A 72089-nucleotide genomic window follows, 5' to 3' on the forward strand; every position below is an offset into this window, starting at 1 on the left:
TTTGGCTAAAATATGGATTAACCCCTAAAATTTGGTTTTTCTTTCAAGAAAAATTGTGTCAATTAAAATAGGATGTTTCTATCCTGAGAACCTACAATAGTAGGTCAAGTTTGCCTTTTTTTTTTTAGTTGATTTACTGGTTAAATTAGTTAATATGATTCTAATAGTCTGTTTTAGGAAGTTGAGTGACCTTTTTTGCCACAAAAAAAAAAAATTGATGACCAAAACGTGCTATTTTGAATAATTTAGTGACCATTTTGGTCATTTACTCTTACATAAAAGAGTAAAACAAATAAGGATTATTATCACTTTACCTTCTTAATGTTCAATGTAACTATCAATTTTCCCCTTAATGTTACATTTTAGTCACTGTACCCCCAAAACTAACGGTCAAATTTAGCGGAGTTTATTAATTAAAGTGAAAAGACATGTTTAGTCTTTGAAATTGTTATCACTTTACCCCCATAAACTATAGTTTCATTATCAATTTATCTCTTATAGTTGTTTTTTAGGCAATTTATCCCACCGTTAAACTAACTTAACAAGTTAAGAAACTTTAGAAGAAAGTACACTCCTCTTTGTATAATAAAAATAATAAAAAAATTGAGAGGGACTTTTCTTCTTTTTAGTATCAAGAAAAAAAAGTCAAAGTATTAATCTCTTTCTTCTTGACAATCTTATTAATATTGAAAAAAATAGAAAGATGGGAAGGAGGAGGCGAGTGGGGGAGGGAGCTCAATTCTTTTTTTTTAAAAAAGAAAGAATTAAATATTTTTATTATTTTAAAATTATTTTATTTTTCTGTTTACCATTCAATTTCAATCCTAATTTTGACAACCTTAAACTAATATGATGATATTAGACTCTTTTTTATTTTTTTTCTTTGCAAAATCTAATTTTCTATCTCATTCTTTCCTATCTCTTTTTCTTTTCCTAGTATTAATAAATATGCAAAAGAAATTTGAGAAAATTCTTTTATTTTTATGCTTTTGGATCTCTTAAAGTGAAAAAAAGAAGAATAACCATGCCAACTTTTTATTTTTAATTATATATAAAAAGGGTAAATACATTTAAAAAAATTTTACCATACTAGTTAGATTAATGATGAGATAAAATGCCTAGAAAATAATGTTTGGGATTAAATCAATCGTATCACTATAATTTATAGGGATAAAGTGATAATAACAATGTAGTAATGCTATAGAATAAAAGAATATTTTTATCCAAAATTTTTTAACATATTGAATTGAATTACTTATGAGAGTGAAGTGACTAAAAGATAACGTTAGAAGGTAAACTAATAGTAGTGATATAGTTTAAGGGGGTAAAGTGACAATAACCTAACAAATAATCTGGAAGAAAGTTTTGAATCTTGTAATACATATTGTTTAAACAAGAACCCAAGGCACCTAAAACATTAGAAATTGAAATAAGAAACTCCTTACAACATGTAGATAAACAAATTAGTCAGGTTTATGGGCAAGTTTAGAAATTAGAAAATATGCAAATAAAATTTGGAATGAAAATTAGAAAAATTAAAGATTACAGATGGTGAATGAATAACCTAGAATATGTAGAAGCACAAAAAGAAGCAAAAAAAATATCACGAAGATCCGAAAGCACTTAATAAGTATCAAGGAATAAGCAAGAGAGATCAAATACAAACTAGATAATCCAGCATATAAATTTTATTAGTATTAAAAATTTGTGAAAAATTAAATAATCTAGAAACAAAAATATATAAAAAAAGTTAAGACAAAAAAACAGTTGAAGAAGTTATAAATAGTTTAATAAACCAATTTAAGAATATTAGCTTAGGAGATAAGGACAAAGAAGATAACTAGAAATTCAAAAGACTAATTATTATAATTATGAAACATTCTAGACTTAGTTTTCTCAAACTAAATTTAGTATAAGCCTGATAACTAGGGTAATGAGTAGCAGAGAAAATAAAAATGAAGTAGTCAGGGTAGAACAATTAATAAATGTAGAAAACCAATTAGAAAATTTTAGGCATAACAAAATAGAACTAATTAAATATTTTAGGTATATCAAAAAAAATATTTTGAGTAAATTCATATTATATCAACATTATGGTGATAGATTCGTTTCTTGTACCCCTGAGTCTCAAATGGTTAAATTAGATCTGACAGGCAAATAATAATTTAGAAATATGGATAGTGTCATGTTACTCATGTGGGAATGATTGTAGTAGGCATTGAAGGTCTATATAGAGAAGGTATTGGTTACTTTATATGGCAATCATTTTACAGATATATAGCAAGTTTTGCAAGGAACCATATAATTAGATATGAATAATAAAGGTGGATTAGTATATTTTTGTATCACTTTACCTATGGAGCGGTATATTTTTGTATCACTTTACCTATGGAGCTGTAACACTTTACCATTCCGAACTTCAAAAATGTATATTTTTGTCCCCTCAGTGAATTATTGTACTTTTAATTTTGATAAATTCATGTGCATATTTTTCTTTCCAAATTACTCCAGTCTTCCTGTTTTCTCAATACTCAACTTTTAGCTGGTTGGATTTTCTTAATATATATTCGCCAAAATATTTTGCTATTATATGATACGTTGTTGGGTATTAGTTTAATTAACTTATTGTATAGACTTATGTATAATTTAGTATTAGTTTGAATAAGACTCCACTCGCTCCCTATGTAATGTCCTACAGCGACCAAAAAAATAGAAGCATTCCTTTATAACATCTAGTCGGTCAGGTTACTAATCACTTTGGATTAACCATTTTGAACAAGTGGTTTTAGCTCAAAAGATTAGTGGGCCAACCTAACGGGCGCAGGACGTTACAAATGATATCAGAATAAATCTCGCATGGAAATAAGATATTTTTTTCATAAATTTTATATCATTTTTTATTTTTCCTTGCACATGATAATGCAATAAAGTTCTTATTTTTTTTTCTACATTTACTGTCATATCTTCTCAAAATCAATCTTATGACACCAAATGTTTAAGCATAATTAAAAGAACTAGAACCGTAATCCAAAAAAATCAAACCTAATTGGAATAAAATTGAAATCGAAATCGGATTGGAATAAGAGGTTTAACAATTGTAATTGTAACCATCCTTATAAGAGTTGGTTCAGGTTCTATCTTTTAGAATTCGATTCTAAAATAGCAGTCATGTCTATCTCCTCCTACCAATCTCCATTTGCCACATCACCAGGAGGCCAATCCCCTTTTTCCACGTGGGCGGGCGACCAAGGTGAGGTGGAAGGGATCTTTACTCTTATAATATATGGTTAATAAGCAAAAGTTTACACAATTCAGGAGGTGGTTGGTAATGTTTGGGCTGTGTTTGGATTCCCTGTTTTTTGAGGTGTTTTTGAAAAACTTCACTGTAGCATTTTTTTTAAAAACTACTATTGTCGTTTGGATTGTTGTTTTTGAAAAACTTTGGGCTGCGTTTGGATTGAGTGTTTTTGCACCTGTTTTTGAAAAACTGTTTTTCACATTCCAAATGCTACAGTAATGTGTATTTCAAAAACAACTTCAAAAACACCCATATCCAAACAATATATCAAAAACAACTCCAAATATATTTCAATTATGTATATTTAATTTGTATATTTTAATAAGTATATTTAAATTTGTATATTTTAATTATATATTTTAATATGTATATTTCAATTATATTTTAATATGTATATTTCAATTATGTATTTTAATATGTATATTTCAATTATGTATATTATATATATATTATATTAATATAAATATATTTATTTCAATTATGTATAATATTATATATATTATATCAATTGAAATAAATATTATATATTTATATAAATACATTTATTTATATATAAATTTATAAATATATTTATTCAATTTTGTTTTATAATATATATTAATATGTATATTTCAATTATGTATATTATACATAAATTATATTAATAATAATGTATATTATATATATTATACATTTCTAATATTATATATTTATACATACATATTATAAATATTTTATTTTATTTATAATATATTTTTATATATTTATAATATATTTACATAAATATTATATGTTATATAAATTATATATAATATAATATATAATATATTATACATTTATATAAATGTACATTTATACATAATATATAAATATTTATGTATATTTATAATATACATTTATATTATGTATAATATATAATATAATACATTTATACATTTATATTAATATACATAATATTAATTTTATATTTATACATAATATTAATAAATGTATATATTTATATTAATTATATTAATACATTTCTACATAATATTAATATATATTTATAATTTATTAATTTATATATTTATATAATATTCATTTATAATTTATACATTTTTAAAAATATACACTTATACATTTAAATATACATTTATATTATGTATTATATATAATATAATACATTTATACATTTATATTAATATACATAATATTAATTTTACATTTATACATAATATCAATACATATATACATTTATATTAATTATTTAAATACATTTCTACATAATATTAATATATATTTATAATATATTAATTTATACATTTATAATAATATACACTTATAATTTATAATATATTTATAATATTCATTTATAATTTATACATTTATAATAATATACACTTATACATTTATAAATATATTTATATTATGTATTATATATATTATAATACATTTATATATTTATATATGAATATATAAATATATTTATTTATAAATATCTATAAATGTATTATAAATGCATAAATGCATATTTGTATAAAAATATAAAATTTATAATTTATACATTTATACATTTATATAATATTCATTTATAATTTATTCATTTATAATAATATACATCTATACATTTGTAAATATAAATGTATTATAAATGCATAAATGTATATTTATATAAAAATATAAAAATTATAATATTCTAAAAATACTCAAAAATATGTTTCAAAAATACCTCAAAAAATAATCCAAAAAAATCTACAGTAAAAGTTTTTCATATAGTTTTTGAAAAACAATCCCAAAAACAACTAATCCAAACGGACTTGTTTTTCAGATTCAAAATGCTACAGTGGTATTTTTGAAAAACAAACCTAAAAACAGCTAATCCAAACGGAGATTTAAATTTTGTAATAAATTCATCCCATCTAGTTTTTATGATCCACAATGGAGTGTAATGATGCGTGTAATACCTGCCATGACATAGGTCCATTACACGGACACCCATTGTGGCCGTGTAATGCTCATTATACTCATCATCAGAATGATGCGTGTAATAGGTGGGCCAGATGTGAAATCCGGCCATGGATTCGAAACCCAATTATGAAATACGGCCATGGATTCGAAAAGGTAAAAAATTCAATGAAAGTTAATAATTTATTTTTGACTAAAATAACAAAATTATTTTTAAAAAATTACTTGATTTATTTATGCAATATGAGGTATGCATTATTAAAATAAATATTTGATTTAATTGTGGATCCATGCTATTACACCTTGTGAAGTGTAATCTATTGTGAATGAGAATATAATAAAAGAGGAGAAAATGGAATGTTGACGTGACATGTGCATTACACTTCAAAAAATGTAAATCATTGTGGATGATGATCTGTACTCCTAAGGGCACAAAAATCAAAATAGAAAAGGCCTTCCTACAGGTCCACCTTTAGCGCTTTAGGCTTATTGTATATTTTCTCAGCCAAAAATCTGCCACGTTTCTTTTTCTTTTTCTTCTTTTTCGTCAAAAAGTTTTGCCTCATTGTTAAGGAAGATCCCATTAGAAATTTGGCACCATTTACGAGCCAGTGTGTAAAAAAGGCACAGTTTTCTAGCATCCATGTACCAACTGCATATCTTTAGTCGTTTATCTTGTCACTTCATTGCTTTTATAACACTGGAAGAATATGCATATTCCAAAATAAAAGGCTCAGCATGTCTCAAGTTTCTCAATAACTATAAAAATTTGATTATGGCTTTTAGATTAAAGCCACAATTTCGTTTCTTTACGCTAAAAGATGTTAGCCAATTGCATGACTTCCCTTCAAAGCTTCAAGAGGAAACACTTGTACTTTTCAAAAATTTTTCCTTTTTTTTTATTGCTTTTGGCACTTCCGAAAAAGTTTCAATTGTTTCCACCACCGACTTCCTTTCAATTCAATTCCGACAATAGTAGTCGTTGCAAGGACAATAAAATGCATATGGTTGCTGCTACATTTTTTTTTTTTGGCATTAAACTTTCAACCACTGACTATTTTCCTTAGTCTCTAATCTTTTGCTAACATAAAATTTCATACTAAAATAACCAGTGGGACAACGAGAGGTCAATTTGTGCTATGAAATTATCTTCTCCCTCTTTAAATACATATTAATAAGTTTAACATTCAAGAGATCAACGAGATCTAAAATGTTAGGAGAGTTCGCATACTTTAATCATGAAATCTCGGGTACAAAACCCATAGGAATGGAAAGAATAATGTTGGAAGAGTTTCTCCCCCATAGAGGACTTGACTTTGTTCGAAGATAATTAGTCGCAAACCGTAAAACGGATGCGAATATCTGTGATTTATACAAAAAAAGTGTGGTTTAAAATGTGCTAAATACATTAAAAGAATTAAAATTGGGAAGTCAAATGAAAATTTAAAAATTCCAGTGGTGCTTAATCATATTGTAGAATCCTCAAAAACTTTAGAACAGTTCTGAAATGATCCCAAAAGGAAAACCCATTCGGGGTTTATGCTGTTGCTTTCATCCTTCGAACACCTTAAAATACGTTTTGACCAAGACCTCGAGAAGGGTTTATATCACACATGTATAGGCTTGCAGCTTAGATTGACAGAAATGGATAAAATGATCCCAGCAGATATCATCTCACGAAAAAAAAATTATTCCTTCAAAATGATTTGCGAGGTTGCACATTTGGTAATCCTACTACCTTTACCCTAACACACTAATGTAACCTTGTTTGAAAGCGAAGGCAAGAATTAGTTTGCAGTCTATTCTTTTTCCCTTTCTAAGACTTTTCAAATAAATGGGTTTCAAGAGATTGAGGACATAAATTTAGAAAAAAATATTGATAATTGACTGCATTGACACAATTGAAAAATTTTGAAAGTGAACTGACATTGAAATTTGCCAAAGTTTGCAGTCTATTCTTTTTCCATTTCTAAGAATTTTGAAATAAATGGGTTTCAAGAGACTGAGGACAAAAATTTAGAAAAAAATTATTGATAATTGACTGCATTGACACAACTGAAAAATTTGGAAGTGATACGAAAATGAAATGTACTAAAACCCTAATGTATGCCAGAATAATAAGAATAAACAACGGGTCTATTCATTAAGATGTATTTCACATATTAGATTTTTAAAAATGTAAGATTTATTAGGTAAAATAAATGAATACAAGAGAAAGTAATAATTATTAGTATATATATATATATATATAATAAATTGGATGGAATTTAGTGTATTAACAGGTGTCCATTAGGCGTCCGTTAGAGAAATCCATAATCAAAAAACCCTATGTTAAGTGCAACATTGGTCGTTGCAATTAAGAAATGAAATAAATAACGCGAACCTGAATTTGACTCTCTCATGCTAATTTTAAAGAGGAAAGGTTGGTAATGTGTGGATAAATGTTCATTACAATAATGAACTAATCATGCCTAACTTAACGGCTAACAGCAACATGCCAAATAAATACTCCTTTATGGTTAGACCCTAATAATTGAACCAATTATATATTGCAATTGAATTTGACAAGCCAGTCCTATCTTCCTCTGAAAATCACCTAACCAAAAGTAAATTTGAACTTGTTCATTGGTAGTCAAAAATTGGTCAAAATTTTGGACTTTTGTCTTCAAGCTCAGCATTAACATCAATGAATTCCCTCAAAAAATCCCTCTTGACGACTGGAATATATGAGAAAGTAACCTACAAAACATTTATTTCTTCGTGTTTGGTCTCAATGAATTTTGGAATTTTGTATCAGAATATTTGGTATTTGGGGTTATCAACTTATGTTCTTTAAAGACAGTCAAGTACAGCAAACTATATACATTGAAAAGGTATATATCATGACAGATTTAAAAAATATATACAATTACAACACATAAGTAACCAAATGTGTTGAAGTAGAAAATTAATTAAGCTAATCCAAACCTAACTTAATGGGAGAAGGAAAAATGCAAATTTTTGCAAAATGTTATCTCTTTTTGCATCAAAGATTTGTTCTGTAAAAGATGATACATATGCACAAACATGCATTGTTCGTCAATTTTCTTGGTAATCCACAATTCTGGTGCAACTAGTGTAATTTTCTCAAGTTTGGATTGCAATTTTCTGGAGTTTTTTTGTAGAAAATGTACTGTAGCGATTTGATATTTGTGAGGTAAAAAGATGATTAGAAAACGCGTTCACAGAAAATATAAAGATTTTTTTGATAGAAAATCCCTTACCAAACAAGTATTCGCTTGAGATATGCAGTGAATAAGCACCAAAAACATGACCATTGTTATTTGCAACCTAAAACTTTTATATTTTTGAAAAAAAAAAATGCTTTTACATTTTGCCCCTCTAGTGTCCAATACCTAGACCATGTTATTAGAGGGAAGGACAACTTTAAGGTATGTGGAATTTCCTCTCATTTTTTCTTAATATTTGCAGCAAGTCTTGTTTATGAGCTGAGTACAATAGTATCAGCATCTTCAACAATGCAAAAAAGGGAAGCTGAATACAATGGTTGATTTGATTTTTATGTTTTTTCTATTCTAATCTTGCTTATAAGCAGAATAGAATTGTTGACTCTAATAGTGTTAATCTTGTTACTACACTATAAAGAAAGTGTTCAAAGTAACTGTTGTCCTATATTTTGTAGTTACTCAATAATTGCTTCATTCATTATGGAATAATTCCGCTTTGTATTGGTAAATTTCATATCGATTATCAGATTGTACCATCAACTTCAATTTTAGATATTTTCTGTCCTGAACTTTCTAATTTGTCCCAATTAGTTTGAATAGTAAAAGGTGTTTACAGAAGTAGATGGAAACAAGACGCGAGCATCATGTTCTCTTTAATTTGTTTCGCTTTTCATCCTTAAACTTTTGGTTGATTCCAACATTGGCCCTCAAACTTCAGGTTTGGAACTTTTTGCACTTTAAATTGCTTTAACCTTCTCATTCTTGTTGAACTGCTTTATTGACGAAAACAATGCCAAATGCTATTCACATATACCTTTTAAATTCTTACACACCCTTTTCACAAGTGCTTTTGAGGAAAAAGTCTTTCAGTTGAGTGGTGTGTAAAACGTTAAAAAGGGTCTACGCATGCTATTTTGCTATGTAAACAAGAAAGATTCGTGCACACATAGGGTTGCAAACGAGTCGAGTCGAGTCGAACTTTGAACTAATCGAGCCGAGCCTCAACTAAATTTTACCAAGCTCGAGCTCAACGAGCCAGCAATTTTCAAGCTCGAGCTCGACTCGAATCAAGTCGAGCCGAGCTCGAGCTCGAAAAAAATAAAAAAAATAATTATTTTTTTTTAAAAAAATAAATAAAATAATATTTTTTTCTTAATAAATAATAAAATATTAAGGATATATACGTAATTTTACTATGAAAATAAAAAAATAAAAATATATATATATAATATACGTAATTTTATTATTAAATAAATAAATATATATATATATATATATATATATATATATATATATACTCAAGATCGCGAGCCGGGCTTAATATTCTGAGCTCGAGTTTGACTCGAGCCGGCTCGATTCGTTTACAGCCCTATGCACATATGAGCATCAATTTTAGCTTTGGCAAGAAATTCAAAATGAGACAAAAAATAAATCCAAATACAGCAAAGGTAACTGCCGACTAGAGTGATATTCCCTCTATTTGTCCTATTTAATAACTCTTTTCTTTTAATCAATAATATTTCTTGGAAGAATTACTCATATATTGATGATGTTTTCAATACTTCAGAGGGCACGTAATGATTTGAATGACCAAACTCAAAGAATGCATCCGGTATATCCAATGAGAAAATTATTGAAATATCAACTAATTCATTCGCGGTAGATTGAAAAATGTAAAGCATTGCAATTTTTCTCCAAAAATTTTTTACATTTTTTGTGAACATATTTTTCAATATTTTTTTTACCTCACATATATCAAATCATTACAGTGCATTTTTCTTTAAAACTCCAGAAAATAGCAATTCAAATTGGTTCTAAGCAATTTGTGTTATTATTTTCATAGAAGATTTTTTTTTCAATTTATTTTTTCTTGAGATAGCTAGACTGACCAAAAAATTTCAATAAAGGAGCTATTCAATTGTAGTTATAGGCCGAAAAAAGAGATATTCTTTTTCAATTAAAATTTTTTAACAAGAGCAAGGTCTTGAACTCTAAATCTCCTACTTATAATTTCTCTTATCTTATCATTCAATCTAATCTTTACAAAAAAAGAGATATTCAATCCCAGATAGACTAAGCACAAAATTTGTTAGTGGTGTCTCCACCAATTATTCGTCTTATAAAATTTATTCATCCACAATATTCCTTTATCAATTTCTAGAAGTAAGTCAAGATACTACCATCGATGATAATTTCTCAAATTTGAACCGTTAAAAAAAATTAGATTAATATTTTTACACTGACAGTGCATATATTAACAGATTTGAATACATTATTATATAAGCAAAATTTAGAATAAAATTTGAGATAACATAATATACATTTAGACTTATCAATGTACATTTTTTTTTTTACTTAACCAAGAGGGTACTATGGCAATATCTTTGAAATTTTTTTTTTATTACAGGTGAGATTTAAACCCTCACTTACAGCTCAAGGAGGACTTATCCTTCCCTGGTGGCCACTGAGGTTGGACTTATCAGTGTACATGCGAAGGTACATTGTTAATGTAACAAATATTTTTTTTTAAAAAAAGTACGAACCAAATACAATTCACGAAGGAATGGAAGTTAAAAGTACGTATCCATGTGGATTGACACGTTGCCGAATTCAGTATTTATCCCTTTATGGATTTTTTTTTTTTTTTGATCGACACAGAGGTGTCCGGAACCATTGTGCCCGACTAATCCTCTACGGATGTGAGAGCCCCGCCCCAAGGTTCATAGCGCATTAGCTCTTTCGAGGATCCAACCAGTGACCTGCCCCTAAAGAGGGACTACGAAACCAGTTGATCTGCGGGGGCATTTACCCCTTTATGGAGAATGGTACACTTCCAGTGCTAAAAAATACGGTATGTCAAGGACAAGTGTATATACACAGTGGACCGGTTGGAGAGAGAATCTAATGAGTAAATGACGCACAAATTTTCCAACAACACATCAAAAAAATCCAAAATGAGATATGCTATGAATCAGGGGAAGAAGAGTATAGGACCCGCATGTGTTGACAAATCCTATGTCTCTTCTAATGTAAGTTATTCTTTTTTCCTTCTCTCTCCTTTTCTCTCTCTCTCTCCATCATCTTTGTAAAGAGTGGGACCCGTCAGATCCAAAAACTCCAAATATTTTCTCACAGTTGTTGAGCCTATAGCTGTGCCCATTAGTACTACATGACAATCAAAATCCCTCTTTTTTCTTAACTTTTCTTACAAGTCTGCCATATCCCATTTTCAGCATTCAAGTGCTCAGAAAAAAGAGGAAAAGCAGAAATAGATAGATAGTATACAAATTTGAGCTTTTTTTCTTCTGTAAACTTTATCTTGTTTTCTGGGCTGTGATAATAGTTAATGGGCTCTGCTTATTTCTTTGCTTTTGCTGATGGTTGCTCTCAGCAGTTGAAAAGTGGGATAGGAGATATGAATTGGGGTTGGATTAATGGGTTGATATTTCAAAAGGGTTCTTGAAAGAAGAGGTTTTTAGGCTGTAATTTAAGGTAAAGTTTCATACTTTCCTGAATGTTGCAAGAAAATGATAATGGGTTTTGATTACTTTGTTGCTTTCTTATCTGGGATGCTCTGCTTTTCATGAATTTCTATGATTTTTCAGTTGTGTATTTGTATGGATATCTGAATTGGTATGCATGAATTTATGAGTATGTGATGTATGAATGCATACCTGTGATTTGCAGAAAGATGTTGGCTTTGATATGCCAAATTTGTCCTGTATATACTCTCCACTTCACTTTTTCCATGATTTTGTCTTGAATTTTGGAGTGTCAATGATGCTCTACGGTTAATTTGTAGATGATGGCAATATTAATGAATTTACACATGGGTAGATGAAATCTCTAAGGTTTTTAGGCGCACAATTGCAGTTTCAAATTTTTTATGTCAAAAGATCTGCAGTTTCAAATTTGAAATGATTTTTTTTTTCTCAAAGGGCCAATTTACTAACTTCTTTGTTAACCATTACACTTCAAGGGATTTGATTTTTGTTTCCTCACAACTCCTGATCCCTACATATTTTTTTCCTGCTTTTGGTTTAATTCCTGGGATATTAAGTAATTATATTATTACTTTCTGTGAGTTTCAAATGTTCTTTGCATTCTCCCTCCACCCACCGCCATTATTAATCTGATGTGCACTGTGACGGTGCACTATTTATTTGTTTTTTCTTCACTTGTATATCCTAAAGATCTTGGTTATAGTTGATGTTTGATACTGAAGATTGCCATATGCTTTTGTTTATTTGTCTTTGTATGTGAGTTCTAGACTTCAAATGCCTATACATCTTGTCATCGTTGATTATGGAATTTGTTTGTTGAGACAGGAAAATGATTGAGCTGGTATAGATAATTGAACTTGTTGCACTATAGTTTGACTTGGCTAACTTCTAATTGAATCTGAAAAATCTACTGAGTTTCATCTCCCTCAGTCAGCGCATTATGTACTCTGGGATCAGTTCAACTAGCTGGTACTACGCAAGGAAAGATGTCAAAAAATAGACAACATAGTCAAATTGGTTAAAATCTTTGTTGTTGCGATGCAAACTTATTTATTCGAATTGATTTTGAATATCTTGGTTGAGTAAATTTAGATGATTATGTCTCTTTTGCGGAATGCTGAGCTTCATTCCAAGCCTGTGGAATTTCTGTTTACATAAAAATTGAGTTTAAATGTATCATAGAGTTCTTCACTAAATAAGTAAACTATCTTTCATTTTGTCACCAGCAGCGGTTGAAACTTTATTAGTTCTGATATCTTGATTACGTATCATCGGTCGAAACTGACTGTTTCCTTCTTGAATTGTCCATAGGAAGTGGAGCAAAGATGCAGTGTACAAGCTATCTTTCTGGGTATTATTATACTAGAGAGCAAAATGTTGATGCTAGTGGGAGCTTATGGCAACAATTCAACAATGGTTTCTTCTGTAGAAGTGGCAGAGACTACAATATTTTGTCTCAGCAACCAATGACTGATCAGTATTTAGCTTATAACAAAGAAATATTAAGGCAGACAATGCTAAAGCATGAATCATTATTCATGTATCAGGTAAAAGACATTCAAAAATTGATTTTAAATGCACTGCATTGGACTATGGTTCTGTAGACACTGTTTTAATTATCATAATTTAGGTTATTGGATCCTGGAACTTGTCTGTGTTCTATTTTCTTTAGTTTTTGATAATGATTTCATTTATTGCTGGCTGAGTTGTTGTGGTTGTTCAAATGAGATTTTGTGTCGTTAAAGTTATGCCTTATATAAATGGCATAGGATCTGGAGTTCCTGTACCTTCTTTTATTGGAGTCTTCTGGAACTGTGGCTATTTTATTCGAAAAGTTTGTCTATGGCCTTTGAAACGGGAAAATTTTGTTGGCGGCCTTTGAAATAGAGCAAATAATTACTTGTGTTTCTTTTCCAGGTTCGTGAACTACATCGCTTGTATGGGAGGCAAAGGGAGTTGATGGATGAAATAAAAATGATGGAACTAAGTAAAGATCATCTACGGATGCAAACTTCCTCGTCAAATTCTTTTGTATCTGGAATGCTGTGTGATACTTCTAAGAAGGCTTTACAGCTTCCAGGATGGCTTTTATCAAACCCAAGAGATGATAAGCCGTCTGTACATGGAGTGGAAAACTTTCAAAGGCCCTCAAATTTTGTTTCAAAGAAGAGCATCCACGCTGGTTCTGATGTTTATCTAGAAGAAAACCATTTGAAAGAACTTGAAGTCTCATCATGTGGAAGGAACAAATATGGGAAGAGAATGTTAAATCTGGAACTTCCACCTGAGGAATATATGGATAGTGATGGAGGCGAAGAGCTAGAGAAGGAAAAATCTTCTGAAGTCTCTCCAGTTCAGCTTGATCCATCTGTAAGATTTGTAGACTCTTCGCCTAAGAGTAATTTAATACTCAGAAAAGGAGCTTCTTCCGATTTTAATTCAAGTTGCAGCAATACAAGTTGTTTGCTTGATTTGAATGCTCCTCTACCTTCTGATGAACCAGTTACAATTTCCAGCAGTTTAGTTGACTCTAACATGAGCAGCACAGGAATCAAGCAACAGGATCCAGATTTATCTGGAAAGCCAAGATCAAAAACCCCTGACTTGATGAGTATTGCTTCTGATGTTCTGGAAGGAAAAGGTTCTTCCCTTAGTGTCTATATTCATATTTCTATTTCCTTTTTTTATTGTCTGAAAAGAGTAAATTAATGCTACCCATGTTTATATCTCCATCTTTAATGAAACCCCTCTTGTTATCTAAATTTAATAAATTAATTCACATATGGTTTTAACGAACTACCTTATCATTATCTAAATTTGCAGCGAGTATTGAAGCAAATTCTGGGCTTCCAGTTCAATCCGCTGGAAAGTTGACCCTGCCATGCAATGATAAAACAATTTTGGGTTCAAAATCAACCAAAAAAGAGCAAGACTTCAATATCAATGAGCTGAGAATGTTAAGCTCATGTGTAACCACCGCATCCCAACTTGTGCAGTTCTCTGATCAAACCAATACAGGAGCATCAGCTTCAAATTCTTCCTGGAAAGCATCATACACTGAGGTTCCTATAGCAATTCAAGCACTGCCATGCTTCAGTTCTATACAATTCTCCAGTAAAACTTCCAGATCATCTAGTGGAAGCTCTGTGATTAAAGAGAAGTATTCAAATGGAAATGCAGTACTCTCTTCAAATCTGGGATGCATTACCTCCCATATGAGCTGCACCAGTAATAATCAACCCACTGCTGAATACCTTGCTGGTTTTGTTGAGGACCCAGTTCACCAAATTCCAGTGGATATGGATCTGAATACCATGCCTTGTAACTCAGTGCCTGAAATAGAAGATTCTCAGGATAAGGACAGGAGTATGGTTGGAGAAAAAAAGTGTGAAAATTCTGTAGGGCCATTGAATGGACCAAGAGTTAAGCCAGATTCTGAAGATCAGATAGGTGGATGTCCACATTTGTTAGATCCTCCAATTTCCAGAAGCCAATTTTGTGCATTTACTGCAATTGATTCCAATTCAAATTTATCTGAGGAAAACGACATCCAGAATGGTGAAATGGTTGATCTCCCTGCTAGCCATATGTCTTGTGATTCTTCACACGATTTAGAAAAATCTCCAAAAGATGATGAAACTTGTCCAGCTAACGATTGTGGAAAAGAAATGTCCCAGTTGAAAACTTGTATGGACTTGCGGTTCTCCAACACGGATCAAAAGCATTCCCAGGTACTGACTGAAACAACTGCAGTAGGGACAGATTTGCAGGCACCTATCAGTCCAGACAACAAGGAGCATTCTCCACCTAGAGAAGAGTCCGAGGACAATCAAAGCGAGAATCATGAAGGTACAGTCAAGGAACTTGACAGGATTGCAGCAGAGGTTATTCTTTCGATTATGTTTTCTGGCAAAAAACAAAGTCTCAACACTAGCATGAGTCAACTATTAGAGGTTTCTGTTGACTGCCTAGGTTGGTTTGCTGGGATTGCTTGTACTGTGGCAGGTTCTGCAGAAAATGAATCGGAAGATCATCTGGCTGATGCACCTGTTGGCAATTGCAGTGATCTTGCTCCCAAAGTGCTTGAAAAATTGGAAGCCATGACATTCAAGTCCACAGGAATCAAGGTTGAAGATCATTGTCATATGACCATTGACCAGAAAAACAAGTTAATAGGTGATCCTCTACTGACAAGTGAGGGACAATCTAGAAAGGCAAGGGGGTGGCAGGACGCGACTGAGAATCTTCGGCCCATTAAAAAGCTAAGAGCTGCTGCAAGAACAGCTCATGAGAATGTCAAAGTCAGGAAGAAAGTCGGGAGAGTTGGATGTGCTAAAGGGAGGAGGCACTCTAAAAGGTTCCCTCTCAATGCAATCAGCAGAAAGGCGTGCTCGCTTTCAAAACAGAATCCTTGTCAAAGTGAGCAGAGCTTTCTGCAGAGTTGCTCATTTGGCTGGGGAAGGAAACATAGACGGCAAAAGCATCGGAGGGCTCGGTCTTATTTTGATCTTGGTTTCACTTAACATGGCTTCTCTGTAAATTACATGGATAGAACCTACTTGTCTGGCTGTAGGAAGATTGATAGAATGATAGGAAGCTAATGAACTTAGCTCTGAAGCCTTTTTGAGCAATGAATGTTTTAAGCTGTGAAGTCGTATTGAGCTGCTTAATGCATGGAAAGACTCTTGGCAATTACTAGAATTGTCGAGATAGGAAAAAGTTGAATCTCCTTCACCACTCTGCTTTGTCTTGTGTCGTTTTTTTTTTGTAGTAAAGGTCAATTACCGCACTCTTGGCCCTATGTACATATGTTCCATATGTACATGTGTACAGAAGCTGATTTTGATTGTACTCCTGGGCAAGGTGGCAAGTGAAAACCTCTTTTGTCCTCTAAGATAAATGACAAATGTATCCATGAAAATCTTTGTTTGGATGGATCTGGGATTTAGTATAGATTTTAAATTTTTAGACAAAGTAACAAATACTTTTCATCAAATTGTGGGGTTGCAATGAATCGTTTCTCCTTTTACACTTCTGCAAATCGTAGATTAGTTATTTGTTTTGAGGGAGTGTTTGAAGCAAAGGTAACAAATGTTTTTTAATAAATTGGAATTGCTTTAAAGTACTTTTCCACTTTTACCCATGGAGAATTCTAATTTATCTTTGTTCTGATTCAAAAAAGTTAAATTATTATGTTTATATTTACGTTTTGCCATGGATATTCGATATTGCTTTGAAGTTCTCAAGTAAATCATTTGTGCTTCTGTTTCTCTGTGTCTTTTTGTTAAACAATCAAGTTCTCATATTAAGGATCAATTAAAGTACTTAGGTTTTGATGACGAATCAAGTTTAAAAAAAAAAAAAAAAGAGTACTAAGTTTTAGATTTTACTAGTTGTTATCATAATATTCTAACTATAATTACTATTTAGATTGTAATGGAAGCAAACCAAATAAATGAGATGAGTTTATGATCCAAATGAGTAAAAGAAAAACTTTCAAAGGAAAATAATGGATGAATACCATAATTTTTTTTATAGGTTTTGCAAATAGATAAGAATGATGTTGAACAAAGATTAGCAATTATATTCATGAAAAAATGGTCCATCTATTTTTTTTTCTTCTATGTTTTTTTTATCTCATATATTAGTTCAAAATTCAGAACGTCATTTAGGTTTCTAATCTTAAATGCTCAACAAAATCTAATTACTTTTTTAAGCACTCATATTTTTATATTGATAACATTGTTAATAAAACTGTTCAACCTCTAAGGTTTAGAGGTTGGATAGAGAATTATTTCAAATAATTATTTGGAATAATTACTGTAACACTTTTTGTGATGTGATGTATGTGAGATAAAAAGGTGGTTGGGAATATGAAAAGATAAACTGGAAAATGTGTTTATGATGCAAGCGAAAAATTTTTTTGAAAAAATTTGCTATCCAAACATTTCTCTCAAGTACTAATTCCCCTTCCCTATCTTCCGCTTCTTAAATCCCATTCCTTTTTTGCTAGAAAAATTATTTTAAAAAAAATTGTTAATGAAACTGGCTAATATATAGACCTTAGGGAAGGCAAGTGCAATTTATTTTTTCCAAAATCAAGTTTTTAAAGGGGGGTATTTATGGACAGAATAGTAAGTTGAAGGACTCAATAGGCAAAATTGAGGTTTGGGAACAAAGTGAAACTACGCAAATAGTTTAGCCACCATTGGAGCCGACAACAGTACGACTACAACTTGTTGGAACTAAACTAACTTAAAATACAATAACCCCTAACTGGGCAGCCTGGTTTCGATTCCGAAGCTGGTCAGCCTGGGGTATCTTTCTGAGGATCGGTGGGGCCCGCTCTCCTCAGGGTTAGGGGACTAGTCGGGTGTAGGTCCGGATACCCCTAACTGAAAAAAAAAAAAAAAACTAACTAAAATACAATAAGAATCAGCATTATTCTACTAGTTATTTATTTCTTTATGTCTTGTTATAGAGTATACATCACTATATTATAGGAAATAGCAAAGAGCGGAAAGGCCAAAATAAAATAACATAGAAGTAGGCAATCTTTTTATTTTCTTTTTCCTCAATGTTCAATTTCTAGGCATCTTGATGATTGGGTCATTTAGAATTCAATAAAATGTTATTTGGGTGAGTTTTAAATTTCTCAAATGTTAATGCCTTGATTCTTATATGTTTGAGGGCTGTCCATACTCCAGAATAGTATATGTTACTAAATTTATCGTTTTTAAGATTAAGTTGTTTCGAAGGTTTCAGCTAATGAAACCAAGGAAGATACTTTTATTTTTTTTATTTTTTTTTCCAGCAGGAAAGGGGTGGGATTAATTAAGAAGTTAGGAGGGTGCAGGAAATTTGAATCCAAAATGCCTAATCAAGCTTTTCGCACAAAAATAAAGTGTGAGAATTATGCATATGATCCATTGCCTTTTTTCATCCGTGCTGAAAGAAGAGCAAGATGGAAATGCTCTTTGCATAAGTATAATAAATAATAATTTTTTAAGTAGTCGTCTAGATATTGAATTCTATTGAAACATATTTTACGCTCAACAAGAGAGAGTCACCGGGGCGAGGGATGATCAGGTGGCACGTGTGAAGGTTCGAAACCTCTCATTTACACTGAAAATAAAACAGAGAGTCATTTTTCTAATATTCTTGATTGTGGTTGCTCTTGATACATTTTTATAGTCGACAATAAAACATAAAATGCTGAAATTGAAAATTTGGATAGCTAAATCAATCTTGGTAATTACTAGAATTGTTGAGATAGAAAAAAGAATATATCGTTTACAATCTTGTTTTTGGCTTGTTTCTTTTTCGCTGTAATAAAGGTATATTCACACAATTTTGGCATTTGTGTACACACGGTTCCTATTTGCGTACATAATCTGATTTTCATTGTACTTTCACTTGGCAAGGTTTTAATCTTTGTCGAATGGATGGATTAGGATTGAGTAAAGATTTTTAAATTTTAGTAAAATTATTTAGGCAACGTAATGAATATTATTTCATTAAATGGGACGCATTGACTGATATCTCCTTTACGTATATGGATGAAACTTTACATTACTTTTTCATGTTTTTTTTCTTAGGTGAAAACAGTAATCTAGATTACACATCCGTTTTGCCTCGATTATTTTATAATATAAATCTCATAAGAATTTGTAGTGAAAATTAAACATAAGTTATTTGTTTTCTGCAGGTATTTCAAGCAAAATAACAAATGCTTGTTAATAAATAAACTTGTATCATGTCAAAAAATAATAAAATAAAGAAAATAAAAAACCTTGGAGTTAAAACACTTCACTTTTACACTTTACTCATGGTGAATTCTATCTTGTTTTTCTAATTAAAAAGGTAAAATATTGTTTTCAAGTGGCTAAAATTAAGATATTAGAACATAGAAATTTTGAGTTCAAATCCTCCTCCTTTTCAACTTCTTAAATCCTACCCCTCCTTTTTAAAAAAATAATACTTAAAAAAGTTAAATCTCATTTTTATTTCTGCTTTGCCTTGTATCTTTAGTATTGTAATCAAAGGTAAGCTCATGGAGTTTTTGTGTCGTTTACACACGTTTAATCAAGTTTTAGATTAAAGGGGAGAGTTGGATTGAGTGGTAAAGTGAAAAAGATTGTAAGTAAGAGATCTTGGGTTCAAAACCTCTCATTTATAAAAAAAAAAGGCTTAAAAAATAGTTTTAGATTATGCAAGTTCTGATCATTATAGCCTAATTACCACTAGTATAAGCATTTACGCTGTAATACAAGACAAACGAAAATAAATACCAGGAGTATGCAATCCAAAGTTAAGAAGTAAAAAGTTTTTATATCTCCTCGCTGTCAAGTTTAGGGTTCGAACCATTTTTCGTAAGGGTGGAAAGAATGTGGAAACGGGTGGGAGGGTTTAGAACAAACTGCTCGAACCATTATTCGTAAGGGTGGAAAGAATGTGGAAAAGGATGGGAGGGTTTAGAAAAAACTAAAAACTTTTCGTAAGGGAAGAATGAATGACAATTATGTATTGATTTTACCATTTTTAGTTTAAACATTAAAACCTACATATAAAAAAGTTTAATTCCGTCATATTTTTTCTAATCTACTAAATTCAAAATGTCAATTAGGTTTTTTAAACTTAATAAAAATCTACTTACTACTTAATTGACTCATATAATTTTATGGTTAACATTGTTAGCCAAATTGCCAATATTTAGACCTTAGGGGAAGGAAAATGTAATTTATTTTTGGTTGGGGAGAGAGAGGATTCAAGGATAGATTAGTAACTTGAAGGACTCAATAGGCACATTTAAAGGTATGGGGATGAAAATGATGTTGGAATGAGTTGTTAGTTGTTTGCTGTTGGGTGTTGATTAGTGTTGGTTGTTGTTGAATGTTGATATCTTTTTGGGTTAAAAACAAAAAAGTCACCTGTAATTATGCAAATATACAAGAAATCTTTCCATGGTTTCAAAACATATAATCCGACACCTTATGATTTGAACTAAATTGAAAACGTGATGAAAATTGTCAAGACTAACATGTCCGGAGCATACACGCTTTGTTTTGCAACTAGTGGTACCTGAAAACCGTTTTTTATAATTAATATTTATTTAATATACCTATTCTTCCACTTACAGAAAAGCTCCCTGTGATTAACTCAATCTATAGGAAAGCACTCTGTAGTTTTGAAACATACAAGTTAGATTTAATCCGAAACTTCAGAAAATATATTGAAAAGAAAGTAAAACTTTTTGAGAGAAATCAACCACCAGTCTTATGCACACTACTTTTGGGGTATGGTAAAAGTTTGAAAATTGGGTTTTTGCTATTATAATATTATCTTAAAGGATCTTTTTTAAGAAGTTAAAGTAGGAATTTCAATACTCTTTCTTTGTACAAAGTGAAGGAAAATTTTACAAAATAGTTGCTTATATCTTTCTCAAATTTTCGAGTGGATAGTAGAACTAAACCCTATGATACCATTACAAGATTTGTGAGTGTTCAGAAAAAGTAAAAGTAAAAATTGTCGCGATTGAAAAAGCCATCAAAAGAGATGTTGCACATTATGTGTACAATGGATGACTGTGGGTTTTTTTGTGATCATAGTGTTATCCTATATACAGACATTAACCAAACCAGAACAACTGTTTTAAGTGTAAAAGGGATGAATATTATATTTTTGAAACCACATGGAATTTTCTTGTAAGTTGGCTTAATCACAGGAAATTTTTCTGCATTTTATCCTTATATATTAAGCTATTTTTGTCATTTAGTCCACTCACATTAGTTTTGATGATTTCCATCACATTCTCAATTTAATTCAAATCACGAGGTGTCAGATTGTATATTTTAAAATCACGGGAAGCTTTTCTATATATTCGCTTAACCATGGGTGGTTTTTTTGTTTTTAGCCCTTTTTATTATTTAGAATTTAGTTTTTTAGTAGAAAATTTCTTTTGGCTGTAAGATTTGTTTACTTAGTCAAGCGGTTTATTTACAAATAGAGAGTCTTATTATTGAATCAATTGAAAAGAGTGAAGGATTGAGAGCATTGTTCTTATGATATTATTAATATTATATTGTTGATTTATTTCTCTTCTCCCATACATACTTGTATCTATGTAAATTGCCTCCCACAATGGTTATATGAAATTTATCTCGTATAATTTTTTGGTGAAATTTTTTATGTTCTACATATTATATGGTAAGATTTTGCTCCTAAAATGAACTGTGGCATCTCAATTATTAAAGAGCAAAGGAAACATCCTAATCCATTTCGACCTAGCTTGAGCTTCGGATATTTAATTAACTGGCTCATATTTGATAGTTGTTTATGCACGATAATTGGTTACTCAAATTGTGTGTGCTAACAACATACACAAGATAAAAGGTAGATCTAGTGCTAATTTGTCTAAAAAAGCATTAGGTAAAGTTTATGCATCGTAATGTCACACTTGTATACTCCGTTTATGTTAATGTGCTTATCTTGTGCTCTTAAAGCCATATTCTAATGAAATAGTACTACTCTTTTTTTTCTTTTTTTTTCCATTCTTTTGGGGCTAGGACTATTTTATAGACAGGACCGGAGCTAAGACCCCACAGTAAGTGGGGTCAAATTTTAGTACCATAAAATTTATTTCAAAAAAAAAAACTACTACATTATAGACAGGTTATAATTGTACCCTACGATTACTCATTTTTTTAAAATGTTGCAAAATCAATTCATTATCAATTTTGTTAAACACATCTTTTTCAATGTAAGTAATTGAACCTCTTGAATTTTTAAAAATAATTTGGGAATTACCATCAACTTGATCTTCGACGGGTTTCTTTTAAGAAATTTATCTTTACCCCGTTATAAATAAAAATCATAATAACTTAATTTCGTATTATAAATAAAAAATTTGCCATCCACTTGAATAATTCATGTTTTTGATGACTTTGAAGTTAGAAAAAATTGGTTTGAAGAATTGATTTTCTCACTCCAATCAAGAAAGTTGGAAACTTTGGATAAATTTATTTTTGAACTAACTTCCATAAATAATTTGAAATAAATTCAAAATTATTGTGATGGTAAGAATTATGAATTTTCAATTGTTTGGGTCAATGTATATAGGAAAGAGAATTTGATATAATTTAGTGGGGTCAAATAAGATACAAATTTAAAATTTACTAAATTTTCTAAGTCAAAGAACTAATTTTCCAAATTTAAGTGAGCCCACCTGCTTGCATGTGGCTCCGTTCATAGAGGACGTGCATAAAGCCTAGCAATATCAATCAATGTTCCGAATCTGCGCAAATCCGGAAAACAAGAAATCGAGTGGTAACAGCTTCTTATCCAACTAATTAGGAACTTAAACTATATATACCCTAAGTCCCACGGACAATTGAAACATGCATTCTATTATCATCTTAATTCAAAGTACGTTTGCAAAATTTGTACTCAAACTACATATTCCTCGTTTTAGCCTCAAACACCTTTTAACCTAAATAAGATCAAGAAATGATTGACTGGTATCATCTTCCAACTGTTATTGTAACTTTCATTCTTTAGTTTTCATCCATAGTTAATCTTCTAGCCAATTTTTACTCTTTTATCGTTTAGTTTCTAGCCATTATTACTTTGCTTTCAGCTGTCCTTCATAAGAGTCCTGATGCTCTTTTCATTAAGCTTATACCATTCAATACTGATCTTTTAGCCATTACTTATTAATCTCCTTATTGAATCTTCTTGACAGATCCATTACTCCTTCATTATCCTTATTCTTTGATCTTCTTCATCAACTAAACTTCTATTGATATATCGATGTAATATTTCATACAACTAATAGGAGTAAGCCATATGTTACTACAGAATCACGGATCAAGAATTGATTTACCTCATCAAGAAACACGCAAGAGTACAACCAGGAGACGGACAACTAATTACTAGTAAGATTGCAGCCAAGACTTGTAGGGAATGTGTTGCAGAGGGCATCTCAGTTGTATCTCATGAAACACAACATTGAGGAAAACACAATTGGTTGCTATGGTGATTTGTGGACTGATGGATGACTAATTACGTATGTGGACCCATTGAATGAAGGCTTGCTACTAAATGGTATATAACTGCAAGAAAATCCAATGTTGCCAGCAAGATTTATAGGAAAAGTGCTGTGGAGGATATGCAATAACAAGTGATGAAGCTGTTGATGCTTTTGAAGTAGTTGAGGTGCCTAACTTGGTTAATACTAACAAATTTGATATAAACACCATTGGTTGCTATAATGGTTTGTTGACTGATGCTGGACAACAAATTACACAAGATCAGTTGTTGAGGTTGGAGCTTGTTAATGAATGGTATGTTGCCAGTTGCCAGAAACATCAGTGACCTCTGGACCATTGTACAATAAACAATGGGCTAGATGCGTAGAGGGCATCGCAAAGTCTGCAGACAGCAAACTATTTCTCACAGAGGCACCATCCATCGACAATCTCTTAAGAATGCAGAGTCTGTAGACAGCAAACACAACCCACAAATACATGCATGCACAAATATGACGCTTCTTATGTTATCAAAGAAACTAGTCTTCATTGCCTTAGTAATTTGACGCTAACAAATCTGTCAATGGTTCAAAAATATCTCAACAGAGAACACATTTAAATTTAGTTATAAGCAAAGATGACTGCAACAAACTGAATCTCTTTTCTCTATCTCTCTCTCTTTGGAGAGATGGCTTTTGCCACCAGTTATAGGCATTTATAAATCAGACACTAATATTAAACTACAGGGTCAGGATTTCATCTCTTTTTAGTTGCCAGGCTTCGACGTTCAGCTTCTTTCTCAGCAACAATGACGTAAAATTCTGCCCCAAGCATCTCATGTATATCAAGATTATGCGAGATGCTCAAATCAACTAACTCAGTTATCAATTCCACAGTAACCATGAAACCTAGAGTGGATAGTACTCTGACTGCATTCGCTATTCTACATATATGTTGCCTAATCTCTACTGATGTGTGACTTTGTTCTTGTTCACGGGAACTGACTGAACCACTTAAACTGGCATTTTCTTGCTCGGATTTGATCATTTGATCCACTACCATGTCATCTTTGGCTTCAACATGTTCACCAACCCATATGAATCCATTACAGCCAAGTATCAAGTCAACTCCATACTGGTCTAGGTGGTGGAAATGTTGTTTACGCCTCTTCACCAAATAAGGGGAGATTCTCAGTAATTGACCTCTATCAAGCTGTTGCAAAGAACAGAAGGAAACAAAATAACAAACAAACAAAATGAGTAAGCTGAAAGTAATAAAAGTATTAGATTGCTCAGGAAAGTATAGTAGATGCACTGATCTAGATCAAGAGGCTAAAAAAGGATAGGGATTTGAGGCGCAGGTAATAGGAATTGGACATGGAGGTAGCAACAGCATTAATAAACCCCAAGCCCAACTCCTTGAGACCCGAAACATCTCCTCTTTGGTTTTTTCGATAACCAGCACAAAAACACATTAATCCTGAAGCCCAAGATCACGAATACACCTTTCTATACTTCTGACTTCTTGCTTGTAGGTACAGACTTCCATCATGCTGGAAACCACGGACTTCAGCCTGAAACAGCACAATCTTTGCTAAATGATCTATGTTAGGCATTTGAAGTATTAAATTCTCAAGATCCAAGTTCCTCAAAATTTATTGATTACTGGATATGATCAACATACAAGAGATTAATTTCCAAATGTCAAAAGATTCACATGCAGAAGATAATTGTGATGAAATTGAAGAAAAGAACAGGACATTCAAGTTGATTGCTTTTCTTTGGGAGGGGGGAGGGGTGGTGTTTGCAGTCCTAGATCACCATAAGACATATCAAAAAGGAAATCCTATAGCCTTATAACAGCAAATTCTGATACCAGGGCAGCAGCAAAAAAGGTGTACAATTGGTGGGCTTACACAAACAATGTCATTCTCTTCAAATATACTGCGCATGTTGAGTTCATCGAGAGCAGTTCGGCGCCTCTGGAGAAGAAAATAATGAGATGAAGTAAGGAAAACTTTTGGATGAAATCAAATGGAACTCACACTCAGTCCGGTTCAAAAACCATATTCCTTTTATATCTTCACGGACAACAAATGGGAGTTCCCAGGAACAATAATGTGCTCAACCAGTGCCCCCACCCCCCTCCCCAAAAACCAACCAACCAAAAAACCGAAAAAAAATGGTGGTGAAGTTATTCTTGTAAGATGTGAAGCTCAAGTAATTAACTGTTTCAGCATAGTCTGGAATTGACAGTGTGTATAGACATTATAAAATGAGAGACATTATATAGTAAATGCATTTAAAAAGGAACTTGCAGATACCTGGATGCCATCAGGCAAGTTCATTGAAGAAAGCATCAATACTGCGTCTTGGCTGAAATTGATCTCCAATCTCCAACGCTTAGGAGCCACCTTCAAAGATACACTTGCAGATAAAGAACCACCCACCAAAAGCGGAATAAAGAAAAATGAATTCGCCAAAAACAAAAATATAGGAGTACAAGATATGGATCAGACGCGCCTCATGTTTAACAAACTTTACATGAACATTATCCCTCAATAATCAGAAAGCAACTAATTGGCTCCCAAAATTTTTCATTACAAAAAGGCAACAATAATAAGTATCAAATTGGTTCTATACAACGTAAGCAGTATTAATGAATTTAGCAGTGTAATTTCGAATAAAGGCAAGGTTTCAAAGGAATGGGACAGAAATACAGGAGAGAATTCAACAAAGATGTGGTTAACATTCACCTCGATAACTCGGCCAACAATAATATCACCTATCTCAGGCTTGTACCTAAAAAATAGGGTAGATAGAATTGAGAGCAATGTATTTTCAAACATTATCAGCGCTACAAAAGGTACAATTTTTCTACAGTTGGGGGTACCTTGCCCTGAGAGCACGAACATAGACAAGCTTATTCACGCGCTCAACCACTCCGCAGATGGTTGCCACCACCCGGCCATCCATCTCCGACGTCCCATGCCCTCTTCGCCCAATAAATCAAGAGGATTAGAGTTCGCCACCCATTTGAGATTTTCTCTCAATTGTTATGAAATGACGGAAAAATATAAGACAAAATGCCAAAAAAGAGAAAATTTTGTGTGACCAATATTTACTTGAGAACGCCGTCTTCGTAATTGATGGGAATGGTGTCGGCGACTATGACGGAGGCATTGGAATTGTTGCTGGTGGTGGAGGAAAGGGATTCCAACTTCTCAAGTGCTGTTTCCAGTCTAAGCTTCTGGGTCTTGTTCAATGACAATTGAACTCCTCTCATCTTCCCAACTCCCTTTTACTTTCTTCTTCTTCTTCTTCTTCTTCGTAGGTCTTGCCCCTTCTTCTTCGTAGGTCTTGCGTGTGTGAGAGACAGTAGACAGACAGTAGATTATGATTCAGGACTAAGAATTAGGAAATCCTGCCAAAACCCCAACCACGTCGCTATATACTTATATACTAGAAATTTTCTGGCTGTGCCCAATGCCCAATTTGTTGTGTAAAAAATATTGACAAATTCCCTATAACTCTCATTTTTAAAATTAATAGAACATGGAAGATCTTAATTGTCGTCATGTTGAGAAACCATGTCCATGTGCAAACTATTATAGCAGTAGGATAATTAAAGCAATGTTCATGTCCATGTGCAAAACCAGAGAACTAATTTAACATAGAAGCTGCAAAATAATTGAAGACTGAGGTATGTTAAAAGTCTTTGTCCCCCCAAGTTTGAACAATCCCCTTTCAATGAACCAAGGTATGGAACTCAAAAGTGCTTATCTGTTCAATTTCGATATATACCAACAATGCAATGAATCATAACTACTACTGGATAATTTTTAAGGCAGACAAAAGTCTAGAAAACAAAAAAAAAAGAAAGAAAATTGGAAACTTACAAAACCAACCGTGTTAAGGAGCCAGAGAGTAGCGTAGCGGTGGGAGGAACGATGCGGCTACGGCGGCGAAGGAAGAGCTGAAGACGGCAACGGAGGGAAAGTAACAGGACGAGGGGCTTGGAGGGAGAGAATGAAAGATAAAAGAAGAAACGTTGGCGACTTTATGCGTTTCGCTTTACTGTAATTGCAACACGCACCATCAAACTACATTTGATACATACTTTACCCTTAATTGTCAATATTTATGCAAACAAAATGTTATTTTAGTCCCAATGTTTAACTTTTTTTGGTGATTTGATGGCAACATTTTATAACTACTCTTGTACTATAGAGAAAGGGGATAGACCTAATAAATTATCATTCCTATACTGTTATTCTTATACTATAGAAGAAGGAGACAGGTTCAACGGAATCATTGAGAACAAAAGGAAACTAAACTACTTCCAATCTAGACAAGTGCACTGTGGCACTCATTGAATTTAAGAAGTTAAGAATTTCTGGTATTTGATGCTAATAAGGGAATATGATCCTTTAAACAGCATCTCAAGAGGAACTTAAAGTCTCCATTGTATTAATATGAGTGCTTTAACTAAATAAAAAACATGCATACATAACAAGAACTCATAGATCCTAGACTTTCTTTGAATAAAAGTCTTCTACAAGAAATCCATGTAGTGGTTTGCTTTGCTTCAAGGCTATCAACCAAAATACGGAAATAAGCATCCGAATGAAACATACATATCACAAGCATAATACATTGGCTTTAAAATAAGAGTGACATATCGGCCAAAAATAGAACTCACATAAGACAAACTTAAATACTAACTAAATCTCAAGTATTATCTTCCTAACAATGTAATTAGCATCACAAATAGAAAAATCCATAGTATTATGCACATAATATGTACCCTTTCGAGATGGAGCATGCTCAGCATTGAATTGTAGTTTTTGCCTTCCTTGCGGAGTAAAACAAAATTAAATACAAAAATTTACAAACATTTAAACACATAATTATTTTGATTGTAGCCTTTCTGGCTTGAAAACAAAAAGAAGTTTCCCCACCTTAGTCCTTGTTTACTCATATGAATAAATCAAGCAAATTGTGTTCTGTATGAAGGAAGGAAAAGTTCCGAACCCAGATGGTTACACAGTGAAATTTTTTAAAAAGAATTGGGCAGCAGTTGGGGAGGATGTTGTCAAAGCTTTCGAGAACGGTATTATCTTCCTAACAATGTACTGTTTTCAATTTCGAATTGGCCATAACCGAATTCATTCCGCAACCGATTTTAAATTCGAAAACGGTAATGAATTCGGTTAGACCAAATTCATCTTAGAAAAGAAAAGATTAATCAAACATTTGATAGAACACCTTCCGAGTCTGCTCCATATGAACCACACAAAAGTGAAGTAAAATCTCTACCATATAAGGATGATATGCATCTCAATTGTGTCAAGGTCAAGATTTCCAGTATATTGTTCATAATGCCGACGAAATCAAGCAGTATATTTTCAAAATCCAGTGAAAATGCAACAAGATAACCTAGTAGTAGACAAAATTATAATTCAACATAATGATTTTCCGATTGCAGAGCTCAATAACAAGTATATCGACTGAAAGCTTGCAAAAAGAATTAATATTTCGAAGCACCGGTGACATATATATACAGGCATATTAAAGAAAACGGAAAAAATTTAAGCTTTACCTCAAGTGGAGTCCTATTGATGATTTCAGAGAGGCCGATTACGTTTTCTTGCGGTGGAGCTGTCGGGAGGGAGGTGCTGGGTGTAACGGTGGTGGAAGCTTAGACAAAAGTGACGACCAGGGTGGGTTCAGTGGTGATAGCGAAGGGCTTTACCCTAAGGCGCCTGTTTCTGAAAATGGATAATTTCATTTTCCTCCCCTGATGCATATATAATATCAACTGTATCCCTAATATCTTTTATTTATTATTTTTTTTAAGGAACACATAAAAAGTGATTAATTTAAACTGGAATAAACCTTAGACTGTGCAATGATTAGTGATAATTTATGAATTTATAATTTACAATGATTAATAATAAGTAATATTAGTTAGTAGTTACAATGAATTTATAATTTACAATGATTAATAATAAGTAATATTAGTTACAAACTTACAAATTACAATAATTAGTGATAAGTTATATTAGTTACAAATTTATAATTTATTTCAAATCATAATATAAATTATTTACTTACATATGTTATTGTGAAAGTCAATACACTAATACATTGATTTGCAATTCACATGCATTCACTTATACTGCTTAGTTGTCTTGTCTATACTTAAAGTTTTAAGATTAGTAAATAGATAATATGAATTTTAACTTATTTGATCACTTATACCTAGAATCCTTAGTCTATGATTTAAGGAACACATAAAAAGTGATTAATTTAAATTAGAATAAACCTTAGACTGTACAATGATTAGTGATAATATATGAATTTATAATTTACAATGATTAATAATAAGTAATATTAGTTACAAACTTACAAATTACAATGATTAATGATAAGTTATATTAGTTACAAGCTTATAATTTATTTCAAATCAAAATAAAACTTATTTACTTACATATGTTATTGTGAAAGTCAATACACTAATAAATTGATTTACAATTCATATGCATTCACTTACACTGTTTAGTTGTCTTATCTATACTTAAAATCTTAAGATTAGTCAATGATAATATGAATTTTTATGTTAAATATGTAATGTAAATTTAGAGCGCACTAATATTTGCAAATTACAGATTACGTATTCAAATATTCAAACATGAATGATGTATCAAATTACCAATATCTAAATTCTAATTACTAATTATGTTTATTGTTTAATATTTAGTATTATACATATATGTATTAATTATTATCTAATTCTAGTCATGTTACTCAAGTAAAAAATAATAAGTATTATAGTTATCATATATTGTTATGTATTACTATATATTTGTATTATTATAGTCATATAACTATTAACAAATACTAAAATAATATATTGTACATTATTATATATTATTATTATTATAAGTACATGATATGATGATAATACCATATACTAATTATTATTAATAGCATTTACCTGTATAATATAATAATATATTAGTAGTATAAACTAATAATAAATAGCATTTATCTATATATTATATAATTTTATATACCAATTTGGTATTCGAATACGATAATGCGGTACTCTATTTCAATTACCGAATTTGAATGCGAAATCGGTTATTACCAAATTCATAATCTCATTACCTATTTCATACCATATTAGAATTCGGTGAATTCAGTATGTACCGAATTTGTACCAAATTACCAAATACCCGATTTCAAATTACCGAATTGAATTTGAATTCGGTTATGAATTCGATATGAACCGGATTTGCTCACCCCTAATTGTGACGCGGCTCATCGGCGTCCTTCACATGGTAGAGAAGAATGGCTTGTTGAAGATCATTTTTCCGAGAATTGATTATGCAAATTGTTTCAGTCGGTTGAAGTTACAACTATTTTTTTGATTGTATGAGGGGATTTCCCGTTGACAAGACAAGCTCTTCTGTTAATCTGGTGCTAAAGATCAGTCAACTTTAACTTGCAAGTTTAACGATCTATACAGAAAGAGAGGGGGAAAAAACGTAATGTACAATTTCCTAATATAACTCTTTGATTAATTAAGAAAAGCAAATAGACAAAAATTACCGTATTTCTGCACAAAAGGAGATGAAAGAACAAAATGTACAAGCTTATATTAACAATATAACAAGTCAGGAAGAGACTCAAACTTTCCGCCGTTTGCATCTGGAACAGTTTCATTTGAATAAACTCCATCATGCATGTCAGAATTCTCTACTACTATCTACTTCTGTCAGCTGAACCAGGGAAAATATTCATCCTGGTGTTTTGGACCAAAAGGAGGCTTACCCACTTCCCCTGCTAGACTTTTCTTCAGAGTTTGGTCACATTTCAAACTTGAGTGCTGATTTTGAGGTCGGAAGCAATCTCTCCAGCTTCAACAGCCGATGCAGACTCTTTCTTGTCCGACCCAAAAAAGGAGCAACTCTGGAATGCATCCAGACTGCTAGCTATGAGGCGGTTCAAGCCACCAAGACTATCACTTAAAATCAGATCATCACTAGGATATCTACAGGAAGATATGTCCAAATCTAGTGCGCCTAAAGAATCAGGCTGCAAAATTGAAAGATGGAATGAGGGCATAGGTGCAAAAATCCTACAGCAGAAAAATTTCTGTAATATTACATAATTTTAGCAAATTTTCTCGTGTTCTTTCGAAATAAAATAACTAACTAAGTCTACTAGTTTGATATGAAAAAAAGCAAAAAAGACAACCATCTTTCCACTGGATTTATACGAGGCATTTGATTGAAACCAGGAGAAACACGAACTAGGAAAGCAAAGGGTCAAGAATGTACCCAGTAAATGTCAGTAAGCCCATTGAGATCCCTCTGAGAGTCATCGAAAGAATGTTGATCGGAATGACACTTATCCACAATGTCTCCATGCATGGGATCATCAGTTAAGGGTTCCTCAGGATCAGACTGCTAGGCCAACCAAAAATGGATATGTCATATCTTAACTCAAATTGCAAGAATTTGATACTAAGCAGGAAATAGATATTGCAAGAATATCTGTATGCAATTACCTCCTGTGCTTTACCAGATGCAGCTGAACTTGTACTGGTAATCTCTCTGGATGTCTCTGGAGGAGAAATTCTTGATGCATTTTGAAATTCTTCAGAGAAAACACTGTTCTTCTGAAACACAAAAGCATCACATGTTTCTTCACCATCCCATATAGAGGATGTATTAGTGTGAAGAGGTGGCTGCAAAGCAGATCGGCTTTGGCGTTTATATATATGAGCAGCAATTGCAGCATCAAAGGAGTCACAGCTAAATGGAATCTGCTGAAGGCAGTGAGAGTTCCTTAATTCAGTTGAATCAATGCAATTTACTTCTCCATTGTGAGATGCCTCAGTGAGCAGATCCCCAGTGCTTATGTTGGTTAGGCTATCAGCCCACTCCCCAGCTGACAAAGCAACAGTCTTGTGTGGCCTCAAGTCATCCTAAAAAAGCACAAATAGGAAATTAGATAGAATTGTAACAAAGGGACCAGCCATTCCTCAGACTTTGAGATGCGCGAAAAGTTATACATGGTATGAAGCAAAGAAAATCACCCATTTATTTCCAACAAAATATTACAGGCATATCATATTTTTATAGCAGACTATCTATTTCATGACTTCAATATTTTCTGACAGTTTGAGGCAGAAATAGGCAGCATTGCTATCACAAGTCCACAATGATAGACAACAGCTTTATGGCACTTTCAGCAAACCACAAAAGTATATTACCAAGTGTTACTTAATCTATACCTAACCCAAAAAAAAAAAATCACGGGTGGTCCAGACACAGTTAGAACAGCAATCACAACGAGGAAAAATATCGATCTATTACAGGCATACATAATTGTAATTTCAGGTAGTGCAAATTTCACTTGAGAACTAGATTAATATAGCACAATTGCAAGGCCAAGTTGACTGAAGCTTAAAGAGAGAAAGTTAAACAACAGAAACCTCCAGTGTGCTGAACATATTAGTTTAACATGTTCTGAAACTAGGAGCTAAAATGACGAATACTTTACCAGATTTTCCTCTTGTTCCACGACTCTGTCAGTTGTACTCTCTCTTCTGTTCAATACATGTGCTGCAGTATGATTAGAGGATCTGACTGTATTCACATCTGGACCTATGCCAGCACAACCAATGGTATCATTGGGCAATCTTGAAGGAGTCGAGGTGATCATTTTTGTAGCAGAGAGCAAGCCTTCATGGATACCTAAAAGGTTTTCTGCTTCCTGATAAGTAGGTGGACTCGATTTTGGTGTTGTATCCACAATCTGCTCATTCACAATAGATGTCTCCGTATGGTGCTGAGTAGGGCATGATAATGATGCTAGAGATGTTGCAGATCCAGGGTCAGCATGAGGAAACCAACCATATCTAAAGGAAAAGAAAAAATGATCATCATTGAAATCACTCTCTAGAATTTGTTCTCACAAGAAGAAAATTGGTTTTTTTTTTTTTTGGAAGAGAGGAGGGGGGGGGGGTGGGGGTGTGGGTAAGGGGAAATACACAAGCACCCCTTGTAGTTTAGTGAGTATAGACAAAACCATCCCACAGTTTGGAAACCTACACTTTAGCTCCTCTAAAGTGAAATGGTAAATTTTTTTTTTGTCACATTTAATAGTCTAATGCCAATAGTCAGCAATTTTATACGGAATAATGATGAAATTATCGGATTGCCATTTAAATTGAGGTAAAATTGAAATTATAAAAGAAAACTTGGGGTCAAAATTAAAATTCTGTTCTTTCCTATCTTCTTCAGTACATTCCTTTCTCACTCGTTGCTCCTTCCTCCCCTTTCCCCACCATCATCCTCCCTCTACTCTCCTGCCCTCTTAAAATTCACGTCCCATCCCTGTGACCAGAAGAATAGCCCAACTGCGCCATTCAACTTCCGCATATCCATGTTCCAACCAAATTCCCCAATCACCAGCAATGGGCAAATTTGGGTGGAGGCCAACGCAAGTCGACCATTGGATCATCATCAATTCCAGCACAAAAGGGGAAATCAAATAAATTATTTGAATCAATCTCTCAAAAGTAGGTGATGACACGTGGGAGAGCTACAGGAGGGAAAACTCTAATTGCTATCCTATTGTCACAAGTCAATTCAGTAATTTTGCCGGAAAAGGAAATGATAATTGCTAATAGAGCATATCCTCATTTATGCCAAAAAGAAAACTTTCTTGGGTTGAGCAGAGTAGCAAAGCAACCAAAATAGAAATGTATTCAGTTTGAGAACAACCTCTTTATTGATTGCTTCATTTGCTGTCCCCACAGGTATGCACCTTTAAGTTTTGAATATTTTAGCAATCCAACATCTTTAGAGAATCCAGATGTCATGTTTACAACAATCTTGCTGAAACATAAGAACATCCCATGATGGATTCTCTCTCTCTCTCTCTCTCTTTGGGGCTCTTATGTCTGGCTTCTACAGTGCTGGGAAAGCCACCGGGGAAGGGGAGGGTAGAGGTGGAGGCGAGAGGCTCTTTTCATACTATTAATTGACCTAATAATTGAATTACTAATTTAACCTTTACAGCTGTTAAACATAACAGAAAATTTAACATTTCATAACAGTATAAGCACACGGAGTTGGATTCTAGGTTTCCAAAAATGTGTACATTCGCCTAACCATACAGGATTCTTTTGTACTTTACCCCTTTTTTGATGCAACGGATCTTCTGTTCTATATCTGTGTCACTCTCTATCCCATTTTTTATTATATTATTATTTTTTCTTCATAAATATCATGTTTTAATTCTTTTTTGTTTTCTTAAGATCCAATAACTATTAATTCAGTAATACAAAAAATTTAACAAACTCAAAAAATCAAAATGCATAAAAAATGAGATTTTTTATGAATTTTCTGCTGTATTTTTTAATTTTCTATTATACATTGCTTTTTTGAAGTTGTTGTATTTATTTTTTACTGAATTAATAGTTATTGGATCTTAAGGAAACAAAAAAGAATTAAAACATGATGTTTATGAAGGAAAAATAGCAATATAATAAAAAGTGTCATAGAGAGTGGCACAGGGTGTGGGACAGAAGATCCGTTGCGCTTTTTTGGCCAGTTGGGGGGGTGGGGGGAGGATAGAGTACCTGAGGCGGAAAACTGGAGGGTTTCCAATTTGCGCATATACATCTGAAGCACTAAGAACTGAATCTTTAGCCCATTTGTGACAGCTAACCAGGTTCGCTGCTTGTACAAAGTATGGCAAGAGCATTAGTTCTCCAGATGCTATGCTTGACTGACCCCATTTGCGATTAAGATGTTCCAGTACAGAAGATATCTTCTTTCGTGTACTCAAAGTCAGCTCCAGGTATGGATTATGTTTATCCTGTGAAAGGATAAAAGCCAGATTTCAAGTTCTGAGTTATACAACTTCCCTTAGATTGGCACAAGAAAACACATAACTAAATAACCCACCATTTCCAAGGCTCTTCGGGTAGCTTCATCAACGGGGGAATAGCTGGAGCTTAAGTTTCATTGAACTCTGCATACTGTTTAGGATTGAGGGCATGTCTTTTCCACGGTAGTCAAAAGCATTTTGCACTGAGAAGTAATGAGCAAGTTCAGATAAAATCTGCAAGTTTACAAATAAGTCCTAATCCAATTAGCTTCAGAAAATCACACTGGCAACTCACCATGAGCATCCTCGACATGTTCAACCTCTCTATCTGTGGCAGTTCTCTCCAAATGTTCAGCAGCATCAGCAACCAAAGAAACCCCGGCAATAGCAGCCTTCTCCCATCTTTTATAGGCAGCTTTTGATGTAGCACCTGCAACAGATTACCACAAGATGAGCCAGAATGGTGATGACCATGCATCAAAACTTCTTAAAGAGCTTCAATCACTTAGGTGCAAAAAGAACAGAAGCCTGTCAACATAATTTACGGAGTCAATAGGATCAGTTAAAATCAAAGCCTATCATGGTAAATACCAAGTATGATTGCTTGATGCATACTTCACTACTCATAGAAAAATCAAAACAAGCAGCAGACTATTACCCCAAGTGAACACTTTTTTTTTTTTTTTCCTTTTTTTACACCCATTGCACTGAGGCTGCACCACCTCAGTTCACCTGTATCAACTCAAAGTACATTAATGGCCACACTTACAAGTCAGATCTACATTAAATTTTTGTTGTTACACCTGTATATGCAATTCAATCACCTGACAAAGATTCCAGCTTTTACGCTGAAGACTTTTCCCAAACAATAATCTTTCATAACTTCTATACTCAAAGCTGTGAAGTGCTACAATGCCAGGTAACAGATCTATGCGGCAACCACTCCACTCAAGGGCCTCACTTTCATATAATCATCAACTCACACCTTTAAAATACAACTAAAACCACATGAAAACGTGTAAATTCTTCATAGCTTTCTAAATTAACATCACAAGCATTTCCTAAAGGAGTTCTCATAGAATTTCGTACTACCTGTCAAATTCTTCAAAAGATTTACATGCAATTTCTACTGAACTACATTGTATCAACTAGTTCAGGAGCATTCTTCTGCCTGGTATACAACCTACCTTAAACTTTCTCTCTCTGTTATGCCATGATTGACTAAACTAATAATTCTACATCCTCTAAATGACAGCAGACTTTTCCCTGAATTGCTGTCCTATCCAACACAAAAGGAGAATTCGGGGAAAGACATTATGAAAATCTCTTTTTCTTGCGTTTAGGAAAAAAGAATCAGAACTTATTCTCCTAAAAATAGTTAAACTTGCACTTAAACCTCTTTGAAAGCTTTTAAATCCATGACGAATACAGCTTTTGGGATCATAAAACTAGGATAACATTGCTGGTAAAAAGAAGTCAAATTTATATTTGCAGTTAAATTAGCATCACTTAATTAATTTTTTAGCATAAAAAAAAAGATATCACCACAAGTAGGTTCGCCATTACATATTATAAACTTAAAATAAGCAGCTGCTCATATTCCATTCTTGTATTCCAACATCCTAAGCAACATTTAGAATCTTAAAAAAGGACACCCAAACAAGACTTCAATGATGAGATGCACCAAATATAATCTATCAATATCCTTTTCCTTTACAACTAGAATAAAACAGTTAAGACATCAAAATAAAAAGAAAAGAAAAACTGTTACATACTACAACATGCCAACCATAAAACTTGTGAAGTAAGTTACCTGTTTTGCGCTGATACCTAGCTGTTTTAAGAGCAGAGGGGCCTGATTTATAGTTGCCTCTGTTGATGCCTATATTTAGATGGCGGTGTATAGAGGATCCTTTCCCAATTCCAGGTTTTGGAATGTTTTGACTATCAATAAGAACGTCTTTGACCACGCGGCTTTCATGGCATGAAACTTTACCCTGGTTTGGGAGGCCAGTTGGAGCAGTTATAGAACTGTTTTCTCCCTGAGAAGCCCTCTTTCTGACATTCTTCTTCCTATCTTTCAAGAGTTGGGTTTCCTTCAAGAGAAAGTAGCTATAGTAACTAAATCAACAAAAAAGATCAAAACCAAATGTGCCCAAAATGGGCACCAGAAAGCTTTTTAAAAAAGATTATGGCTACAATTTGGTCCAGGCTTACCAAAGTCTCTACAAACAACTTGAATCTTCGGGGTTTCAGGTGAAGTTTTGATGCTTTGCAGCTGTACTTCTCAAGTAAAGATCACCTACAAACCAAAAAACCAAATTTATGAGATGTACATTTTGAATAAATTAGCATATGTAGACTCTTTCCAGACAAACCAAAAACCACTCAAGTACAACCATTCACATTTCGCTTGTCAAGCTGAATAGAAATAACCCCTCGGAAGAGTTACACTTTTACTACTTAGCATGAGGTAGATGAGGAGCTCGCTAAAGTGCACTTAATGATAAACAAGTTTTCCAACTTCTGACAGGTTGTGATTTTCTGCACACTGAGAGAGTGACAGAGGACCCAAGCTGAAATCTCATATTTCAGGGCAATTAAAAGTTAGTAGTACATCATTTTTAACATTTACCAACAAAATTCTTCCTGTACCATTCATGCTAAAAATAGTTCTGGCCAGTTTTTTGGGGGCAGAAGCATCTCATTCTTCAATTCCTTACTTTTTACCTTTCATTGCTTGGACAAGTTTTCCACAGCCTTATTCAATTAAAAGGAACAAAAAGACAGGTATGTAAATTACCTTCAAAATTTTGTTCTTGACAATACATACACCTCAGAACAGGTCACAAGTATGACACAACCAAAACTTCTCAACAAAATCATTGTGGTGACCATAAAAAACAAAAAAGCACGCTTCTCCTCTATGCACAGATGGTGCTCATCCTGAGTTTTACAAATTTCCAAATAAAATGACTCCTGACAACTTAATAGATGAATACTATCATGGCTTGTTGCATAGAGGACTCTAGCCTATACACTAAAGTAATTAAGCTAGAATGATAACAGAAAGCTTGAAACAGACAGAAGAAAGTTTAATTGAATATATAATTACCATCGAAGCATTGCAGCATTGGTATCCTTAGAGTTTTTGGCATCAAGGCAAAGTTCTGGACCCAGCAATTTGTTCATACGCCTTACAAGGCGATAGTAATAATGTCTGACCTAAAACCCCAATTTCAAGGAGAACGAGAATACAAGAAAAGTTAAATCATGATTTAGACATAAAAAAAAAAACAAGATACTAAGAGATAGAAACTCAAATATGAACAGTAAGTGCACCTGATCCTTTTGGTTTTACTCTGAACACGACAAGTTATTTTTCGAAGTTCTGTCAAAGAAAATATCATACTCATCATTATGTCAATAATTTCTGCAGGAATCTAACAAAACATATTGGGTTAATCAACATTAAAAATAAAAGTAGATTGCCTTGCCCACTTGTCGAAGAGCAGAGAAAAAACTTTCTTCCTCTTGATGGGTCCAAGCAGCCCATTGTCGTGTTGGCCTTTTTACTGAATTAGAAGATAGAATGCTCGTTAAAGTTCAATATCTCAAAGCATCAGTTATACAAGACAAATTTAGACATAAGTTGGTGAACATGGTCACACTCTCTTGAAGAAAGAGAAATAAACACACATAAAATTACTCAACAGATCAATTGCAAGAAAAAAGGATAATAGAACTTGCAAAGAATATGAAATTAGGAAATTAAGAAGAACGTTGAGGGAGCAGGCAAATCAAAATCAATGAAACAGGAAACTGAAAGATTACAACATGACTAAACAAAGATCTTTTTCTCTGCATGAAATTTCTTCGGAGAACATAATGCATTCAAGACACTTTAGTCACTATGGGACAAGAAATATGTTAAAACAGGAGCAGTTCATAGTATAAATGCCGTGTGTCTGAAATGTATGGAGCTAATAATGAAATGATTAAGCAACCAATCACATCACAAACCTGGCAGAGTTGAGGCATTTTTGTCTTGCAAGGATATGGTTGAACCAGGAATTCCTTCTCCTTTTACATGATTCTCGGGATGGAGGCATGAATTGCAATCCAAGGAGATCTGTGGCTCCATTTGCGTTTTTAAGGTCATCAGGGGAACACCCGAATTTAGTATTTTCCAGTTTTCAACATCACGTAAGCTAGTTCCTCAAAATCTGCATCAAAATATCAGCACACAAGAAGGAAATATTTGTGAGAATCAATACAAAATGATAGCTGATCAAAGTCAAGGCCATTGATATCTAGGTAAGTGAACTTACTAGCATAGATGAGTTATTTTGATAGACTGTATGTAAAACTCATCTTAGAATTTGTGGCATATTCAACCTTAATATCGACTTGACAGACTAGTTAATGGCATACGATACCAATAATAAAATTCTGTAACTTCAGTCAAATCCAAATGAATGACAGAATATTCCACACCAAATAATGCAATTGAACACCAACTAACACTTTTCTCATGTTGCATTATGCTGGGTAATTTGCAAAAGATGAAGTATGGATGTATGATTTTATGTGATCCATTTCTTACACAAAACATGATTCATTTAATAGTCAAAATTTGACTCAGCACAAGAAAAGCTACCCAAGAGTCCACAAAATTAGGTTAAACAACGTCAACAGCTCTCAACACACAAGACTTTTTCAATCAGGAAATTAACATTGGAACCACAACCATAACACATTTTAAGCTAAGATGACAGCCAAAGCAAAGAGTACTACGGCAGAAAATTTAATTGCAATACGGCCTTAAATTCCACATTACAAAAAGAAATAGAGCAAACCTTTTTCTTTTTTGAGAAATAGGACAAATTTGAATTAAAAGATTCGATTTAATTTTTAAAAAGTATTCAAAATAGATCACAAATTCAGCTCCCGAATCTCCAATAAAAGAAAACCAAAACCTCAGTATCACAGGCTAAGAACAAAAAACAAAGTAGGATTTAAGAAGAAACAGTAGCATAAGAATATGTAAAGCTATTCAACTAAGTATCTACTAATTAATCCCTAATCAAAATTGTAATACACACAGAGAAGGAATATTACCATAGATTTCCGCTGAAGTGAGAAATCAGTGTGCAGAAAAAACCCAATTGGAAGAAAACGGTAGGATTCCAGTGGCGGTGTAGGCAGGGCGGAGTTGATGATTGATGGCCAATAGAGATGAAGAAGCATTGAAAATTACGAATTAGGGCAAAGAATTTGGGGGAAAGGTCTGGAAAATTAAAGGCATGTTTGGTATTAGCATTTTTCTGTTTTTTCCAAAGCAATTTCTATGTACCTCACTCTCGTAGTCTCTGCTTACACAAGGACAAAATATGAACCTACGTGTTCTTACTTATCACTCTACAAAATCTTAGAAATAAGAAAAGGGGTAAATTACACTAACCCCCTTATAGTTTTGATAAAAATCACATACCTCCATTCTTGATTTTGAAATAGTAGGGTTTTTGCCTATCAAAATTTTCTTTGAAACTTCATTAATATGGTGGTTGTTTTACATTTTTAACCTTTAGCAAGAACAATTCATTTAGTTGGTTGACAACAAATGTCATTGGGAATTGTAAAAGGTTATTAGGATGTATGTGATACTTTATTTGGATAGGAGATTATCTAAAATATTATTTATATTAAGTACCATAGCACTTTTTATGATGTGATGTATATGAGATAAAAAAATCATTAAAAAGATAATAAGTTGATTTAAAAAATGTAATTGTGATGCTTTTTGTGGATTTGTATAGTTTGACCAACCTTTGATTTTAGTCATAGCATGAACAACTTAGATAAAAGCTTGTTTATTACTTACAAAATAAAAAATGTAAATACTATTTCTTTGTGAAATTTAGGACATGAAGTTTATTCTATGGGTTTTGCATGATCTTCAAAATTGTGAGTTTTGCATTTGTACATGACTGTGTAGTTGTATAATTTCTTCATACACATTTAGGCCCTATTTAATAAGCCAATTCAGCACTTAAATTTAATGAATTCAGATCTTAACATATTAAGATCATTTGATAATAAAAAATTGAACATCTAAATTAATTAAGTGGCACTGAATTTTCTAGACAAAACTTGCTCTCAAAATTAAGTAATAAACTATTCACTTATCACTGAATGTGATATGCACTCAAATGTATTAGATTTAATATTTAACAATTCAATAACTTGATAGATTTAGATTTCATATTTCAGATTTCAGTTATATCAAATGCACGCTTAGTTGGTGTAAATTATTCACAAACTATTTACAAGGTATTATCTAATATCAAATTTAAAGTAGAAATAAGTATTTGTAGTTTTCAAAAGGATTCAGATTTAATTTGAGAAATGAATCCCAAACATGATGGGAAATCTATCATCCTACCACAAAAGCAAAAGAAAAGATAATCTTGCCATCATCCTTTATAAATTCTGTGAAAAAAGAAACCTTGAGGGCGCTTTGGGACTGTAGGATTGAATTAATGGCCAGATTAATAGACTTCCGTTATGTAGTTAATGGTATGGGAAATGATTGATATTTACCTGGGAAGGTCCATTATTTCAAAATCAAATTGAGAAAACTACTAACAAAATGACTTTGATGGTTAGTCAGCTACTTTTTATTTTCCAATGACAAAACTACTAACCTCCTTCATTCCCTTTTTTCTTTTTCTTTTTTCAAATCTTTTTGGTTAAACCTTTCTTTTCTTTTTTCGATTTGTCTATGGGCACCGGTTAAGATATATTTTAGGTCTTATATTGCTAATTAGGTAAAATAAATAAATACAAGGGAGGGTAGGCAAAATTAAATAGGAAAAGTATATAAATACAAGAGAGGATAATAATTGTTAGTATGTATATGTATCTGATAGGTTAGATGAATATTAAATGTGTTAACTAGTGCGCTAAGGGCATTGTTTAGAGAAACCCTTCTTTTTTGGGTCAAACACTTCCTTCCCCTTGTTGAAAGTTGACATTTTATAATATTATTACAATGCCAGCAAGAAAATTCTAGCTGACAGCTATTCCACCATTTGCTTCTCTTTAAAATTCAACACCAAATTAGCAAAATTTCATACATGTTTGGACTACAATTTCTACCTTAAATTTATAGGAATGAAAAAAGAGATAAAAAAATAAGTACTTAATAAAAGAACCTCCATTACCACTTTCACCAACCCCTTACGAGTGAACATGATTCTTCTCCTTGTATAGTCTCTAATCTCTTATCAATTATGTAGTTTCTTATACGCTTGTCACTTGTTCATATGCTTGGCCAAGAAAAAGAAAGGAGACAAAGATTGAGGGCGGAGGAAGAATAGTAAGAGGGAGATGGCGTTTGAGGACGAATAGTCTGAAAAAATAGGTAAAAATCTTTATTTCTTTGAGCTAGCAATTTTTTGTGGGTTCCTTTTATATTTTCTTGCCCTTTTATGATTTTATTGCTTTTCTCTATGTTTTGCTTTCTCAGTTTGTCTAATGGCTGCCCATAGGGCACTCCTTAAGATATATTTCAGGTATTATGATTTTGGAAATATAAGATTAATTAGGGAAAGTAAATAAATACAAGGGAGGGTAAGCAAGATTAAATAGAAAAAGTATATAAATATACGAGAAGATAATATAATTGTTAGTATGTGCATGTGTGTATGTGTGTGTATAATAGGTGTGTTAACAAGTGTCCTTAGAGTACCCGTTAGAAAAACCTAATCTTTATTTGTTAATATTTTTTTTATACTGTGTATATCTGGGATTTTCCTTTATCATATTTATCTACATCTTTATGATTACTGTTTTTGCTTAGTAGTCTTGCCTTTTGGGTCCTTAAAATTTTTAATTTTGAAAAGTTTCTCTATGTTTATTTTTTTTTTTTACTTTATTTGCTATTTTTAATTTGTTAAACATACTAATTGACTACTTTAATACCAGTTTTTGGTTTTCATTTACATAAGACATTTGATCCGTGGAGTGCTAATGGTGTTACCAACAAGGGAGGCAATTGATATTCGACTAAACCTGTTATGGAATAAAAGCGTAGATCCAAAAAAATTTTTACACAACCTAATCGAAAAAGAAAAATTCAACGGTGATATGCGATCATCCCTTAAAAAGTTAAGACTCGTAAACAGATCTTAAATGCTCGTGCGACGCACAACAAACGGTATAAAATCCAACACAATAGCCTAAAATTTTGATAAAACTATGTCAACGCTGTCAAATGTACCCAATGGAATGCCTCCTAACTGGAGGTTGACACAATATCTACTAACCGGAGCTTGATTACCATTTTACGTGATCAGATCTTAAATGTTGAATTTGATTATTACTTTACTTGTTTGGATCTTAAATATTAAAAGACTTCTTATAGTTGGACTAATCTTTCCTACATTAATAGTGTATACACCGTCAGATGAATGATAACTATGCAAAGTTTGAATTTGAAATCCAACTTTCATGTGTCGTGAATCCAATGGTAACAGTGTATACACTATCAATGTATATAAGATTTATTTCTTATAATTTTTTAAACCTATAAGTATAAAGTTTAAAATTTTAGATCTTACATGAATCATACATTTTAGACATGATAATAAGAAAATTCATCACACACTTGTAGAAAAGTAAAATAAAATAAATAAATAAAATTTCCATCACTCTATTCTGATTAAATAAATTAGTGCTTGAATTTAATCAAAATGGGAAAACTATGTGTTGGTGAGCATGTTAATTAAATAAAAACCATAACAAAAAGTATAGAGTGCATCCATCCTTCACAAATCGTCACTGATTAGGAAGGTAACAAAAGAAACTGAAAATTTTGACATTTAAACTTACCAACAAAAAAGTAAAGAAATGGACACTTGATCCTAAACTGAATACATCACTAAAGACGATGCTACATAATTGGTTTAAATAAGCAAAATTTAGAGGCCAAGTCAGAGACAAATGATTGGAAAATGAAAATTAGACTACAAAACTGCGTAAACTAGAAAAAGAAAAAGAAAATTGGACCATAAAAATAAGGATTAATATTATATACACTGATAGTGTATACACTTTTATCATTAAATGCATGACACATAATTCGAATTTGAATTTGAAATTCAAATTTTACATATGTGTCTTATATTTAATTGTGATAGTGTATACACTGTCAATATATATAAGATTTACTCTAAAAAAAAAAAGCTAGAGTATAACTTGTTCATAATCAAGTATGAAAATCCTATCAAAGTATTTTGATAGCTGCATTACTAATGTAAATTTAAACTTGATTTAATTTGCTAGTTTTGTTGATTAACTTAGCTAAATGAGAGTGCATTAATTTTTGCTTGGTGTTATATATAAATAGTGTCGCCGTAACTAAAAAAATCATCTACAAATAAAACTTGTTTGATTATGTGGTTGCTTTATGGTGTCAATTGGAAAGCATCACTATACTCGTAGTCTCATTATTTAATTTTTGTAAATGCATGTAATAAATAATGGTTAGAGAATGTGCTTGGAGTATTTTCATCAAATGTTCCTATAAAAGGCCATCCGATCAAAGCTGTAACAGCTCATTCTTAATAACGCATAAGTGCAAGGTATTAATCAAGTCGCTAAATTCGCAAACCTGCGGACAAAGATAGAAGTTGCCATGCTTGGAAATAACTTTTGCTAAGCCCTAAGAATTGTCTACTGAAATTAAAATTTTGCATAGTTATTATTCATCCAACATTGACAGTGTAAGAAAAATTAATCAAATTTTTTATACTCAAATATATGTCCTTAGTCACATGTACAATCTCCATTGCTATATTTCTCCAATTGAAAAATTTTCCAACCTCATCCACCACCTACTAAATAATGAGACCATGCATGTTATATATTTTGATAAGCAAAAGAATATAAATATAAAGATAAAGAATGCTAAATTAACTAATAAAACTCAAATTTTAAACATCCCATTACCCAGATCCATGGTCCTCTTGTATTTACAAAGTACAACAAAATTAGTTTTTTTTCCTTTCCTCTCATTTTTGTGGATTCATTTTATTCAACCATTAAAATTGGCATGTCAAAATTGAAATACAATAGTGTGTTTAACCACTTATTTAATATTAAATTTTGTAAAGGTTGCGAAATTAATACAATATACGATAGCCATCAACCGCTTTTATGTATTTCTTTTGCATGCACAAACCAAGTGCTGGAAGAAAAATTTTAAGTCAGTATAAGCAGTAACAATGCATGTACTAATACCTATACTATATTAAAAGCACGAGTTTCAATTAGTGGATTAGTGCATTTGATTTCGTATTCTGATAATGTCCACGATTTAAAAAAATAAATGGTCATGCTATAATTTATGTATTTAATTTCAATTTTTTGGTTTCTGGGTGTGAAGTCTTGATTTAGAAATAAAATTTCAAAGTAATCACTTATAAGAACATTGTGATTTTGTTTTGGGGATATAATAGTATTTCAACGTGGGATGAATTTTTGAGTGGAAAAAAATTCTTTAGGAATAGCATTTAGAAATTAAACATTTAATAGGAACCTATTGTAGAAATTATCTAATATACATGAGTCGTCGAGATAGCTTTTAGAAGATATCTAAGTAAAAAAAAGGAAATCTTTTTGGCTATCAATTTGATACCATTTTTACCTTGATTTTCTCTTTTTTTTTTATCCAATAAAATTTCCTTGATTTTCCTAAGCAACAAAATATTAAATTGGAAGGAAATTGTTTGGGAGAAAATGACTTATTAAACATAAATGCAAGGACAACTTTTGGAAGATTTAATATGTTAACCAAGAGGGAGAATAAAATAGGAAGGAAAAAACTAACGGGACTAAATAACTTACTAAACATAAATGGAGTAAAAACTTTTTTTTGGAAGAAGTAATACGTTAATCAAGTGGGAGAATAAAATAAGAAGTGAAAAAAATTAGTGCCCAAGTTTGGCAATGAGATTTATCTTAAAATTTCCTTGCATTTCTCTTTGTTCCCTTTACTATCAAATGATCTACATATACTTACACACGATTTTTCTTATTTTTCTCTCTTTAAATTCAACTAATTAGATTCATCTTGTAGTCAATTCCTAGTTGTTAATTGTCTTATTTTTTTATTTTTATTTCCCTTTCATCTCTTTTGTATTTGAAGAAAATTAAGATTTTGTAGGCCAAAGTATAGGTTTTCAAAATCATCTTCTCTTTACAGATAAAAAGAGAAATAAAAGAAAAAAAGTAGTGAAAGGATGAATTTGTCAATTTATTAGTTTGACTTTGAAGTTTTACTATTTGCCACTAGTTTTAATGAGAAAACTAATGGTGACACTTTAACCAAAACCATGAGGGAGTTATATGTAGGTTTTTAAACTATGGAGGAGTTATCTGATAAAACACCAAACTACAGGGGGTAAAAGGTAATTTAACCTAAAAAAAGAAGACTAGATAGGTTGGCCTAAAACATAACAATACATGTTGCAAAAAGGATATAAAAAAAAAAGGATTTACTGCATACAAAAAAAAAAAAAGGATTACCACATATGGAATCAAATTTGTATGTCTTGTTAATCTGTAAGACATTCGTTCATAATTTCCAAGAGGGATTATGATATCTTAATTCGTTTTTTATTTACTTTCATTGAGCTTTGAATTGATATCTTAAACTAACATATATTCTATTCATACCTGTATTTCTTATGTGTTTTACTTTGTTTGAATTCAAGAAACAATCACCATGAATAACATGGGCCTAGTAATAAATAAAAGGTTTGGAAAATAGAAATTATAGTTCTCAAAATCAAATATCAACCATTATGAAACGAACAAAAAATTAGGACAATTTCAACTAATGCCACTAATGGATGAAAATTTTAGAATGACATGTGAAATATTCATTACAAAAAAAAAATATCTTATTAATCAGTAATATATGTTTTAACTAGTATTCCAAACCATTTAACCTGAATCAGACCAAGATCTAAGCTGACGTTTGCGAAATAATTGATAAATTTGACAAAGTGGTGGAAGTCAACACAATATATTTTATCTCAAAGAGAACTGTATAAAAGCCAACTGAAACACTCAAAAGTCTCAACTAAGAAATTGAGTTTATATTGCAACATGGTTCTAATATAAAAGAGTCACAGATGAAAATTCTATTGAAATGTATCAGCTACAACTTTATTGAAATTTAAACAACAAAATTCCAAAAAGGGATGCAACAATGCATAGGTATGTAAATTGAGTTCTTTCATACTATTGACTAGAAAAATGAAATTAATTTAATTTATGTTCTTAAATATTTTAGATGTCCCAGGGAATTTGATCAAACTCAATCAAAGAAAGGCAGAACTATGTACAAACATAATCCCTAATTTTAGTAATTTTTAATCAATTATTACGTAACTCCTTAGTCAGAAGATTTAGAGATTTGGCTAATTAACTACCTAATTTTCAGTAAAATGCTCCTATTTTAGTTAGGATCTTGCAATTCTAGAAACTTAAGTCATGATCATCAATATCGGTTCAGTACAATTGGTTCTCCTTAGATTTGGACAACAATCAATGAGGATATGAATCCGCGACATATGGAAATGTAAATTTAAATTAAATTATAAGTTAGGCCCTATTTGACATCCCAATTCATCATTCAAATTTATTGTATTTAGGTCTTAATGTATTCAAATACGTTTAATAACTAAAACTAGAATATCTAAATTAATTAAGTAGCATTGAATTTACTAAACAAAACTTACTTTCAAAAATAAGTGATATTCGCTTATCACCTAGTGTAATGTACACTCAATGTATCATATTGAGTACTTAACAATTCAATAATTTAATAGATTTAAATTTCAAATTTCAGATTTCAGATTTTAGTTTTTATCAAACGCAGCCTAAGTTTTGCTTTGCACTTAACTTGTGAAAGGTGGGTCTTTAGTTAACTCTTGTTATCAATTATCATGCCTTATCATATTTCCTGATAACGTAATCATTGTGTAAAAACATTTAATGCTTTGAGGACTAAGATACTTTAATCCTTGGTTAATTCAGGTACCCTTGAGTATTGATCAATGATTCAATTCACTAAACATGTGGTAAATGATTGAAAAAACCTTTCCATATCTTTTAAACATGTTCCTCTACTTAAAAAAGCCGGTTAGTTACACACTCAAAAAGGAGCATGTATGAGTTTTAAATTGTATTCTAGGCTTATAATTATTTCCAATCATGTCTAGGAATTACCATTTTGCAGAACTATTTAGATGGTCTCTATGGTGATAAAATTCAGGGATACATACTAAAATTTTTTAAACGAGCTACCAACAAATGTAAAATATAAGAGACTCAACAAATGTATTAATGTGCTTTTTTACTTCAAAATAATTCTCTTGTTAATAGGGAGCTTTACCTCTTTTTCTAAAGTAACATTCTTATACTTTTATTTTCCTTCTAATTTACTTGTCTATTGTTTTGAATAGTTACAAATTCTTTTATTTTCAATAATTTAAGAGATTCATTATTTGACTAAATAATACACAAAATACAACGTGCAATGCGCCTACTCTCATGCTAGTTAAGTAAAAGGGCATAGGTCTAATTACTTAACTAATGATGCTATCTTTTTGTTTTTTGTTTCTAATTTTCCTATTCTCCTTGAAATTCTTTCTAACTTGTTGAGATAAGCCAATTTTTCCTATAAATATTTTTAGATTATTTCTTATAATAGAATAATTTAGTTAGTAGCTAAATAAATCTTGTTGTTATGATATTTGTTAACTAAAGATCATGTTAGTTTGTTAATAATATTTTAGTTAAGATTTGCTAGTAGAAAATTATGTTATCAAATAGTTTTATTGAGATTTTTTAGAGAATTGTTAACTGAAATTGTATTAGTTTGTTTGATATAAACACTACAAATAGTGAGTTGATAAATGAGGAACATAAGGTTATTTTCAACCTTCAATACAAGTCTTTTGTAAACCATTTTATTGCAATACTAAGGTGTTGTTTCTTAGTTTATGCCTAAAACACTGACAAAGTGGTATCAAGAGCATGGTTTAAGGGCCTGTGTTATTTTTTTGAGAGTAAGTGCATTTGGTGAGGATCCTTTATAAGTTCAAAATCGTGATAGGAAAGAACTTTTAGTCAAATGTTTTAACTTTTCGTGGCGAAACTTACCAAATTTGGGCCATAAATTTTAGACTTATTTGATAGTCAATGATCTATGGGAGAATGATGGAGACAAATTTTGTTTTTCCAGTATTTGAAGAATTGATGGATACACAAATTAGAGACAACAGAGTTACAGCTAGGTAGAGATCCAAGGCCAACATTCACATATTAGTTTTTGATGCCATTTTCACAAGGATAATGGTTTATGATTTAATTGAAAATAAACTATTCTAAATTAAAATGAAAAGAAAAAGTTTCACTATAATTGGTCAGATTTTGAGAATTCTAAAGTGGAGCATGATGAAATCAAGAGCTCAGATCATGAAAGAATTCAGGAAAAAATCATTAATAAGTCAGGAGGCATCAAATTGTTTCTTGATATTTATCAAGAGTATAATGTTGTTATTTTTGAGTCTACAGGTTTTAATGGTGATGACAAAATTTATAAAGAACTATGCAAAATTTCATTATTTTCTGTACAAGTTCAAATATCATAGAAGGGTATTTCATTTTGAACCAATGAGATAGTTATTTGGATATTTCAAAGAAACCATCCATTATTTCGAGTTTGACGCAAGAAATCGAAAGTAGTAGTTTATTGCCAAACTAACCTTCAGCTTGCATAAAAATCAAAAGAAGAAGTTCATTACAAGGCTAATCATTAGTTGCAGAACTTCTTACAAAAGTTTTGTCCAAAACAATGTCCAAAGATTTGAGAAGGTAATCTAGAATTTATAGCAAAAGTGGTAAGGAGGAGTGTTGAGATATGCCAACTTTTTCTACAAAATTTTTAAATTATTTTTGATATTAGAATAATTTAGTTAGTAGCTAAATAAATCTTGTTGTTGTGATATTTGTTAACCAAAGATCATGTTAGTTTGTTAACAAATATTTTAACTAAAATTTGCTAGTAGAAAATTATGTTATCAAGTAGTTTGTTGAGATTTTTAGAGAATTGTTAGTTGAAATTGTATTAGTTTGTTTCATATAAACACTATAAATAATGAGTCGATGAATGAAAAACATAAGATTACTTTCACCCTTCAATATAAGTTTTTTGTAAGTCATTTTTTCTTTTGCAATATTAAGATGTTGTTCAATAACAGAATTTCCAGAAATTTGTCTTCCTTGAAGCAATTTCCTTTTAGCTTGTGAAAGCTAAGTTGAACACCCTACAGTTGATCATAGGTTGTTTCTTGACTTATCAATCAAGCACACACACTTGATTGTGGCGTCCTCTACCGTTGCATCTGTTCTTGAGTGGTCCAAGTTTGGGTTCGACTCCATCAACTTCGCAACGTGCCCTCTAAGGTCTAGGGTTTTTGCTTCCGCGCGTCGTCTCCTTAGTTCTTGTGGATCAAGGATCACATCAATTGGTGTCAGAGCCTAAAAACCAACATAACCACACATATGACACACTTTCCCATAGTAATTACATCTTGCACAATGTATAATTTCGCTATATCCCACAAATGGTACTTGAACTTTTTTCTTTTTATATTCAATACCTTAACTTTTAGAAGTTTCTATAAAGTCCCTAAATTGTTTATGAGTTTGATTCTACGTGGATGCTCTTGGTCAAATCCAAGGATGGTATTTATAATTTTAACCATTAAGGGGGTGCTTGGTTGGAGGGTATAGGAATCAAGAATTGGATTGAACCCCAAAATTGTTGCTTGGCTAATGGATATAGGTTTTGAAATCTTGGAATGATTCATGAAAAATCAGCCACTCTCAATACCCAAGTAGATTGGAGGGTTTTGATGAATCCCACATTTGATTCCCAAATCTTAAAAAAAAATTTATTTTTGGGATTTTTTTTAAATATATACTGACTCTGTTTCTATATATTAATATTTATTTATTTATATATATAATATTTTTTATTTCTATTTTATTTTATAATATGTATATTAATATATATATTTATATGTATATTAATATATATTTAATATGTATATTAAATATATATTATTATAAATATTATAAAAAAATTGAAATATATATTTATATATTTATATAAATATATTTATAAATATATTTATTTATTTCAATTGATATAATATATCTAATATACATAATTGAAATATACATATTAATATTAATATAATTTATATATATTAAAATATAAATATTAATTGAAATATACAAATTGAAATAAATATATTTATATAAATATATATAAACAAATATATTTATATAAATATAAATATAAATAAATTTATAAATATATATAAATATATTTTAAACAAAAATATTTATATATAAATATATATTATTTATTTCAATTGATATAATATATAATATACATAATTGAAATATACATATTAATATATATTAATATACATATTATAAAACAAAATTGAAATAAATATATTTATAAATTTATATAAATAAATATATTTATTTATTTATATAAATATAAATATATTTATATTTATATTTATATTTATAAATATATTTTAAACAGATAATTAATATTTATATATGAATATATATATGGTGGATGAGTATCTGGGATAAGCATTTGAACGAGGAAGAAGAAAGATATGAAAAGAAAAAAGAAATTAAAGGTAAAAAATTGATTATTAAATTTGATACCCATTCCTTACCAATATTTACCAAGCACCCCCATTTGTAATCATACCTTTGTCCAAAACCCATACTAAGTTTTTTTGTATGATTCCAATTACAATTCCAATTCCTAAGCTTGAACCAAGCGCCCCCTTGTTTTTATGTGATATCTGTCTCCCTCTCTCTATGTTTAATATGACAAATCTGTTCTTTCAAGAGTCTAAATGAACTATAGAATGATGCAATTTAGAAACAGAATCTTTAGATAACTCCACTTTCAAAAACATGATATTAACTTTATATATTTTGTTACTATTGTCATCCTTCGCATCATTATCACTAGTGAGAAAAAAAAAAAGGAAAATAATCCTACCTGGCCTTGGACTTAAGGACCCCTTGAAAACACATTGAAAAGTCAAATTATCTAATAGTTGAGGCCAAATTAGAACATTGGTAAGTTGAATTCCTTGTGATTAGTTTGGGACAATGAATCATGGTACTCAGTTCATGTCAATGGACTACAACTTCATGATCAGATGCAGTTATGAACATTTCCAAGATTATGCTGAAAGATTCACTACAACAATGCCATCGCATCCCCAAAAAAGAAAAAAAACTTTTTGTTTAGAAAAATATTCAATCCATTGAATCTAATGCAGAGAAAATGATATCACGGCGTTGGTTATAGACGGTGATGAAGCCATGCAAAACTGATTGTTTCCCATGGCTGCTTGTGGAAGACTTTTGTTTATTTATTTTTTCGGTCTGTCTAACAGACCCATACGGTACTCATCAAAATATATTTCAGGTGTTATATTTTTAGAAATATAAGATTAATTAAGAAAATTAAATAAATATAAGGGAGAGTAAGTAAGATTGAATAGAAAAAAATATATATATGCAAGGTAGCATAATAATTGTTAGTATATACATGTGTATGCATATATATATGTATATATATATGTGGTAGGTTAGGTGAATGTTAGGGCACCCGTTAAAAAATCCCTTATTTTTTTTTATGTTATAGTGCCACATTTAATAGGAGTGTAAACTTAGCAAAATATTGACATATTGTTTTACACCAGACACCTGATACTCGCTTTACATATAACAGAGAATCTTTTCACTTGTATAGCATTGAAAGTATAAAACAAGAAGACGACTAAGGCTCAACTGAATAAAAATGGACCAATCTAACAATATTGAATATAATTAATTTACACGTCTAACATGTTAAAGTTACAAAATAAAATGGTCAAATAATTGTCTTCTTGTTAATAATAATTATATGTTAACTCTGTGATTAGGTAATCACATTACGTTTATAAATTTATAGCCTTTTACTCATATAATAATAAAAAATGCTTTAAAAAATTTAGAATTACATCTTTTTTTCCCTAAAGTTTTATGCTGGCTCGGTTTCAACCTTTAAACCACATATACATATTGGTCCAGATGGAGAATTATACTTTTGGTCCCTAATATTTGGCATGTGTACCAAATCAGTTCCAGATGTTTCGGTCAAAATAAATCTAATCCCCGAATTTTATAATTTTAGGCACATTTAGGACAACTAAGGGAATTGAAACAATGACTAATGATCAACATCAAATTACCACTAGTCAACACAACTTTGACTTTGCATATTTGGTCCCTAATGTTTTGATTTTGAATCATTATATTTCCTTAATTTTTAAATAGTGATATTAAGAGTTTTAGTATAAATTGAGAGGCAAATTAGAATGAAATGGTATTAACGAGTAATAAGAATTTTGATTGAACTTCTTTTTATTTCATTTGTTCATGCTAATAATGTATCATATGTTTCTTTTCTTTTGCATAGTAGTCTCAAATTTGGTATAATACATGTATATTATTGTTTCTCACTATTAATAATTATTTGATAATGAATTTTATTAGTTTTATTTCTAATGATAATTTAAAAACTTAATTAAATATCCTTTTTAAATATAAGGAATATATAATTTTTGTAAATTAAGTTGATCTTTTTTTCGGCATTTTAATAGGTTATTAATTGAGTTTAAAATGTAAACTTTGGCATTAAAATAGGCTATTAATAGGCGTTAAAATACTTTAATTTGGCATTAAAATATCCCTATAATTTGGCATTTTAATAGGCTATTTAGGCTACAATTATGTTGTGTTAATATAAAATTTCATAAACACTTTATATTGGCACAACATAATTGTAGCCTAAATAGCATATCTTTGTTAAATAAGTTATAATTGGATGATAAAACACAGAGTAGTGGAAGAAAAAGAGAATACTAATTTTATAATCTAAGCTTATTGTTTTTTTTTTTAATCAACTACTGCTTTTATTGAAATCCAACAGAGTGTACATTGGGCGCCAACCAGTGTTTTGAAAACCGGACCGGACCGGCCGGTTCGACCGGTTGAACCGCGAACCGGCCATGGCTCCGGTCCGGTTCAATGCTAGGTTTGACTTTGTCAAGAAACCGGTCAAAAACCGGTCGGACCGCGAAAACCTCCGACCCGGATTTGAACCGGTAATTCCCGGTTTTTGAGTTTTCCACTTTTTTTTTTTTTTTAGTTTTGCAAAATGTAGTTATTAAGATTCGAACTCAAGACCTTTGAAATAGAAGACCAATGTAGTAACCATTGCACCATCACATCTTATTAGATTTTTTTGATAACTTATTTATATAAAACAAATACTCATATTTCTTTTGTTCCATTTTTCTTACAAAATATCATCATTTCATGGCTCTTTCTTTTTAATCTTCAACTCTTTCTCTCTCTCTCTCTATCATCTTTTCTTTTGCCACTCATTTTTTAATCAAACCTCTTTATTTTTAATTTATTGATGTTTTCTTCCATATTTTAATTTTGTTTTTGTCCATTAAATTTAAAAAAGTTAAAAAAGAATTATTTTTCTTTAACCCAATTTATTTAATACCACAACCACTCACTTTTATCTCATTTTTTGTTTCTTATCAAATTTGCATTTCTATTTTCAATTCTCTTGATTTTCTTCGAACTCCAAACTTCCTTTTTTAAATTGTAAATTTAAATTCCAAAATGTAAATTAAAATTTAAGTTCACAATGTCTAAATTCTTATAGACGTAAATTTTGTATAATTTCAAATATTGTGATATTTTTGGATTGGATTTAAGATTTTTTTGATAGATATAATTGAAATTGAGATGAAATTTATTTGTTTTAACTTATAATTTAAAAAATTTATTTTTAAAAATTTAGGTTATTCGAAAATAGTAAACTTTTCATCATATAAAGTATTAAATTATCCATTACATGTCTTATTTTGTGCATATATATATTTATATAAATTATTTTTTAAAAAATTCATTGAATCGGGGTTGAACCGGTCCGACCGGTTGAACCTCGACCCTTTCACTTCACCGGTTCAATTAACGGTCCGGTTTTTAAAACATTGGCGCCAACAGGCGGACAGCTATCCAGAGAACTATCCCGAAGGCACTGCTGAAAGATGACGGACATAGAATACCTCCCTAGCGTCAAGAAGCACAGAGGATCCAACCGCACCCGGCAGTTGCTGATGCGACGTGCAAAAGAAATCGGACCCCCAATGCAAATTAGCCATCCTGTCGGCTGAGGAGTTTGCTTCCCTAAAGATGTGCGACACTGAAAAACTAAGCTTAACATTAGGTACCAAAACTATAATTCTTTCTGGGTCCAGAATGTGCCGCCAATGTTACTACTATAAAAACTATTGCATGTCTTGTACACGTAGGCTTCAAGTTCTTGACATTCTTATGCTTAGCCATTATACTTATAAATCTAGTGGAGGTAAGCAATAATGTGAAGTAATTTTAGGAATTCTTAAGAAAATTATCTTTTATTTTTTGTTATTTTTCTACCAATTAGAAATTAACATTCCAATATTAAAGTTTTAAAGCATTTATTTTAATATCTATATACCTTGATAATTATTTAATAGTCCATATAATGTGCATAACATGCCAACTTCATGTCAAATCAACTCACAACCCATTAAAATGCTAAAAAATAAAAAAAAGTCAAGTTAATTTATCAAAAGTATATATACTTTATATTTTAAAAGGATATTTAATTAATTATTTAAATTATCATTAGAAATAACAATAATAAAACTCTTAATCAATTATAATTGATAATGAGAAACAGTAGTGTGTGTGTGAGAGATACCAAAATTTAAACTATGATACATTATGAGCATGAATAAATGAAATAAAAATAAAAAAAATCAGATTAATTAGAATTCTTATAACTTATTTAATACTATTTCATTCTAATTTGCGTCTCAATTCATGCTAAAACCATAATATCACTATTTAAAATTAGAAAAATATAATGATTCAAAATCAAAATATTGAGAACTAAAAGTGCAAAGTCAAAGTTGGTGACTAACGGCAATTTGATGTTGATCATTAGTCATAGTTCCATTTTTGTGAGTTCTCCTAATTCTGCCTAGAATAACAAACTTTAGAAACTTGATTTGTTTCGGTTGAAACATTGGGGCCTAATATAGCACACAAACCAAATATTAGGTACCAAAACTATAATTCTTTCCGGGTCTAGAATGTGCCGCCAAGGGAGCTTTGACCATATTGGCTCGATGCAAGCCAATAAATAAAAGCTCTACTTGGATTCCTTGTTTTTCCTATAAACTATTTTTGTTTGTGAAGTTTATAATAACAACTTCCAAAAATAATGCCAAGAACATATGATTTCAAATATAACTAATAAAAAATAATAATAAAATATCCCTACCACCTTTTTCTCTTCTTCGACCTACCAACCAACATCACCACTGGCCACCGGAATCCCTTCCTTTCCTTCCCTTCATCTCCCTTCTCCCCCCCTTTCCCCCTTCCTTCTCCCCCCTCCTTCCTCCTCCCTCTTTCTCCTACCTCTTCTTCTCCCCTCTTCTTGCAACCCCTTCACTTCTTGGAAACCCTGATATTTGGTCATGGTCCAAATCATAAGAGAGGGGGAGGAGGAAGGAGGAGGAGAGAGGAGGAGAGAGGAGAAAGTGGAGAAAGAGGTGGAGTCGGTGTACGGTGATGGTGGGTGGTTGTGGTAAGAAATAATATTTTTTTAAAAAATATCCCAATAAAATTTTAAATTTTAAAAATACTCCAAAATGCATCTCCAAAGATACCTAATTCAAATGGACAATCCACAGTAGTAAATTTTTCACATACACCGCTACAGTAAAGTTTTTGAAAAGCATCCCACAAAACACTTTAATTTGTTCCTTTGAATTAGAGCTGTCAATAGGTCGGGTTTGGACTCGGATCCGACCCGGATCTGATAAATTTTTTCAAGCTTGGGTTGAAAAATAATTTCGATACCCGAATCTAGATCCAGATCCGTTTACACTAACAAAAAAATGGGCCAGATACGGAATATAGGATTCCGACCCGTATTTGATTCAGATCCGAATAATATATTAATGATTATAAAATATAAATATTTCTAAATACATTCTTTTACCAAATTAACAATTTAGTAATGACTTTGTAGATTGATTTGTGGTTAGTTTTGGATTGATTATTGCGAGTTATTTGTGATTTAGTTTTGTAATTTGATTTGTTTAAGTTTGGCGAATAAATTTGTGATTCGTTTTTAATTTAATTTTGGAATATTTAAACTTGGACCTTTTAGACCCGAATCCGACCCGGACCCGACCCGGACCCGGTTCTAGAAGTCTAAGATCAAGACCCTTCGGGTACACGGGTTGGGTTCGGATCTACTACATAAAAACGGGTTTGGATCCGAAACTTTTAGTTCCGACCCGAATCCGACCCGTTGACACCCCTACTTTGAATAGGTTTCGGGTTTGCTAAAGCCTATCTTTTTGAGTAAGGACAAGCTTGATGACAATCTATGTCTATGAGAAAAATGTACTAGAAGGCATCCAAGCAAGTGCAATTCCACCTATGTCATGAGTTTTTTTCACAAATGCCATGATAAAAAACCAATTGTTTTTTTCTTTCAATTTTTTGAGTAGAAGGTATAATTCTAGATTGGAGACAATGTGTAAAAGATAAGATTGGCAAGGCTATGGTAGTAAAATAATGCCCTAACTATTATATACTTTGTCATATATATATCTTTTATCATTTTTTGTTGATAATCTAACACTTTAAAAACAATTATATCAGTACAACACAATTTCACCCTCCAAATTTGAATTTGACTATTATGACACATTTGAAGATGATAAATATTTTTGGTCATGCAAAATATGAGAAATATGTCACTTTTTTAGAACGAGGGTGCTTGATTCAGTGTTTTGTTGTTTTGTTCATAACTCAAAACTCAAAATTACCTCCGATAGTAGGCAACCAAGGCTAAGAATAATGCCCTGTGGCCATAACCACTGCATCAAAAGACTTCTTGAACCACCACCTCCACCTCCTGATCATCATCATAGTTGCCCATCTTGTTCCCTATGCTTTTCACCATCCATCTGAACTCAACAGTATTGCTATCCAAATCATTCAACATTCCAACACAACCAACTCTAGTGCTGAATTTGATCATATCCCTTAGTCCAAACCATGCACAAATATCTCTCAAGTATATGAGAACTTTATTATGGCCCTAATATCTCTTACTATCTCTGCCTTCCCTCACTGGTGAGTGGAAAATCAATCAATCCCATGATTTCTCTTAGAGAAAGAAGCTTTAAACATGGACAAATGCTACTATGGACCTTTCAAAGACACCACCCTTCCTAAGGATTCTCATCTTCAACATTTGAATTGTAAAACCATTGCCCTCTAATATCATGATTTTATTCAACAACCATAACAATATGCCTTTCTTTTTATAGTTCCCTTGCAGCCACAAGGACTGATGGACCTACACCAATAACACATATTTATAGAAGTGTAACTCTCTGAAATCATGATTTTTTTTTGGTTACTTGTATTTCTTGATAAAATTTACGGTCATTTGATTAAGAGTTAAAGCAGTTCTGAAGGACCCAAACAAATAAGCACACATAAACCCACAGGAACAATAAAGAAAAATGATATAGAGGCAAAGAAATTCCTTCAACTATTCATCAAACGAGACTGTGGCCTTTTGGTTTCATATGAAAAGAAAATGACACAAGAAGTAGCGGCCCTATTGGCTTTTTTAACTAATACACTACTTTTAACCCCTAATACTTGTAGTAAAGGGAATAATCCTATACAACTCTAACTCCACTAACCAATTAATTAATGACACATGGATACTCTAATAAAATAATGTTTGATTTAATTTTTTTCTACAATGTCCCCCTTAAACCCAGTTTCTCAAATTTGAACATGCCCAACATTTTCTTCAATAACAAAAGTCTCTGTCTTTAATGACTTAGTGAAAATGTCAGTCGCTTGCTCTTCAATTCTGCAATAATTAACTTCAATCTCTCTCTCTCGAACCAACTTATGTATGAAGTGATACTTGATATCAATGTGTTTACTATGCCCATGGAGTACTGGATTCTTTGACAACTCAATCGCTGACTTACTATCACAATAAATTTTCGTAGGATCAATTGCTCGTATTGTAGAACACCAAGCATGTGACGCAACCACAAAGTTTGAGTAGCACTGGTAGCCGCTATAATATACTCCACTTCCATTGTAAACAATGCAATCACCTGCTGCTTCTTAGAATTCCACGAAAACACACCATAACCAATAAAAAACGCATAACCTGAAATACTCTTCCTCTCTACTGTATCATCTGTCCAATCACTGTCTGTATAGTCAAACAATTCAACTAGATCATTTCCTGAATAAAAAATGCCATAACTACAAGTATCTCCAATATATCTCAAAATTCTCTTAACCGATTGCAAATGTGATTGATGTGAATTTTTCATTAACCTGCTAATCAAACCAATAGTAAAATTGATATATGACTTTGTAAATATCAGATATCTCAAACTTCCTACCAAACTTTTAAAATAGCTAGGATTTATATATCCATCAGTACCCTTCTTGGTCAATTTCAATTTTTTTTCAACAGGTGTCATAATTGGATTCGCTGTATCCATCTTGAACTTTTTTAAAATGTCACTTGCATATTTCTTTTGAGATATAAAAATTCCACTATCAGATTGAAAGATTTCAATTCTCAAAAAATGTGACATGAGTCTCATATTTATCATCTCAAACTGTTTAATCATGGCCTTCCTGAACTCTACAATCATTTCTGAATTATTTTTTATAAAAATTAAATTATCTATGTATAAGCACACAATAAGAATATCATCATGAGCAGAAGATTTAATATATAAAGTGTGCTCATATGGACACCTCTGAAAACTACGAGTCAGAAAATAGGAATCAATTCTTGCATACTATGCTCTTGAATGTTGTTTCAATCCATATAAGGTTCTCTTCAATCTATACACCTTATTTCCTGATCTCTTCTAACAAATCCTACTGGCTGCGCCACATACACTTTTTCACTAAGAACTCCATTCAGGAAAGCTGACTCGACATCTATTTTAAAAATTTTCAATTATTTTGGACAATTAGAGAAATTATCATACGGACTGTGTCAAATCTGGCAACATGTGCAAATACTTCAAAATAGTCAATCTTGAGTTTCTACTTGTATCCCTTCACTACTAATTTCGCCTTGTATCTATCAACTTCTCCACTATATTTAAATTTTGTCTTGTATACCCATTTTACTCCAATGACTTTCTTACCAATTGAAAGAGAAGTAAACTCCCACATGTCATTTTTCTCTATTGCATGAATTTCTTCTTCCATTACTTTCACCTAACGATCATTATTGGCTGCCTCCTCATACACAATTGGGTCACAATCTGCAAACAAAGAAAAATTTATAATATTTTCGTCAGAAGGAACAACATCTGGTATAATAACATAATCCTATTGACGAGTTGGCATCTGTCACTGGCACTATGGACATCCAGTTAACTCAGTCTGTGGATTTTGAGCAACTGGTAATGGCTGAATATCATCACTAGCATTTTCTTGCTGATAGTTTAGAGTCACATTTGCTGCTTTAGGATTTTCAATAGACCAGTATCAAACTCCTTTTTTGTCAAAAGTCACATCTTTACTTACTATCACTTTTTTTTTTTACCGGATTAAACAACCTTTAAGTACGGGAGATTTTACTATAACTAATAAATATATACTTCTCTCTCTTGTCATCAAATTTCTATTTTAATTGATTAGGAACATGAAAATAGGCAATACACCTAAAAACTCTGAGATGACCAACAAATGGTCTTCTATCACTCCAAACTTCTTCACAAATTTTTTTAAGAACACTTCGGGTAGGACACCGTAATGATCTTGATATCAATTTTTTGATGTTTACAAAACAATTGAATAATTCAAACTAATATTCTTTCAATGAGAAAGCTTTTCAACTCTGAAGAAATTTGATTCAAAGAGCAATTGAAAGAAGAAAAAGGAAGTCGAATGCTGTCGGATGCTCACAATGACAATAGCGGGCGTCCGATAGACAGAGCAGATACCGGACGATAATATCAGACAAAAAGCATTATCACCAGACGTCTGAAAGAATTGAAATGTCTTTTCAAACTCTCCGTTAGCTTTTGGACGCAAGCATCGAAAGTACTAGATGTCCGAAAGAATTGAAAAGGGTTTTCAAACTCTCTGTCCGCTTTCAGACAGAAGCATCTAAAGTATCGGATGTCCGATACTCCCAACGGCTAGTTGACGCTTCAACTACCTTCTATCTGTTGGAAGTGTTGATGAAACATTTTTTTGGTCTTATATAAATAGTGCATGGTCAAAAACTTCAAAATAACTTTTACACACTGAGAATACAAAAGATCAAGAATAGTTTTAGTGAGAAAATACTCTTCAAGGAACATTTGTACTCTTTGTAGTGTAAGATTCTGTGTAAACTTTTCATTTGTGAGAGAATACTGCAATAGTATAGCTCTGTAAAGGTTATCCTGTGGGATTATAAAACTTTCTAATTTGACCGAGTGAAATTTGGGATAAGGAGGAAGTGAGTCTTCCTTTGTACACGAGATTGGTTATATTTCGTCAACTTGAAGAAACTTGTTTTGTGAGTTGATCTTCAAACCCAAGAGGAGTTTTGGTAGTCAATTGATTTACAATTTTTCTCTTTTTATTTATCATCTTGTGAATCTTAAATTGTATATCTCTTCTACTCCTTTTAAGTGATATTACTCATTCATTGATTGATACATTGTATGATCACTTAAAAAAGAGGATAAATTTCTTATTGAGTAAAAAGTGCTCATAACCTGATTAATTTTTTAATCAACCTAATTCACCCCTTTTCCGGTTGTCTTCAGGCTTAACAATTGATATCAGAATTTGGTCTCTTAGAGATTAAGTTCAAGTGACTTAGGAGTAAAGATGACAACCAACAATACCATGTTCTTTGAAGGATAATCTGTAATTAGACCTCCAATATTTAATGAGTCAAATTATGTGAGTTGGAAAGAAAAAATGATCATTTTCTTGCAATCGATTGATATTGATGTGATTTATTGTTAATGAAGGTCCATATGATACCTCAATAACCTAAACCAAAAATAAGAAATGAATTGACTGCAGAAGATAGAGTTCATCTCACCTTAAATGCAAAAGTTATAAATGTGTTATATAGTACTTTAGACTCAAATGAATCTATTAGGGTCAAAGGTTGTAAGTCAATTAAAGTAATTTGGGACAAACTGTGAGAAATTCATGAAGATGGTTAGAATGTTAGAAAATAAAAGAAATCTATCTTAATTACTAAATATGAGTCGTTTAAGATGAAATCTCATGAAAATATTGATAAAATGTATTATAAATTTAATGATCTTATTAAGCATTTAGAGATTCTGAGAAAGGAATACTCCTTAGGAGAGAAAAACAGAAAAATCTTAAATGCTTTTTCTAAAGATTGAGAGAGTAAGGTGACTGCTATTGAAGAGGCAAAAGATTTGAATTTAATGCCTATTGAATCTCTTATAAACTTTCTAACATCTTATAAATTGAAACTTAAGACTAAGGTACAGGAAAAAGATGATGAAAAAGCAAAAAAGAGCATTGCTTTAAAAGTATCTCAAAATTAAGATGACTCAGTTTCACTAGATGATGAAAATATGGATGACAATGATCTATCTCTCCTCACAAAAAGTTTCAAGAGAATCCTCAATAAAAAGATATTCAGAAAAGAAGGATCTAGCAATTTGAATTCCAATCAATTCAACATTGCAAGAAACAAAGGAAAGTAAGAGACCAATAAAAGATAAGGTGACAAATGCTATGAATACGGTCAACTTGGACACTACATGAGTGAATGTCCAATGAAGAAGAAGAAAGAAGAAAAAAAATCAAGATTCAACAATTTCCAAATCACATGGAATGAGTGCAACTCCGATGGTGAAATTAAAAAATAAGAAAATCTGTTCAATTGACTTTCATGACCATTGAAGATAATGAGGTAATAACTTGTAACCCTCAACTTGAAAGTAATGATGATCTTGAATCCTTCATTGAAAAATTGCATGATAGTTTGAAAGAATCATATGCTATAAACAAGGAATTAAAACACAAAATCAGTTTTCTTTTTCAGAACAATGCACGTCTTTTTCAGGAAAATAAAAAGTTGAAAACTGAAAATGATTACTTGAAAAAGGGCGAGATTGATCTACAAAATGAGCTTGATAGAAAAATAAGGATTTGTGAAATGTTAAAAAAGGAACAAGGTGTTTTAAAAAGAAGAATGGACAATTTAAATGAGTTGCTCGAATATAAAAAATAAAACTATTTTCAAGGGAATGGATCAAAGTCTCATCTTGACACTCTTGAGAAGAAGTTAAATTCTGGTGCAAATGAATTTACTATTTATAAGAGAAGACAAGTAAGATTTATTAAACCTATTCGTATAAATAATTCTTTGGTTATGTGTAATTTTTGTTCTAAAAAAAGTCACATAAAAAGTGATTGTTATGTGAGGAAGAACATGAGAAGAGGTATAAAATGCATGTGGATAGTTAAATATGATGCTAACTCTCAAGGATCCAAAAAATTAAAGAGTACCAAATATTATTTCTTGGACTCTTGTTATAGAAGAAATCATACATGTCACATTTGATTAAACTAATGATGATATTTTCAAGAATTGTTGTGAAGATGATGATGTAGGTGTTCAAAAAAGATTTAAGAATCTTACGATTAAAGATGAAGAAGGTACGAAAATTGATGAGAAGAAATATAGAGATATGATTGGTAGCTTACTTTATTTAATCGCAAGTAAACCCGATATTATATTTGCCGTTTGCTTATATGCTCGTTTCTAATCTTGCTTTAAAGAATCTGATTTAAATGCTGTTAAAAGAATTTTTAGATATTTAAAGGGAATCTTGAATTATGGTCTTTGGTATCCTAAATGTTATTAAGTTGTCTTATGTGATTTTTTGGATGCTGATTTTGGTGGGTGTAGGATAACTAGAAAAAATACTGGTGGTACATGTCATTTTTTTTATAATTGTTTGGTATCATAGTTTAGTAAGAAGCAAAATACCATCTCTTTGTTTATGGCGAAAGCGAAATATGTAACCGCCGGTGCATATTGTGCTCAATTCTTATGGATGAAACATACATTGAATGACTTTGAACTAGTGTATGACTATGTGCCTATGTATTGTGATAACACGAGTGCCATAAATTTGACAAAAAATTACATTCAACACTCTAGAACAAAGCATGACATAAAGCATCATTTCTTTTGTGATCTTGTCCAAAATGATGAAATTTGTGTAAAATATGTTTATTCAAAAGACCAAATTACTGATATTCTTACAAAAGTTTTACCTTTGGATCAATTTATATTTTTAAAGATAAATTTGGGCATTTTGAAAAAGACTATCTAAAAATTTTTTGGTCAAACTTTATCGGACGTCCGATAGTTGATGAACGGGCATCCGACAGTGTTCTAAGCTTATTTTTTATGTTCCAAAATACTGATTTTTGATATTTTTTGATGTTCCGTACTGTGTTTCATTTGACATTTTTGAATGTTACCATTAATGGATTTTGGTTGATATGAATATTGGTATTGTTGATGTTTATTGATATCTTTTGATATTATTTTTCTGTTGATATTGGCTGGTGATAGTTGCCATTGATTGATTTTGATGTTAGCTGATGATGTTAATTTTGATGGCAATCACTTTCTGATTTTATGATAACAAAAAGGGGGAGAAATTATTGAATGATTTTGAATTAGTTATGGATGCTAAATGGAAGGGAGAGTTTTTTATGATATTATGTTGACTATGATGGAAATTACTTTGCTCATGATTTTGATCATGTTGGTACTCAATAATTTTAAATTCGTTTTGGATGCTATGTGTAAGGGGGAGTTTTTGCTCAAATATTTTCAAAATATCATCCATTGTTTTGTCATTATAAAAAAGGGGGAGAATGATGATCTTGATCCCGATTTTTTGATGTTTACACAATAATTGGATAATTCAAACTAATATTCTTTCAATGAGAAAGCTTTTCAATTCTAAAGAAATTTGATTCAAAAAGCAATTGAAAGAAGAAAAGGGAAGTCGAATGCTGTCGGACGCTCATAATGACAATACCGGACATCCAATAGACAGAGCACGTAACGGACGATTATATCGGATGAAAAACATCATCACCGGACGTCCGAAAGAATTGAAATGACTTTTCAAACTCTTTGTCCGCTTCAGACGCAAGCATCTGAAGTACCGGATGTCCGATACTCCTAACGGCTATTTGACTCTTTAGGTACCTTCTATTCGTTGGAAGCATTAATGAAGCAATTTTTTTGTCTCATATAAATAGTGAATGGTCAAAAACTTCAAAATAACTTTTGTACACTGAGAATACAAAAGATCACGAGTAGTTTTAGTGAGAAAATACTCTCCAAAGAATATTTGTACTCTTTGTGGTGTAAGATTCTATGTAAGTTTTTTATTTGTAAGAGAATATTTCAATAGTGTAACTCTGTGAGAGTTATCCCGAGAGATTGTAAAACTTTCTAACTTGACCGAGTGAAACTTGGGCAATGAGGAAGTGAGTCTTCCTTTGTATACGAAATTAGTTGTATTTCGTCAACTTGAAAAAACTTGTTTTGTGAGTTAATCTTCGAGTTCAAGAGGAGTTTGGTAGTCAAATGGTTTGCAATTTTTCCCTTTTTATTTATCATCTTATGAGCCTTAAATTGTATATATTTTCTATTCCTTTTAAGTGATATTACTCTTTCATTGATTGATACATTGTGTGATCACTTAGAAAAGAGGATAAATTTCTTATTGAGCAAAAAATACTGATAACCTGATTAGTTTTTTAATCAACCTAATTCACCCCCCTCTTAGGTTGTCTTTAGGCCTAACACACCGGTTTAACAAATAAATTGCACAAGAAACTGCCTCTACTCAAAAAGATTTTGACATATTTTTTAGTTCAATATACACCACATCATATCCTTAACTATCATACTCTTTCTCTCTGTTACTCCATTTTCTTGGGGAGTGTATCTGGTAGTCAATTGATACTGTATCCCATTTTTCTCAAAAAAAATCATCACACACCAAATATTTCTGACCCCTATCTATTTTCAAAATTTTAATCTAACATCCACTTTGCTTCTCAACAAAAGTTTTTAAAAATTTTAAAAGTGTCATTGGCATCAGATTTTTGTTTCAAAAATTACACCCAAACTTTTCTACTAAAATCATCAATAAAGGTAATAAAATAGCTACATCCACTATTAGAAGGAACATCCACAGTGTTCACTTCTGAATGAATAATTTTTAATGGTCTTTTGACCCTCCATAATTTGCCAGTTTGAAAAGCATCCCTATGTTATTTTTCCAAAACACACATATCACAAACTCTATCAGAATTTCTAATACTAGGTAGCCCACCAACCATTCTTTTACCAGCCAAAAATCTCAAACTATCAAAATTTAAATGACCAAATCACATATGCCATAACTAATTACTGTCCTGCAGTCTCTCTAGCAATATAACTCACAACACATGCAACTTCAATTTATTTTTAACCTTTATCTTCTTCAGTGAGAGTAGAGCATACTTGTACTTTGCACACAACTCCGCTGCTAATCCCGCTTGTACAAAAAAATTCATCCATATTAACCCATCCACCATTAAAGCCTCCGTATCCATGATAATCATTCACACGGTCTTTAAAAAATAATTTATGCCTTTCTTATTGCCAACAATTTCCAATTTCAAGATTGCCAATGGATTCATCCACTCCACAAGTACCAACATTTCCTTTTATATCTTCATCAGGAATCAAATTAATGCACTCACTCACGAATTCCTCTTCATCAATCATCCCAAACAAAGTATGCAAAATCATAATTTTCAACCATATCAAAAACTTGAAAAGCCTCTTTATCAACAAACATATCTTTTTCCAAATTAATTTCTCATATCAAATCAAGTTTTGATTTACAATTAGACTCATAATCATACTCCATCAAATTAAAACAGAGATCTAACCAAAAACATTCAGGCATTTCAAAATCAATAAAGAGTCTCATATAATATTCTTCAACCATGGATTTCTACATAATCCTGAAAAAAAAAAACTTTCGCTTCTTTTTCTTGTGTTCTTTTGGCAAACGATAGAAAGAAATTATTTTAGGAAAGTCACCCAACATCTTGTGAGATATTTTTCTATTATTTTTTCCCATTCTCTCTTCAATAGTACTCAGTGTATGCAAAATTTTAATTTTTAACCATTGACAAATTCTTTCTCTCTGGCAAGTTAAAATAATTTGCGTACCTTCACAAGATTTTTTTTCTTTTCCGCTTGAATTTCTTGGCCTTCCTGGCTTCAAGTTTGATCAAACACAACTGTGACAATCAACAATCTGGCAGAATCTTTTTTCCTGATCACTACACAACACCAACAATCTCAATAGAGTCCCTCTTTTTAGATGTCTATCCAATTAGGGTCACTTTTTCCTAATTCCTATCAACGAATGAGTACTGTAAAACCAACATTTGTGGTCCAATTTTTCAATACATAAGTGCTCTGCCACAACCTCTGTCCCTTTTTATGGCACATGATTCTCTATCACAAATTCTATAAACCCTTTAAGCACTACAGACATCCCAAGATCAAACTCTTGAATCTAGAACTCTGATACCACTTATTAGCACAAAAAACACACAGTAGAAGTAATATTAAAATTTTACAAATAATAAATAATAAGAAAAGCAAGGGAGGAAACAAAATATTCTGCATCAATTCACTAATTTCCCTCAATTACAAAAGTCAAATTTCAAGTCCGTAAATAGAGAAACATAACCATAAATCCTATTCTAATTATAATACCAAAACATGACTCAACTATATTTCTTAAGCCAACTATGGTACCAAACCTAATATAGTTACTAAATAACAAATAAATTTTTAAAACTATTAAAATTTTAAATATGCTTGGTTTAATTATTCCACAATTTAGGGGGACAAAATGTTACTTGGGATCTAGTTCAGGGGCGAAGTTTAAGTAACCCTAATTAAAATACGCCCAAAAAATCCCTAATCAACATATGTCTTAACAAGAAGTAATTGAATCACTGATCCTTAACGTTTTCTTATCTGGATAAGGAATGTAAGACATAATTTCAAAAAATCAGACATATAATCTTAAACTGAAAAGATACGAAAAGACCAAACTATATCATTGGTTTCATAAGAAAACATGTACAGGATCAAGGACTAGCTAGCGAAAATTAGACCATTAAAATAAAAGAGCTAAAATATGACTATTTGATGAGTATCCAAATTTCATTAAGGTGGGGAGGTTGGGCTGGGTGGTATGGGGAGAGAAAGTATAACTAAGAGGTCCTGAGTTTGAAAGCTCCCACTTACACTAAAAGAAAAAAAAAAAGAAAAGAAAAAATCCCATCAAGTGGGTCTATTAGTTGCATGCAGTGATAATCGAAATTCAAAACTTGATTTAGTTTACAATTTCTTTGGATAAACTTAGTTAAATCAGAGTGAATTTTTACCCTATGTAATACAAAATAGCGTTCAGAGTGACTCAAGGTCCATCTATTAATAGAACTCGTCAATCTTCTTTTACAGATTCTATCTACTTTGCACATTTACAATTTCTTTTTTATGAGATTGAGCTCATAGATACTTTTGGGAATCAGAATGAAAACGTTTCTGTAACACTTTTTTTTAAAAATTTTTTTTAATACATGTATGCAATATACAAATAGTTAGAGGATGTTTTGAGAATTTTTTAAAGATGTTTCTGAAAAATAATGCATCTAACCAGAGCTGAAACAGTTCAAAATGTTAATTATGCCACTGAATTCACAGACCTGTGGATGAAGGTAAAAATTGCTATGCTTGGAAACAACTTTTGCTAAGCCCTCAGTGATGTCCAAATTATTGACGCCTTGATATAACCAATACACTGAATTAATGAACCTTCAATTACAACCACAACCTACTAAATCATAAGAACATGTTTTATAAGTATTAAGTGATAACCAAAATACTGAAAACATAAATATAAAGAATGCTAATTTAACTAATAAAACTTCACTACCACGTATACTATAACTCCGGTATATCGTTCTTTTAGATAAAACCACAGAAACATTAGGTTTTTTGTTTCCTTCTTTGTTTTGTTTTTCAGTATATGAGTTTATTAAATCATTAGTATTCTCTCTCTTTTTTTTTTGGTTGGCTGTCTAACGTCAATAACCTACTCTACTCCTATACTACAATGGAGGGAGAGCCAATTGAATTTGTATAGGTTGAAAGTGAGCCTTCGAACTGAACAAGTACTCTCAAAATTTTTTGACAAAAGAAAGCACTATACTTCCCTTTAATGCACCAGACCAAACGGGAATTCAAACATTAGTATTCACCGTTCACTTTTTTTTTTTTTTTTTCGAAACGATAATTGATTGTATTGCTTGACAAAAGATATACAGTGCGAGCAAGGGCTCGATTGAACTTTACAAGCGGCATATTTACCACTAAGGAAACCAATGTTCCTCATCAAAAATAATGCCCAAGGCATGAATGCTAAGCTTATAGCTTAATTGAGTCTTATCTTTTCTAACTAGGCAAAAGGAGCACATATGAAACAATTGGCTTAATTGAAGAATGTCATCCACAACAGTCGCTAATCTAATCTCACTTACTCTGTTTGTGCGAATATTGTTAAGGATTTGTGGGTTTTGCACTTGAAATTGCACTTCCCTGGCTTGCGTTGTGGCTGTCTTACACATTGCCAGCTTCAGTGCAATTGCCTCATCCACCAGAATTGATCCTGAACTTTTTGCTCGTAGCACCCATCCTCGGTGTGGTCCTTGATCTCCTTGATTCAGGCTGATTCCAATGCCAAAGGCGTGGTTGGATATATCTGATGTTACCCCAATCCGTACTTCCAGTATCCCATATTCTGAAGCTGACTGCGAACTGTGTTGCTGTAGAGCTATTGTTTCGTCTGTGCTCATCCTAGATTCCTTAGTATCTAATTCCACCATTTCTAACCATTCCTGATGCGCCTTCTGAATAGTATTCCAAGGCTGTTTTTTTTTCCCATTAAATTCCTCCTCATTCCTAGCTTTCCATATCTGCCATAGAATATGGACAGACAACGAAATATGTTGCCCACCTTCTGGTCTATTCCTGGCTTCTGAGATTGATGTCCACCAGTTACGGAAATTCCCTTGTTGCTCCATCATTCCTTCCCATTGGATAGGGGCTAGCTTCCATATCAGTTTTACCTCCCTGCAGTTCAAAAGGGTATGCTCTAATGTTTCCCTATCTTCTCCACATCTCTTGCAAATGGGGTCTCCAACTTTGATTCTGCCTTGTATAAGATCTCTCACTGGAAGCGCATCATTGAGACATTTCCATAGGAAGATTTTCTGCTTATGCTTCACTTTCAATTTCCACACTTCCTTCCATAGCTTTTGTGTTTGATCCTCCCAACTAGTAGATCCCTCCACCTGGTTTCTGCTGTGCTTACTTCCTTCTTGCCGCACCTGTAGCTTATACCCTGAATTAACGGTATAGTTTCCATCTGTCCCGTATATCCAGAAATGACTATCTTCCTTCCCTGATAAGCTTATTGGTATGGCCAAAATCCTTTCAGCATCTTGTCGATTGAAATTTTTGAAAACCAGATTCGTATTCCATGACTTTTGGCAGATCAGCTCATGAACTTTTTGAAGTCCATTGTCCATATGTCTTCTGGTCGTGACTTTCCCATTTATATTACCCGGGATCCAGCAATCATCCCAGATATTGGTATTGTTTCCATTGCCAATCCTTCTTCTTGTTCCTTGTTCCACCAACTCTC

General features: G+C 31.7%; 2 protein-coding genes and 1 pseudogene across 9 annotated transcripts; 1 reads left to right on the plus strand and 2 right to left on the minus strand.

Annotated features, from left to right (window-relative positions):
* The first annotated feature begins 11638 nt into the window (after positions 1 to 11638).
* Positions 11639 to 16872, plus strand: LOC113768318. Of its 3 annotated transcripts, none has more exons than XM_027312618.1 (4): positions 11639 to 11940; positions 13263 to 13498; positions 13869 to 14592; positions 14775 to 16872. In XM_027312618.1, exons 2-4 carry the CDS (start codon positions 13277 to 13279, stop codon positions 16472 to 16474), a joined length of 2646 nt encoding a protein of 881 aa, XP_027168419.1. In that variant the 5' UTR covers positions 11639 to 11940; positions 13263 to 13276; the 3' UTR covers positions 16475 to 16872. The 3 variants fall into 3 exon arrangements, with proteins under 3 accessions (XP_027168419.1, XP_027168420.1, XP_027168421.1); XM_027312619.1 differs by having other exon boundaries at positions 13267 to 13498; XM_027312620.1 differs by having other exon boundaries at positions 13277 to 13498.
* Positions 16873 to 24504: 7632 nt separating this feature from the next.
* On the minus strand, positions 24505 to 29727 carry LOC113768827 (exosome complex component RRP4 homolog). 6 transcript variants are annotated; one of them, XM_027313332.1, is made up of 9 exons: positions 29579 to 29727; positions 27876 to 27952; positions 27102 to 27312; positions 26870 to 26971; positions 26733 to 26778; positions 26301 to 26390; positions 25893 to 25958; positions 25482 to 25550; positions 24505 to 25189 (listed from the first exon to the last, which is right to left on the minus strand). In XM_027313332.1, the coding sequence occupies exons 3-9, from the start codon at positions 27260 to 27262 to the stop codon at positions 24734 to 24736; spliced, it is 990 nt and encodes a 329-aa protein (XP_027169133.1). In that variant the 5' UTR covers positions 27263 to 27312; positions 27876 to 27952; positions 29579 to 29727; the 3' UTR covers positions 24505 to 24733. The 6 variants fall into 6 exon arrangements, with proteins under 6 accessions (XP_027169133.1, XP_027169132.1, XP_027169130.1 ...); XM_027313331.1 differs by having other exon boundaries at positions 27102 to 27335; positions 27876 to 27991; XM_027313329.1 differs by having other exon boundaries at positions 27876 to 28053.
* A 1808-nt stretch (positions 29728 to 31535) lies between these two features.
* LOC113768382 lies at positions 31536 to 41094 on the minus strand (annotated as a pseudogene).
* Positions 41095 to 72089: the final 30995 nt, after the last annotated feature.

This window comes from Coffea eugenioides, chromosome 4 (assembly GCF_003713205.1).
Source record: "Coffea eugenioides isolate CCC68of chromosome 4, Ceug_1.0, whole genome shotgun sequence".
NCBI lineage: Eukaryota > Viridiplantae > Streptophyta > Magnoliopsida > Gentianales > Rubiaceae > Coffea > Coffea eugenioides.

What these genes read in the sequence shown, in the direction of transcription:
- LOC113768318 (XM_027312618.1), top strand. Translation starts at nt 13,277, where the DNA reads ATGCAGTGTACAAGCTATCTTTCTGGGTATTATTATACTAGAGAGCAA. An exon ending in AATCATTATTCATGTATCAG is followed by an intron (nt 13,499 to 13,868) that starts GTAAAAGACATT and finishes TTTCTTTTCCAG; the next exon opens with GTTCGTGAACTACATCGCTT. An exon ending in TGATGTTCTGGAAGGAAAAG is followed by an intron (nt 14,593 to 14,774) that starts GTTCTTCCCTTA and finishes CTAAATTTGCAG; the next exon opens with CGAGTATTGAAGCAAATTCT.
- LOC113768827 (XM_027313333.1), bottom strand. Translation starts at nt 27,262, where the DNA reads ATGAGAGGAGTTCAATTGTCATTGAACAAGACCCAGAAGCTTAGACTG. An exon ending in TTGTTGGCCGAGTTATCGAG is followed by an intron (nt 26,391 to 26,732) that starts GTGAATGTTAAC and finishes GTATCTTTGAAG; the next exon opens with GTGGCTCCTAAGCGTTGGAG. An exon ending in GAAGTCAGAAGTATAGAAAG is followed by an intron (nt 25,190 to 25,481) that starts GTGTATTCGTGA and finishes TCTTTGCAACAG; the next exon opens with CTTGATAGAGGTCAATTACT.